Source organism: Miscanthus floridulus, chromosome 1, assembly GCF_019320115.1.
Source record: "Miscanthus floridulus cultivar M001 chromosome 1, ASM1932011v1, whole genome shotgun sequence".
Taxonomy (NCBI): domain Eukaryota; kingdom Viridiplantae; phylum Streptophyta; class Magnoliopsida; order Poales; family Poaceae; genus Miscanthus; species Miscanthus floridulus.
In genome coordinates, this window is record NC_089580.1 from 71,950,737 (window position 1) to 72,022,825 (window position 72,089).

Sequence of the window (72,089 nt, forward strand, 5' to 3'; positions counted from 1 at the left end):
TTCAACTTGTACACATGGTCGGACTTCTTATCATTTTCAAAATCGGGAGGTTGCTCAACATATACTTCTTCATTGATGTAACAATTGTGAAATGCACTCTTAACATCCATTTGATAGAGTTTGATGTTGTGGGCACAAGAATAGGCTAGCAAGATTCTAATTGCTTCCAATCTAGCAACCGAGGCATATGTTTCTCCAAAGTTAAGACCTTTAACTTGTGTATAGCCTTGTGCTACCAATCTTGCTTTGTTCCTTACTACTATCCCATCTTGATCTTGCTTATTTCTAAAGACCTATTTGGTTCTAATCACATTATGTCACTTTGGTCTCTCTACTAAATGCCATACTTGATTTCTTATGAAATTATTCAATTCTTCATGCATAGCATTCACCCAATCAACATCCTTCAAGGCTTCCTCTATCTTCTTTGGTTCAATGGATGACATAAATGAGAAGTGCTTACAAAATGAAGCCAATCTTAATCTAGTTTGCACACCTCTTGAAATATCACCAATGATAGTGTCCAATGGTGATCCCTTGCAACATTGGTTGGTTGGAGGATTGGAACTTGATTGCTGGCACTTGCTTGATCATTGGGTTGAGATAATGTACTAGCCACTTAATCTTGTTCATTGTCATGAGAGCCACTTGTACTAACTTGATTTGCATCATCTTGCACATTTGAGTTAGAGAGCACTTACACTTGATCATCTTCATCATCATTCACTTGTCTAGGCCTCAATTCATCAATATCTATGTTCTTCATGGCATTTAAAAGTTGAATGTCTACATCTTCCAAGTTCTCATTCTCTTCTTATGAACCCTTGATTTCATCAAATTCAACATCATGAACTTCCTCAAGAGTACCACTATCCAAATTCCAAACTCTATATGCGTTGCTTGTAGTGGAGTAACCAAGTAGGAATCCTTCGTCACATTTCTTGTCAAATTTGACCAATCTAGTGCATTTCTTCAAGATATAGCATTTGCAACCAAAGACTCAAAAATTTGCAACTTGGGCTTTCTACAATTCAAGAGTCCATATGGTGTCATCTCTTTCAATGGGTGACAATAGAGGCGGTTGCTACAATAGCAAGTCATGTTGATAGCTTTGGCCCAAAAAGATTGACTCACATTGTACTCACTAAGCATAGACCTTGCCATATCAATGAGTGTTCTATTCTTCCTGTCAACAAGGTCATTTGATTATGGAGTGTACTTGGCCGAGAATTAATGTCTAATTCCAAATTCATCACACAACTCATTAATTTTAGTGTTCTTGAACTCACTACCATTGTCACTTCTAACTCTCTTGATGGTTGTTTCAAACTTATTGTGAATGCCCTTGACAAATGATTTGAATGTTGCAAACACATCACTTTTGTCCACTAGAAAGAATACCCAAGTGTATCTAGTGTAATAATCCACTATCACAAAGCCATATTTATTACCACCAATGCTAGTGTATTGTGTTGGTCCAAATAAATCCATGTGCAATAACTTAAATGCTTTACTAGTGCTCATCATGCTTTTCTTGGGATGGGTGTTTCCAACTTGTTTTCCGGCTTGCCAAGAGCTACAAAGCTTATCCTTTTCAAACACAACATCTTTCAAGCCTCTAACCAAGTCATGCTTAATCAATCTATTCAATTGTTTCATTCCAACATGACAAAGCCTTCTATGCCATAACCAACCCATGCTAGACTTAGTGAACAAACATGTAGATAATTTAGCTTCACTAGCATTGAAATCAACCAAGTATAGATTCTCATATCTAAATCCTTTGAAGATAAAATTGGAGCCATCTACACTTATGATCTTTACACCATCTACCTCAAATAAGCATTTGAATCCAAGATCACACAATTGAGCCATTGATAGCAAGTTGAAGTTCAAGCTCTCTACTAGCAACACATTGAAAATGCTCATATCATTGGATATTACAATCTTACTAAGCCCTTTGACCTTACCTTTGCCATTGTCACCAAATGTGATACTATCATAACCATCATTGCCATTAGTGTTGATTGAGTTGAACATTCTTGCATCACCGGTAATATGTTGAGTGCACCCACTATCAAGAACTCAATGCCTTCCTCCAGCTTTGTAATTGACCTACAAAAAAAGATTAATTCTTTTTAGGTACACAAATTTGCTTGGGTCCTTGAAGGTTAGTAACTAAGCTCTTTGGTACCCAAATGGCTTTCTTCTTTGAGCCCATCCATGGTTTACCAATGAACTTAGCCTTTACACCATTTGCACCCTTGGTAAGCATATAGAAAGAATCAAGCTTAATAGAGGATACACTAGCTTGTGACTTCTTGTTCATGCACTTTTGCTCTATATGACCAACTTGCTTGCAACTAGTGCAAAACTGACCATTGTTCTTCACAAAACTAGTCTTGTAAGGAGCAAAGGCCGCCTTGCCTTTCTTAGGGGTATAGCCCAATCCCTCTTTGTAGAGAGAAGCTCTTTGGCTACCCAAGCATATAAGCAAGCGGTCCTCACCACCATAGGCCTTAGCTAAGGTGTGAATGAGCTTATTGACCTCCTTCTTGAGGTTCTCATTCTCAACCATTAGTGAGGCATCACAAGTAAAACCATCACTACTAGATGAGGTGGAAGTAGAAGTACTACAAGAAGGGTTAGTGGGAGCAACAATGGTAGGCATAGATAATGATTCATCAATTATATCATAAGTTAAGCCTACATTGCATGTCTCTACATGCTTCTTTTTATTTTACTCATCAAGCAAAGAGGAATGAGACTTTTCAAGCTTTTTGTGAGCCTTGCCAAGCTTCTCATGGGCATCCTCTAGCCTCTCATGAGATGCATTGAGATCATCAAAGGCTTGCTTAAGGGATTTTAGTTCCTTATGCAAGCTTTTGCATTCCCTTCTCTTAATGCCAAAGTATTCTTTAGCATCTTCTAGCATGTCAAATAGTTCATCCTTAGTAGGTTCATCATTATCACTATCACTTTCATTTTCATTTTCATTGTCATGTTCCTCATCACTTCCATCATCACAAGTTTGTATCTTAGTGGCCTTAGCCATGAAGCATGATGGAGTGTCGAAGATAGAAGGCTTCTCATTGATAGCAATGCTTGCAAGTGCCTTCTTCTTGGTGGTCTTGTCATCATCACTATCATCATCATCACTTGAGGAAGCATCACTATCCCAAGTGACCACATATGACCCACCCTTCTTCTTTAAGGTCATCTTGTCCTTCTTCTTGTTCTTCTTATCATCATCTTTGTCACTATTATATGGACATTGAGCAACAAGATGATCTTTGCTTCCACAATCGAAGCACATTCTTGATTCTTCCTTGTTCTTGGATGAAGATTTCTTTCTTCTAGCACGGTATCCTTTCTTCATCATGAACTTTCCAAATCTCTTGACAAAGAGAACCATCTTCTCATCATCATCATCATCATCATCATCCCATGAGCCATCATCTTCACTTGATGTATCTTGCTTTGCCTTACCCTTGGATGACATGGCCTTGAATGCCACGCTCTTCTTCTTCTCATCTTTCTTATCCTTCTTTTCTTCCTTCTCATCATCATCTCTATATGTATCATTGGTCATTATATCTCCCAACACTTGGTTTGATGTCATGGTGTCCAAACCACTCCTCACTAGAATAGTGACCAATGTGCCAAATCTTGAAGGCAAGCATCTCAAGAACTTGTGGGAGAAGTCCTTGTCCTTTGCCTCTTCTCCAAGTGCTTTGAGATCATTGACAAGCACTTAAAGCCTATGAAACATCTCCGACACACTTTCATCCTCCTTCCTCTTGAAGCTTGCAAACTTCTCTTTGTGAATGTAAGCCTTTGCACCTTTCACGGCTTGAGTGCCCTCAAATTATTCTTCCAACTTCTTCCAAGCCTCATGAGCCATCTCAATATTCTTGATTTGCTCAAATGTTCTCTCATCAATGGCATCATGAATGGAACTTAGAGCAATGTCATTGTTTTGAAGAAGCACTTCTTTGGCCACAGTGGGATTCTCTGGATCACCAATCTCAATCTTAGTTTCTACCACCTTCCACACTTTTCTATTGATTGACTTGATATGTGTGGTCATCTTTGATTTCCAATACGGATAATTTGTGCCATCAAATTCGGGTGGCTTCTTGGTGTTGTTGATTTGAGCCATTTTTATACCGAAGGTTGTTAAACCTCAAATCACGGTGACCTTAGCTCTAATACCACTTGAAAGGTCCTAATGGCTAGAGGGGGGTGAATAGCCTATTAAAAATTCTACAACAACACTAAACAAACCGGTTAGACAATTATAAGGCGAAACAAGTGTTGCACTAGCCTACTAAAAATACAAGCCACCTACCACAATTTTAGTTTTTATTCTCGAACCACACAATAGTTATAGCACTACACTAAGTTAGTGTGCTCTCAAAGACTAACTAAAGAGCCACACTAACCAAACTAACAAGCTCTCACAACTAGCTACACTAAAGAGCTTGATAACTAGTTTGAGGTAATATATATAGAGAGAGAGAGAGCAAAATAGTTATACTGCCGTGTAGAGGAGTGAACCAATCAATCACAAGAATCAATATCAGTGAAGACCAATCACCTCAGAATCAAATGATGAACACAGTGATTTTTTACCGAGGTTCACTTGCTTGTCGGCAAGCTACTCCTTGTTGTGGCGATTCACTCACTTGGAGGTTCACGCGTTAATTGGCATCACACGCCAAACCCTCAATAGGGTGACGCACAACTAACACAAGATGAGGATCACACAAGCCATGAGCAATTCACTAGAGTACCTTTTGGCTCTCTATCGGGGAAAGGTCGAGAACCCCTCACAATCACCACGATTGGAGCCGGAGATAATCACCAACCTCCACTCGACGATCCTCGCTGCTCCAAGCTGTCTAGGTGGCAGCAACCACCAAGAGTAACAAGTGAATCCCGTAGCGAAACACGAACACCAAGTGCCTCTAGATGCAAACACTCAAGCAATACACTTGGATTCTCTCCTAATCTCACAAAGATGATGAATCAATGATGGAGATGAGTGGGAGGGCTTTGGCTAAGCTCACAAGGTTGCTATGTCAATGCAAATGGCCAAGAGTGTGAGCTTGAGCGAGCCATGGGGCTTAAATAGAGAGCCCCCATCAATAGAGCCGTTGGGCTCCTCACTGCACTGAACACGGGGTGACTGGACGCTCCGGTTAGATTGATCAGATGCTGGACCCTAGCGTCTGATCGTGCGATGCACGCCATGTGTCCCCTCTCTTCAAATACTAAGTGCTCGATCCCAATGGTCAAGTGATGACCGGACGCGTTGCTGAAAAGTGACCTAACGTAGGACTTTAGCGTTCGGTCATTTCTAGTAAGCATCCAGAAGCAAAAAATCATGACCGGATGCATCTAGTCATGCTCGATCGGACTCACCAAGCGTCCGGTCACTCGGTGTCTCCTCTGTGCGCTGCCACGTCAGTAGGACCGGACGCACCCCATCATCGTCCGGTCACTAAGTGACCCAGCATCCGGTCAAAGACCGACGCCAACATCTTCACACTTCTACTGACCGGAGGCGCCGGTCCTACCGAGACTAGCGTCCGGTCACTTACAGTGACCTCCATCTTTTTGGTATAGAGCGTCGGTGGCACCATCGGACTGTCTGCACTCTACGGGCGAACACTCCGCCGGTGAAGTTCCTAACCCTTGCTTAAATATGCCAACCACCAAGTGTATCACCTTGTGCACATATGTGTTAGCATATTTTCACAAACATTTTCAAGGGTGTTAGCACTCCATTAGATCCCAAATACATATGCAATGAGTTAGAGCATCTATTGGCACTTTGATAACCGCATTTCGATATGAGTTTCACCCCTCTTAATAGTACGGCTATCGATCCTAAATGTGATCACACTCACTAAGTGTCTTGATCACCAAAACAAAATAGCTCCTACCATTTATACCTTTGCCTTGAGCCTTTTGTTTTTCTCTTCCTTCTTTTCAAGTCCAAGCACTTGATCATCACCATGGCATCACCATCATCATGTCATTGTCTTTATTTGCTTCATCACTTAGAATGTGCTACCTATCTCATGATCACTTGATAAACTAGGTTAGCACTTAGGGTTTCATCAATTCACTAAAACCAAACTAGAGGCCCCCGGGTCTGACGAACAGAGAGCACTTAGGGCGAACAGAGAGTGGCCAGACAGTCTGACGAAAACATAGTCGCCGCCCCTGGGTCCTCCCTGTTGGCCCACTTCTTGTCATTTCGCCGTAGCGAAATGCTGGCTGCACATTGGAGGACGGCATCAGAGCCCGGCGGGTGCCCGCAGAGTGGGGCTGCCCCCAACATTAGCCCCTTGGCATCGCTCAAAAAGCCTCTGCCTTTCGCACGGATGACAAATTTGGCGGGAGTAGGAACTCATCGTGGGGCTCTCACGGCGTCCCCAGCGAAGGGGGGAGTCCTAACGTGGTTTAATTTTGACTTGTTTTGATTTTTGATTGGCTGATTGTTTATATTTTATTTCCTATTTTATTTTTATTTTTTTGTGGTTAACTATTTCTATTTTTTTGGTTTGCGTGTCGCGGTTATGTTTCGCGGGAGATGAAGCGTCGCGACAGTTATGTGAACCGTTGTGACGCTCCCTCGAGGTGCGTGCCGGCCTGTTGGTGGCTATATATGCCCCCCGGGGGCGGGGGGAGGAGTCGTGCGCTCCCTTCCTTATCCGATTTCCTGCGGAAGACACCCCTTCGACCATCGTCTTTTGCCTAGTTTGGGTTGGGCTATTATTCGCGCGCTTCAGGACTCCACTCTTCTCACGGTTTGCACAGTTGAGTTCTATTTCTGCTTTTTTATTTATCTCATTTCAGCACATGCTTGTGCGGCTTATTATTTTCTTTTTTCTTCTTTCGCTTCTTTACTATTTTCGCTTGGACCTTTTCGTTTGTACTGCGTTTGGATAGATGTCAAGTAAGTCGACGTCGGGCGACAGCTTGTCTAGCGTGAGCTCATCTGGTGGTTCTAGCTCTGAATCGTGTACCAGTTCACTCATTTGAGGGAAGAAAGTGGTGGTTGATATGCTGAGCGAGGGGAGTGTTGGTTTGGTGTCGGGTGCCATTGTGGGCGGTGATGGTCTTTCGCCCAATCAGGCAGCCGATGGTACCAACGCGGATGTGGAAGTTCTGGAGGAGGGCGAAGAGGCCAAGACCCCCTAGTCCTATGCCGTCTGGTGCGCTAGGAGAGCCAAAGCTCATGCCCACCACCTACCGGCTAGGCCGACCTCGGGTGATGGAGGAAACGCTTGATGAATATGTGGAGCATGGGCTGCTCAAGGCTTCACTTCGCAGTTTGTGTCGAGCTCCCGGGAGATAGAGGAGGTGCCTAGTCTAGAGGCGTACGAAGCCATTGTATTTCATGATTTCTTTGAGGCTGGGCTATGATTCCCCTGTGAGGATTTTGTTGGCGAGATATTGCAATGTTTCAGGCTACAGATCCATCAGTTGACGCCGAATGCCTTCGCCTGACTGGGCATTTTCGTGATGGCTCTTAAAATGGTCGGGTGCGCTATAAGTGTTGATACCTTCGCTCAGTATTATGAGACTCAGATGCTCAAAAAGGTGATTAAAGACAAAAGGACGAAGCCTAAGATGATTGCCCATTATGGGTCCTATAATTTTGTGCCGAAGAAGACTCGAGGCACAGTGAGAATAGTTCCGGCCTATCGCAACAAGTGGCAGCGATCGAACTATTAGTTCTATCATCGTGTGTGCTCTGACAAGGACGTCATTGAGGTGGTGGCAAACAACCTCCCGAAAGCACATATTATGGTTTCTCAGGTGGTTCCAATGCAAGGCCTTCGTCTGGCGGAGTTCTAGACAGGCGGCGAAGCTAATGTCGCGGCTGCGGACGCTTTCGCCTTGACCTCTCGTTGGCAAATTAGACGATACTTGGTTGAGGAGTGGATTGCCTATGATAGCCCCCCTTTGAGCAATGAGACACGGTTCTCTGAGTTTGAGCCAAGGGATGGATATGTTTACCCGATCCTTGACGTTGCTCCCTCGAATGCTTTTTCTATTGATTTCAGCTTTATGAATTACATAGAGCACAAGGCCGAATAGATTATTGGATTGTACAGAGACAAGGAACACAAGGGAAGGTGCCAATGTTTGGGTGGAAAGAGGCACTTGAATCGGGTATTTGATGCCATGGGCCTTTGTTATGCCGATCGAGAAGACCCTTCGACGAGCCTGCCCGTTGAAGAGGCTGCCCCGAGTGGTCGTGGGGCACGGGGTCGAAGGGGTGGAAGGAGGAAGAAAACTATGGGGCGGGGAACGAACACTGCTATGTTGGAGTTGCATAAGTGAAAATGCAGTGGGCAGGGTCAAGGTTCCGCTGAGCCTACCGATGTTTGGATTTGGAGGGAGATGGCAGGTATGGTGGGAAATAGCAAGAAGGTGGTACTTGGACAGAATCGACGTTTTGGGCAAGTCCGGACTGAGATGGTAGATTAGCCTTTTCCTGATATCTCCTTTTTTGTTCGGGTTTTGGGCTAGCAGTACTTTACATTTTGTTTTTGGGATACTTTCGTGTGTTGATATGCTTGGTTTACTAGTAGTTCCGGTGAGATGGGCAGCAGGGGGAAAGTTACTGATGTAGCGGATGCCTTTGGCGCGGCTGACACAATGTCGGTGGGTGATCTTTTTAAGAGGAAACACAAGAAAAACTCCCGCAAGGCCACAGACCCACCTGTAGATGCTAGGACATAGAAGCTGAAATAGTCTTCCGAGGAAACGGCCCTTCCCATCTTGTTTCCACCGCCGGTAATGTTTCCAGCCCCCAACAGCAGGGTAAGTCCCTATTCTTTGCGGAGTCTATTCAATTAAGTGACAGCTTAGTTCACGAGCAGCTATTTGGTTGTGGGGAATTGTAGCTTCGCTCATGGCCTGAGGACTACGGCGACATGCGGGTGTACTCGGGGTCAAGCACGTCTGGCGAAATGAGCTATGCGGAAGAAAAAACTTATCGCATTGCTCGTTCTTTAGGGGCCGCTTCAAGCTCTCGGGTGATTGCGAATGTCTATCATCGTATCGTTGGCCTGCTGCCTGGCAGGGTCGCGGCAGACTTCGTCAACGCTTGTGCTAGTTCCTTCACCACTCCGGAGGTGGAGAGGGACCTTCTAAAAGAATCTGATTCGTCTCTTGTCGAGGCTGTGAGCTTTCACGCCGTTAGTGTAAGTGCTTATGCTTTTGTGCTTTCGGCTGTTCTTTTTGCTTAATTTCTTTGGATGGTTGCTTGTTGTTTTGTCTGTTGTGCCGTAGGCCATGCTCCTAGCTCGGGGGTGTTAGAACTATAGGATTGATCTAGGGTAGAACCGAGGGACTTCTAGGTAACCAGTTGATCCTAAACAAGCCCTAGTACATCTAGATAGAGAGATGGAGACATAGAGATAGATAGATAGGTAGTTCGAACCTAAGACCGCAGGGGTGGAAGATCTAGTGGCCTCCATCAGGTTCATCGATGCAGTCTACGCACGGGCAGCGATGGTTGGGGAAGAGTCGGTGAAGTATGGCGACGCGGTGGGGTGTAGTGAGGCTGACGGTGATGACGGTGGCGTCTTCCCGTCGCTGGCTGCGCACCCTTACTAGATCGGACTTAGGGTTTATTGGTGGGGCGGATTGGCTCATGGGGACCCTCATGCGATGAGCCACGGCTCCCACCACTTTATATAGCACAGTGCGATGAGGGCCCACTAACCATGTAGGGTTGGGCGCCCCCAATTAGGGCGCGTGACCAAGGCCCAATAGGTTGTTAGGCTTATTGGCTGGGAGATCATTCCAACATTCTCCCCTTGATCTCACACTATTACTTTTATCTTTAAACTTTAAACTTCAATCCTCTTCTCCTTTCTCATTTCTTCACAGATGATGCATAGAGCATGTTTCATTGTCAAGATCAATTACCGATAGATTTAACAGCTACAATGCACGTCTCTGATCTGAAATAGATACTTTAACTTTTGGGCCCTTTATAGTCCAGGAATCATAGGCTTTCCCTAAAACTCATGCCGGCTACATGTTCTCTGAACACGTTGGGTGGTAAGCCTTTTGTAAGCGGATCTACGAGCATCTTTTCGGTACTTATATGCTCAAGACTTATCATTTGATCCCGGACTCTATCCTTCACAACATAATACTTTATGTCAATGTGTTTGGCAGCACCACTTGACCTATTGTTGTGAGCATACTGTACTGCTAGATTATTATCATAATATAACTTCAGTGGTCTATTGATGTCGTCAACCACCTTCAAACCGAGTATGAACTTCTTTAGCCAGTTCACCTGCACCGTTGCCTCATAACATGCTACAAACTCAGCATACATTGTGGATGATGTAGTGACGGTTTGCTTTGAGCTTTTCCATGAAATAGCTCCCCCTGCGAGAGTGAATACATATCTAGACATAGATTTTCTATTATCTCCCGCATAATCAAAATCTGAATATCCCACTATATAGAGTGAATCAGATCTTCTATACGTCATCATGAGGCCTTTCGTTCCTTGCAAATAACACAAGACTTTCTTTACTAATTTCTAGTGTTCTATTCCAGGATTGCTCTGGAATCTACCAAGTAACCCGGTAACAAATGTCAAGTCAGGGCGCGTGCACACTTGAGCATATTGCAAGCTTCCGACAGCTGAAGCATATGGAACCACTTTCATTTGATCGATCTCATATTGGTTCCTGGGGCATTGAAAATCCCCATATCTATCGCCTTTGACTATAGGAGCAGGTGAGGGACTATATTTGTGCATACTGAATTTCTTTAAGACTTTTTCTATGTATGCTTTTTGTGACAGTCCTAATACCCCTTTTCTTCTATCTCAGTGAATCTCGATCCCTAGAACGAACAAAGCTTCACCAAGATCTTTCATATCAAATTTTGAGGACAAAAACTTCTTTGTCTCTAGTAGTAGACTGACATCACTACTAGCAAGTAAGATATCATCCACATATAGGACAAGGAAGATAAACTTCCCATTCTTAAACTTTGCGTAGACACAATTGTCCTCAACATTATCTTTAAACCCAAAATTCTTTATTGTCTGATCAAACTTCAAGTACCACTATCTTGAAGCTTGTTTTAATCCATAAATGGATTTCTTTAGGCGGCATCCCAATTGTTCTTTTCCTTCCATGACAAAACCTTTCGGTTGTGCGATGTAAACATTTTCCTCTAAGCCTCCATTGAGAAATGTCGTCTTTACATCCATCTGATGTAATTCTAAATCATAATGTGCCACTAATGCCATTATGATTCTGAAGGAATCCTTACATGAGACTGGAGAAAAGGTCTCATTATAATCAATCTCTTCTCTTTGTGTAAAGCCTTTTGCCACAAGTCAGGCTTTATATCTCTCTGTATTCCCTTGAGAGTCAAGTTTTGTTTTGTAGATCCATTTACAGCCTACTGTTTTGGCTTCTTTAGGAATTATCTCTAAATCCCAAACTTTATTTGCATTCATTGATTTCATTTCATCTTCCATGGCCTCAAGCCACTTTGATGAATGATCACTTTTCATGGCTTCTTCAAATGAGGTGGGATCATCCCCCATTTGAAATTCCTCAGTGTTGTACACTTCATAATCAGCAGGAATTGTAACACCTCGGGTGTTTAAATATTAAAATCTGACATGTCATCATATGCATTGCAAAGCATTTGGCATTTGGTGAAAACTTTGATGTACAATTACTAAAACAAGTTTATATTTATGTGGTATGTGTTGCATTGTATTGTTTGACTCAAGTTCAATGTTTGTTTGGATTTTGAATTTTTCCAGAAAACCCCGCTTTTCAACATTTAAACCCTACCCTGAAAATCTATTTCAAAATCTAATCATATTTTGGGGTTGGGCCCAAAAGCAAAAGTGTAGAGCTTGGCAAGTTATACAAAGTTTGTTTTTGGAGTTTTTCAAGTTGTTTAGAAAACTTTTGAGTAAATCAAAAAGGCGTAATTCGGTAAATTTCCCTATTCAAATTCAAAAGTTCATTTCAAAATCTAGACCGAATTAGGAGATGGTTATAAAAGCAAAGTTGTAGAACTTTTGATTTTGAACAACTTTTATTTTTGGAGATTTTTGAGTTGTTATGAAAATTTGGGAGTAATTTGTGAATTTTGGCGAATGGCAAACTTGTAAATTCGATGAACAGTACTCACCGCTCAGGCTACACCGGCGGCGACGTTCGGTTTGCTTCCAGGCGCGGTCGTGGCCGTCTTTGGCGTTGCGCTGGCACGGTGAAGGCCACAGCGCAGCTTCCTTGCGCTTCTGAGCTGCTCTATTTAGCCCAGGCCGTCGCCGTTGGCCCCGTTCTCTTGCTCTGTTTTCCCGACGCCACCGCCATAGCTCCGGCGAGCCCGCACCGTCTCCCTAGCGCCGTGGTCGTCTTGGTAAAGGCCGTTCCAGTTCCATCTTTCTCTTGCGCATCCACCCAGCCAACTGTGGTCGGCTGATTTCGCCAGGAACTCGCTGACCATGCTCTTCTTCCTCGCGGCCGGCAGAGTCCCCGTCGAGCGAGCGTCGTCGTGGCCAGTACTCTACGGTGAGCTTCTGATCTCGGGAAGCATTGTTTCAACTTCTCCGTGATGCCATGGTGCTTAATATCTTGTTGATTGCTCGTTTTGTCCACCACAGCCACTGGAACACCGTCGTCGCCATTGCTCGCACCGCCGTGATCGCTGTGAACGCCGCCCCGCTTCACCGTTGCTTCTCCAGCCTTAATTCTTGCTTGAACGTGTTCGTGGTGAGCTACTGGACCTTCCCATGCCCTCTGTTTCCCCGTTTTCAGCTTCGTTTCACCGGCGTAGCACTGCCGTGCCACCGCATCCGCCATGGCCGACGTTGAGCTAGCATAGGACCGTTATCGGATCCAGTAGGGACGTCAATAGATGCGCCTAGTCTTGGTGAACGTTTTGGTATCTTGGCCATCGCCATTGGACTCACCGTCGGCGAGTTATCTCCGGTCAGAGCCGTCGCTGCCGTGGTCAACGTCGGAGGTTGAAGATGACATGTGGGACCCGTTGTCAGTGACTCAGCGTTCAAATGGATTTTTCTATTTTCAGATTTAAATGAATAGTGTCTGTTTTTGTTATTTTTGTGTAGATTTATTTAGAGCTCCAAAAATTATGAAAATTTTTAAGTGACTTCTCTGTGAGGTATAGTATTTAAGAAAAATATGAAATAATGTTTTTCAGTAATTTTTAAATGTGATAAAAATTGCTCAATTTATTCATAAATGGATTTCCATGATTTTTCTAGGCTTATTTATTTATCCAAAAAATTATGAAATTTGTTTTGCCACTTAGTTAACATGTAATGAACATGTACTAAAAGTTTGAGCTCAATCAGAATAAGTTGATTTATTTCATAATTTTGAATTAAATAATTAATTCATAAAAGCAAATAGTAACCTTTAATGATTTAGGTTTTTGTTTGGACTTTTGGATTGAGTGATGACCTCGGGTCATTTGTTGTTAATGATCCTTGGTGGTTGATATATGTGTTACGAAAAAGATTTAGTTTGTTTGACTTGCAACTGTACCGCGAAGGAAAGTTGTATTCAAATTATTAATTTTGCATCCATCATCGAGCATCATATTTCGTATTCCGCATCATGTTAAACATGGCATTGTTATTACGTGTAGTGAACGAAGGTGAAAACGTGGTAGTTAATCAAGCTGTTGAAGAGGTTAATCCGTCTGTTGAGGTCGGATCGAATACTTGTGTAACGTCGTAGGAATCGGACTTTTCCATCAACGAAGGCAAGCCCCGGATGCATACAACCCTACCTTGTGTTTTACAAATTAATTTTGCTTTTGCTTTGCGTTACTGCATTAAGTGATTAAGAGTTAAGTAAAAGCCTAATTGGTGCATTACCACCCTTGTTATTCCATATTTACCATTTTATCAGTTTTAAACTCGTATATGCCTAGTTTTGCTTAGCTATGCGTAGAACGATGAAAGTCGGGTGACTACCTGCCACCTGCAAGTTTTAAATGGAACATTGGTTAATTATGTTAGCATGTGATATGGGAATGTGGAGTAATAAATCTAGACCGGGCGGACTCGGTGTGTGTGAGCCACAAGACATGGAGGTCTTGTGAGCGGGTTCTTTCCGCCTGTGTCGATTAAGGCACGTCCGTTGTTGAATTGTATGAGGTGAGAATTTGTAGTACTAACCACATACTCCGGTAATCCTGAACTTGGCAATTCTATTACGAGAATGGCTACTCGCGCATTGGGAGTGGAGAGATGGCGGGAATAGCGTGTACCCACGTGGCCATGGGCTGGAATGGTGGAGTACTGTGTTCTTGGGTGACGCAGACCCGTTCTTGTTTTAGAGGATCCGAGGGTAGGTTGGTATATGGAGGACAGGGACCTGCATATGTCGTGTGGTCTGGAATTCCCAGCTGGGTTTTTAATCGGTTCGAATCGTCGTTGCTCCTCGATTATGGAGACTCAACTCACTGTTCATCATCGTAGAATTAATAACCGGAACTTGAATAAGGCTTGTAAAGGGGTTGGATATGAAGTTTCATGATCTCAGTGCGGATCGTGTCAGCTTTGTATATAATTCTTGAGAAGTTTTCTATATAAAGAATGTTGTTAAAAGAGCTTTTATGCAAAAGAACTTTGATCATTGTTAAAGCTATACCTTGAATCCCTGAGCCTGCATTACTGAGTTTATCAGTTAATATTTCGGATAAGTCTTGTTGAGTACTTTTGTACTCAGGGTTCGTTGACCCCTTGTTGCAGGTGAGCCTCATGAGCAGATCTGTTTTGGATCGTGCTGCATGACTATCGTTCGTTCTGACGATGAGAAGTAAATGTGTGATCCTTGGGCAGGATGTTTATTTTGTGTGTTATGTATATGTTAATTATGCCACTCCACTACTACTATGGTTTGTAATAATTAAAGAACTTAGTTTGTAAGGTTTGAAATAACTGGTTTGTAAACTATGTTATCGTAAGACTTCCGCTGTTTTTACTCTGGTTTTGATATTTGAATAAATGTTGTAATACTGCAATGACTCTGTAACGTGATCCTGCTCGGAAATCGTGGATGATTCGGGGTTCCCCGAGGACACCCGACAGTCTTTTTAAGTTCATGGAAACATATGCATAGATGTCAAAGGTCGCCGGACAGTGACAAGTGCATGTGGGCCCTATAACTTAGGAGGTTCTGCCACAGGAATAGCTGATTTTCTAACTCTTTGAGACCTTCTAGGGGCCTCCTCATTTGGCACATTTTTTGTTTGAGGCTGTTGTTGCTCTCCCTCTTGTGTGGCAATAGGTTCTATAGGATCCTAAGGAATAGGTTCCTCATCATCATTCATTGTTGCCACAGGCGGGATAACAACAGGTGCTGGCACTACAGTGTCTTGTACTGTCGGTGCAGCAACAGTAGGTAGTGAGAAAAATGGCTCATGAATTATCAAAGTGGGTGCATACACCCGCTTCTCTTCAAGGTCAATTTCTTGAGCTACCATGCTCCCCCTCATCATTTCATCCTCTAGGAAGATAGCTTGTCTCATTTCCACAAACTTTGTATGTCTATCTGGACAGTAGAAACGAAAACCTTTTGACTTTTCTAGGTAGCCAATGAAATGGCAACTCACTATTTTGGAATCTAGCTTACCAATGTTTGGGTTAAAAACTTTAGCCTCAGCAGGGCTCCCCCATAGACGCAAGTGGTTAAGTGAGGGTACTCTTCCTATCCACAACTCATATGGTGTTTTGGGCACCAACTTACTTGGTACTCTATTGAGAATATGAATGGTGGTTTTTAATGCCTCCATCCATAGACTCATCGATAAAGTGGAGTAACTTATCATACTGCGCACCATATCCATCAGGGTATGATTACGCCTTTCAGCTACTCCATTCTGCTGAGGTTCGCCCGGTGTGGAATACTGGGCTACTATGTCATTCTCCTATAAGAACCTTGCAAAAGGTCTAGGAACTTGGCCATATGGGGTATGCCGACCGTAGTACTCCCCACCACGGTCAGACATGACTATCTTTATCTTTAAATTGTGTTGGTTTTCAACTTCTGCCTTAAATATCTTAAATTTATCCAATGCTTCTGTTCTTTCTTTGATTGGATAAATGTAGCCATAACAGGAGTAATCATCAATGAATGTTATGAATGAATCAAAACCATCCACACTCTTTACAGAAAAGGGACCATAGATATCTGTGTGAATAATCTATAGAATTCCTACGCTTTGTTTGGCATCTTTCTTAATTTTCTTTACATACTTTCCTTTTATGTAATCTCTATATTGTTCTAAATCTGAGAGCTCTAATGGAGGAAGAATATCATTCTTAACTAGTTTTTCTATTCTCCCCCTCGAAATATGGCCTAAACGACAGTGCCATAATTTCGACAACGCATCGTGAGCTCTCTTTCGTTTTCTGTTTGCATTGTTCCATGAGGCGACATTCTCATTCACATCACATACGGAATTCACATTTTCACAAAGTGATAACAAATAAAGCTCGTCTTGTAGGAAGGCAAGACCAATACATCTATTATTAAACAATATCTAACATTTGCCATTTCCAAAATGGCAATCATAACCATCATGGTCCAACTTTGATACACTAATCAAGTTTCTTTGCAAAGAAGGTACATAAAGAACATCTCTAAGAAAAAGTATGAAGCCATCAGCAAGCTCTAGCGGAAGATCACCAATGGCCTCAACATCTGCTTGTACTCCATTTGCGACTTTAATGAAACTTTTGCTTCTTTGCAAAGTTCTCATCGAACGGAATCCCTGTAAAGAATTAGCAACATGAATAGTTGCACCTGAATCAATCCACCAAGTAGATTTTGAAAACTTGACATACAAGGATTCATTTACGAACATAATAATGTTCTCACCTTTATTTTTCATAATCATCTTTAGGAAATCAGGACAATTCTTCTTATAATGTCCCGTCTTCTTACAATAGAGACACTGGTCTTTATCCACTAGGAATTGCTTGTTCTAAGACTGTTGCATGGGACCCTTTCCAGATGACTTGGAGGAAGAGCTGTTATTATAGTTCTTTTTCTTATCTTTTAGGTAGTTGACAGTACCACCCTGTGAAACTTTTATTCTTCCCTCCTCCTGCACACACATGGCTATGAGCTTTTCTAAATTCCATTTCTCGGGCTGTATGTTGTAATTAACAACAAAAGTGCCAAATTCTTTTGGCAAAGAAGCAAAAATTAAATGAATGAGAAACTCATCCTTGAGAGCCAAATCCATTGGTTTGAGCTTAGATGCCAAATTACTCATTCTCAGTATGTGCTCTCTAATGCCACTGCCGCCACCAGAGTACCTTTCTGTGACCAGCTGCTTGATCAGCTGGGTTGCATATGTCTTTGAAGAGCCAGTGAACTGGCTCTTTATTCTTTTTAGGTACTTTATGACCGTGTCACAGTTTGGAATTGAGCCCACTATTGCAGACTTAATTGTATTCTTTATCACAGCCAAACATTTCTTATTGGCTGTGACCCACTTTCTATGTTCAAGGTCAAAAGACATCTTTACGAGAGAAAAGTCCCGCTCTCTGTTCTGCCATGCAGCATCAGTCTCATCTGTCTCCCTCACCGGTGCCACAGGTTCTTTGGGACACGGTGTGGTGACTACCCAGTCCACCTCAGCCAATATGAAGGCCAAGTCGATCTTTTTCTTCCATTCAATGTAGTTATCCCCTTTTAGAGTGGGGATCTCTTTGATACAACTCATCAAGTTGTATCCGCCTGAAAACACAATTCAAATAGTGTGAGAACACAAATAATAACAATAACAATTGCATGCCTTAGTTCAACGTTGGTCAAAATTAAAACATACAATTGTTCTCTACATTAATTCTATATCACCGTTGGGCAGAAAATAGAATTGATGCAAGACAAAACATCATAATATTGCCATTAATCAATGTTGGTTAGAATAATAACAATATTATAATCAATTAAAACATGTCTATTTTTCAAAATTAAATTCTCCCGTTGGTTCGAATTTAATAATGAAAATTACATCTTTGCATACACAACGGAAAATAATTCAATTTGATGAATTTTACCCACAGGAGAATCCTATTTTTTTATTTTTTTTGAGGCATTTTCTATTTTCCAGGGAATAAAACTTTTACTGGAAAAAGAAAAAACAAAATTAACTCAAAAAGGCGTACTGTTCTTCAGCCCAGCCAGTGAAAACGGCCCGGCCCACTTCCTTTTACCGTGCGCTGCCCGCACCCAGGCCGCAACCTGGGCCTAGGCCGGCGAAGCCGCTCGGCCGCGCGCCCCGCCTAGGCCAAAACTGGCCCGCTCTATCTCAGCCGTTCATCCAGCATCCGACGGTCACGCGCGTATTTCGCTCCAAATAAAACCTGACGCCGCGCGCCTCTGAGCTGAAACCCTAATCATTTGCCACCCTGCTCTCTCTCTCTCTCTCTTCGCCGCTCACTATTCTCTCTCTTTCCTCAGCGCCGTAGCACCGAGTGACAACGGCAAGAATGAGTAGCGAGCCCCGACGCCATTGCCGGCCCCCTCGCCGGCGTGCGCGCTCCCTAGCGAGTGAGCGCGCCGCCGTCTAGCGGCCTGGCCGCGGTGCCCCTATGGCTGGATCCCGACGAGCAGTGCCATCGGCCGGCCCTTTCTTTTCCCCCACACACCAGTGTGCACGACGGCGAGGTAAGCCACCCCTTTCCCCTCTTCTCCTTTCGGTTTCTTTGGTTCTTGTGCTCGGATTTCATCCGATTTCCCTATTAGGGTTAGGGTTAGGGATTGGGATTTCACTGTTTATCTTCCCGTAATTTCTCCACGGGTTTAAGGTTCGGTTTTGACATGAACACGAGCCATGCTTCTTTAACCCAGTTAGGGTTAGGGTTCATTCGAACCCTATTCTTTTCTCAGAACTGAAAGGATCAAAGTTAGGGTTCAACTGAACCCTTTGTCGGCCGAAGCCCCCTTCTTCTTTTAGATCCGCACTGGATTTCACTTTTCCCCAAACCCAATCTAGGGTTAGGGTTAGAGTTCTTTCATCCGAATCCAAATTTGAATCGATCTACTTCTTTCTCTTTCTACCCCCAAGATCTAGATCCACACCTAGGGTAGCAGCTGGCTTTGATACCAATGTTAGAACTATAGGATCGATCTAGGGTAGAACCGAGGGACTTCTAGGTAACCAGTTGATCCTAAACAAGCCCTAGTACATCTAGACAGAGAGATGGAGACATAGAGATAGATAGATAGGTAGTTCGAACCTAAGACCATAGGGGTGGAAGATCCAGTGGCCTCCATCAGGTTCGTCGATGCAATCTGCGCACGAGCAACGATGGTTGGGGAAGAGTCAGTGAAGTTCAGCGATGCGGTGGGGTGTAGTGAGGCCGACGGTGATGACGGTGGCGTCTTCCCATTGCTAGCTGTGCACCCTTACTAGATCGGACTTAGGGTTTGTTGGTGGGGTGGATTGGCTCATGGGGAACCTCGTGCGATGAGCCACCGACTCCCACCACTTTATATAGCACAGTGCGACGGGGGCCCACCAACCATGTAGGGTTGGGCGCCCCTGATCAGGGCGCGTGACCAAGGCCTAATAGGCCGTTGGGCTTATTGGCTGGGAGATCATTCCAACAGGGGGCTCAAACAACAAGGGCATGCATAACGCCAGGATCTTCAAAGAGAGCTGGCGAATAAAGATGACCTTCGCTCGGTATTATGAGACTCAGATGCACAAAAGGTGATAAAAGACAAAAGGACGAAGCCCAAGATGATTGCCCATTATGGGTCCTATAATTTTGTGCCGAAGAAGACCTGAGGCACAGTGAGAATAGTTTCGTCCTATCACAACAAGTGGCCACGATCGAACTATTAGTTCTATCATCGTGTGTGCTCTGGCAAGGACGTCATTGAGGCAGTGGCGAACAACCTCCCAAAAGCACATATTATGGTTTCTCAGGTGGTTCCAATGCAAGGCCTTCGTCTGGCGGAGTTCCAGACAGGCGGCGAAGCTAATGTTGCGGCTACGGACGCTTTCGCCTTGACCTCTCGTTGGCAAATTAGACGATACTTGGTTGAGGAGTGGATTGCCTGTGACAGTCCTCCTTTGAGCAACGAGACATGGTTCTCCGAGTTTGAGCCAAGGGATGGATATGTTTACCCGATCCTTGACGTTGCTCCCTCGGATGCTTTTTCTATTGATTTCAGCTTTATGAATTACATAGAGCACAAGGCTGAATAGATTATTGGATTGTATAGAGACAAGGAACACAAGGGAAGGTGCCAATGTTTGGGCAGAAAGAGGTGCTTGAATCGGGTATTTGACGCCATGGGCCTTTGTTATGCTGATCGAGAAGGCCCTTCGACGAGCCGGCCCATTGAAGAGGCTGCCCTGAGTGGTCGTGGGGCTCGGGGTCGAAAGGGTGGAAGGAGGAAGAAAACTACGGGGCGGGGAACGAACACTGCTGTGTTGGAGTTGTGTAAGTGAAAATGCAGTGGGCAGGGTCGAGGTTCCGCTGAGCCTACCGATGTTCGGATTTGGAGGGAGATGGCAGGTATGGTGGGAAATAGCAAGAAGGTGGTACTTGGACAGAATCGACGTTTCGGGCAAGTCTGGACTGAGATGGTAGATTAGCCTTTTCCTGATATCTCCTTTTTCGTTCGGGTTTTGGGCTAGCAGTACTTTACATTTCATTTTTGGGATACTTTCATGTGTTGATATGCTTGGTTTACTAGTAGTTCCGGCAAGATGGGCAGCAGGGGGAAAGTTACTGATGTAGCGGATGCCTTCGGCGCGGCTGACACAATGTCGGTGGGTGATCTTTTTGGGAGGAAACACAAGAAAAACTCCCGCAAGGCCACATACCCGCCTGTAGATGCTGGGACGTAGAAGTCAAAACAGTCTTCCAAGGAAACGGTCCTTCCCGTCTTGTTTCCGCCGCCGCTAACGTTTTCGGCCCCCAACAGCAGGGTAAGTCCCGATTCTTTGCAGAGTCTATTCAATTAAGTGACAGCTTAGTTCGCGGGCAGTTGTTCGGTCATGGGGAATTGCAGCTTCGCTCATGGCCTGAGGACTACGGCGACATGCGGGTGTACTCAGGGTCAAGCACGTCCGGTGAAATGAGCTATGCGAAAGAAAAAACTTATCGCATTGCTCGTTCTTTAGGGGCCACTTCAAGCTCTCGGGTGATTGCGAACGTCTATCATCGTACCGTTGGCCTGCTGCCCGGCAGGGTCACGGCAGACTTCGCCGACGCTTGTGCTAGTTCCTTCACCGCTCCGGAGGTGGAGAGGGACCTTCTAAAAGAATCTGATTCATCTCTTGCCGAGGCTGTGAGCTTTCACGCCGTTAGTGTAAGTGCTTACGCTTTGGTGCTTTCGCCTGTTCTTTTTGCTTAATTTCTTTAGATGGTTGCTTGATGTTTCGTCTATTGTGCCGTAGGCCATGCTCCTAGCTCGGGGGTGTTAGAACTATAGGATCGATCTAGGGTAGAACCGATGGACTTCTAGGTAACTAGTTGATCCTAAACAAGCCCTAGTACATCTAGACAGAGAGATGGAGACATAGAGATAGATAGATAGGTAGTTCGAACCTGAGACCGCAGGGGTGGAAGATCCAGTGGCCTCCATCAGGTTCATCGATGCAGTCTATGCACGGGCAGCGATGGTTGGGGAAGAGTAGGTGAAGTCCGGCGACGCGGTGGGGTGTAGTGAGGCCGACGGTGATGACGGTGGCGTCTTCCCGTCGCTGGTTGCGCACCCTTACTAGATCGGACTTAGGGTTTGTTGGTGGGGGCAGATTGGCTCACGGGGAACCTCGTGCGATGAGCCACCGGCTACCACCACTTTATATAGCACCGTGCGACGGGGGCCCACTAACCATGTAGGGTTGGGCGCCCCCGATCAGGACGCGTGACCAAGGCCCAATAGGCTGTTGTGCTTATTAGCTGGGAGATCATTCCAACAGGGGCTCAAACAGCAAGGGCAGGCATAGCGCCAGGATCTTCAAAGAGAGCTGGCGAATAAAGATGACCAAATTCGAGCCCTTAGCGGGAGCTAGAGACGGTGAAGAAGCGAGCCGAGGAAGCCGAGGCCGCGCGTAAGACTACCGAAGAGCAGATTGAAAAGATGCAATAAGTTTTCGACGCTTACCGCCAGCGAAAGCAAGAAGAGCGAAGAAGAATTCTAGACAATGCTCAGAAGGTGGCCACAATTTAAAAGAGATGATCCAGAGTGTTGGCGAGGAGACAGAGCTGCCTCGCGACGCGCCCATCGTTGATTTCATGGGGTGGCTGGCTGATAAGCTAGCCACTCTAAGCGATCACATGGCCGTCGGTAGGGAGTATGCGTCCATGATATCTCTCTGCGCCTTCGCTCGGGCTCTGACGGAGTGCGACTGCGACCATGTCAGAGGGGTTGAGATCAAGGATCCCCTTTCTTATTGGAATGCTCTGGACTCCGCCCATGAGGCCGCCAAGCGATTCTTTGAGGGTTTCTGGCACCCGGGCAGAAAGGACCTTGCTCTTCTCAGAGCCACCATGACCCGCGGCAAGGTGGGTTTCTTTGTCGAAGATGTTGTTTCTTCGTATTGTATTGCAAAAACGTTCTTAATCGTCGGAATGTTCTGCAGACTCTGGAGGAATGTGCTGCCATCAAGGCGAAAGTGAAGAAGTTTATTGCTGCCTGGAATGCTAAGGAAGGAGCCGCAGGGAGCAGCTCGAGCGGAGCGAATGCCTCATCTACTCCCGATGCTGGGGCGACTGGTACACCCAGCGAGGAAGCCGCCGACACTCCCGGCGAAGAGGCTACCGGCACTCCGAGCGAACACGTCAACCAAGAAGGGGTAGAAAAATAGGACTCACTGTTTTAGTTTGGCAGGAGGATGACAGTTGTATGTACATGTTTTTAAACTATGTTGGTTTCGGTGCGCAGGTTCCTGATGCGGGGCCTGTGCCACTGTTGGATGTTTATCCGTTAATGATTCGTTGCGGTGATTTTTGTGTTGGGGGCGCTTCGTGGTTTCGACATCGCGAAAAATTTCCAACTTCTAGCATGGCTAGCTTCTTGAGGTCGCGATTTCGTCGGATGCTTAGGAAGGAAGCGGCCCTTAATAGGTTTTTCTATTTGGATTTTGATCTGGCCGTTTTGGATGAACGAAGGGCCCATCGTGAACAGTCCCAGTGAAACCGTGGAGAGGCATCGTCATCTGGTTTGAAGGACCCCAAAGAGGAGCCAGCCGAGGAGATGACATTGGATTTGGAGAATGGTAGATATAATTTCTTTTTTTGCCCTGCTGGGGGCAGCGTTTGGATTGGCGTTCGGATGTTGTTTTATTTGTGGTGGCGCATTCGCGCTTGTTGTGAAAATCCTTTCGAGCGTTCTGGTGATGATTTGACGTTCATATGTTATAGCCGAACCGTCCAAATTATATGGCCCACATGTATCTATCATTGTCTCACAGACTTCTGAATATAGCACACGTAAGCCACACAATCCTGGTAGTCCATCGGGTGTCCTTGGAAAACCCAAATCATCCACTTTCTCTTTTCGAGTATGATACATTACAGAAGACATTGCACTATTACAACAGCTTATACATTTATAATATATCGGAATAAATAGCAGAAGTCTTACAAACCATAAGTTTGCTATTCATTCATTTAGGTTATTACAAATCATAAATTTTAGCCAACTAGAACTAGACTGTAGGGTAGCATGATAGGAACCACTTTACAACTCACGGAAGGGGTTCACCCTGCCCAAAGGTGCACAAGAACTTCTTAACAGCTAGCTTTCCTCCTGCAACAAGGGTTCAACAAACCCTGAGTACAAAGGTACTCAACAAGACTTAACCGACGAAAAGGAAAGACTCCAAGGATATGTAGGCTTACGGGGAATCAAGGTAAGTCCGTAGCAAGAATCAAGATTAACTTTTGCGGAAAAGTTTACTAATGTTTGATCCTTACTTTCAACGTTTTAACTCAAGTTAAATCATTATAAGTCTCCGGTTTGCACCTACTCTAATTCATCCACTTCATCATCCAATCTATCTCATGATCATTAATTTTCTGTTATTGTTATTAACTACGATGTAAGTCAGAGGATCGGGCCTCCTTCTTCGAGAAGCACGGTGATTCGAATCAATTAGGACTAGCTAGGGTTTTTTTACCACACAACATATGCAGGTCCCGGTTTCGGACTCACATATATTAACCTTCACTCAGATCCTCCAAAACATGAACCGTTCTGTGCTACCCGAGGACACAGTACTCCACCTCCCTATGCCACTCCTGGTGGATCCACAGGATGTGTACACGCTACTCTCACCATCTCCCACGTCTAGTGCATAATTGTCTTTTCACATAATGGAATAGCCGAGGTATTAGACTTACTGGGGTATGTGGCCAGTACTATAAAGTCCCAACCACATGGTGGCCTACAACGGTACAGTCCTCAATTGACACAGGCGGGCACTATGTCAAGACTCCATTCTTGATGTAAGCAAAGAGTCCGCCCGGTCTCAAATTAAATTCATGATTATTATTAGACCACATGGCATTCCCTGGGTAAGAACATTTGAAACCAACTTGTTGCTCAACTCTTATCTATTAAGCATGGCTAACCATCATTAACCTACTACTACTAACCGGGTGATAAGGATAGGTATTGAAATATCAAGGCAGGCATGCAGCGGTTGGTATACAACCAATTCCTAATTTACTTAAATGCACAAAACATAAGACTTAAATGAATAACATTTGAAAACACAAGGATAGAGGTTATGCTCTGGGGCTCGCCTTCGGTGTTGGGGTTGTCAGTTACTTCACAAAACCACCGAAAAGAAAACCAACTCCGACTGATTAGAATTCCACTTCTGGGACTTGCTCAACAATGAAATTCCACTCTTGATCACTAAACGTAAGTAAATATGCATTCTTCAGAATGATGCGATACTTAACATGGTTTATGATGGTCAACAAGACTAACTAACTTGAGTACAACTTTCCTTCGCGGTTAAGTTAGGTTATCTACTCACAAAGCAACATTTATTATTATTAATGACAAGTTCAATTATACTCAAAACAATCATGAAATGGAGTTGCCAAGGAACAACAAGGGTTTAGTGTTCTAAGGTCTATAATCAAGGCATAATGTTCACCCAAGGTATTTAAGTATTTATATAAATGATTTTTGTATTTATCTAATTAATAAAAGGTATTTTAAACACACCTAAATTAAGTGGATAATTAAAAATTATCAAAACAGTACCAAACTTTTTGTGGAGGTAGGTTATTGTCCATAACATTTACGTAAAAGGTTTCATGATTAAAGTTTAATTATTTTAGCCTATAAAAATTGAGGAAGGTTCATTTATTAATTAAAAGATGTAATTTTTGAACCAAGCAAAATTACTTATTTTGGCATAATTTTATCAACCCTAATTAATTAATTATGAATTAGACAAGTTTCAGCCCTAATTAGCATTTTCTAAAAAAAAGAAAAAGGATAGAAATCCTTTTCTCACTCCATCTCTCTATCTTTCACCTGCTCTCACTAACAGAGGGGACCCGGACCACGCCCGAGCTGACCGCGGCACAGCGGCCATTGACCGGCGGGTACTCATCGGCAATGACCTCACCAGCGAGGAGACCAGCACCGACAGGCTCGCCTCTCTCCCGCGCACACGTTGGTGGTGCTAGTTGAGCCTCTAGCGTGCGGCAGCAAGCACGATGGCGGCTCCAGCCGCACCGCAGCACTCTGACACGACGGCCATGGCCGACGGAGAAACCTCCAGTGATGGGAAAACTCCTACGCGTTTCTCGTGATCTCGAGAACCCGCCCAAGGGGTCGGTGGGCCCGCAGCCATGGTGGCACGGCGGTGCTCGGCTTGGCAGCGCAACGGCAAACCGGTCGTTCTGACCCTAATGGATCTAGCTACGGACTCCTACACAACCAAGGCACTCACCGTGACATGGATGACCACACAGTTGAAGCAGAGTCAAGGCGGAGAGGTGCGGTCGGCGTTGAGGATGAAGATGGCAGCGTGAATTCGCAAACACGGCGATGTTCTGGCGTGTCTAGACCTCCATAGCTAAAACGGAAAAGTCAAGCATGAACACGGCATCGAGGCAAAGCTAGAACAAAAGATGGCGCTATGAGAGACTCACCAGAATGCCCTGACCACGGCGGGGGTGGTCACGGCGGCGCAGACGGGCAACAGTGGTGAGATCTCAGCGTCCGAGCAACTCCAGCAACGAGGGACGACGTGAGCGGGCTCAAACAAAGCGCAAGAAGGTGACGAAATTATCTATGAGATGAATTGCGTAGGGGCGAAGCGGTGGTGGCAAAATCGGTCGGCGTAGCAAAGCTTAACGGTGATGCTAGAAGAAAGGAAGGAAGAGGTGGTGACCGGCTCCGTGAGATAAGGGCGACAGCGTGGCTTCTAGACATCTATCTCCTACTTGTGACGCGTCCATGGAAGCAGCTGTGTGCCCGTGCACGCGTTGGCAATGCAAAACAGTCGGCGGGTGGCCACCGACGCTAAAGCAGGCACACTGCTCGCCGGTGTACTGTAGCAGACTAAAGCCCAACCTTCATGAGGCTTTTACCTGTGTGCCATTAAAAAAGTTGAGCTCCCACGAGTGCCATCGTTCTGAACTTCTTTACTCTCCTAGCCATCCTGTCTATGTTCTATTTATTTTTTACCGTTTGGCGGCCCTTACATATGGGCCCGGTCAGTGTAAACGTCCAAAATACCCTTCTCTTGTCTTATCCTCTTGCTTCTTTCTCTCTTTGTCTAGTGGGGCCAAACTGTCAACAACCCAGCTCCACCTTCCTCCTCACCATGCGCCAGCCTCATGCCATGCTGATGCCGGGGTGGAGCTCGCTCGCCAACGCTCGTGCTCTCGGTGGCCGGGTGGAGCTCCTCCCTCGACTTCCGCTGGAAGGACGCTACCAAGAGGGGCATGAACTGGAGGTTCTTGAGCCGCTCGTGCCATTGCTGCAGCTCCCCTTTGCTCACCCTATCCATCACCACCTTCACCACCACCTCCGCGGTGGCCGCGCTCTCGTCGACGACCACCACACACCGCTTGGTCCCACTCGCCATACAGTCAAGCATGTGCATAGCATAGTCGTCGGACTTGTTGGGGCGCTTGCTGCTTGGGTGACCAGAACCTAATGCAGGAGAGCTCATCGTGTGGCCACTGGATGGTATTGTCATGTTTGGTTGATGCTCCGGTGACGACAATGACAAGATGGCCTTCTTGACGTTGGCCTTGACCTAGGAGCTAGAGAAGCTAGCCTCACGCATGATGCGACTGATGCTAGGGTCATCAAGGATGGAGATGATGAGCTGCTCGATGTTGACCTAGACAGCGAGCACTGGCTGCGGCGGTTGTCGCTATGCGTGCCCTCCTTCCACGGCGCCACGACGCTGGTGTGCCTACGAGCGCTTGAACGCGGCGACGAGGGCGTTGGATAGCATAGGCGTGTGCTGCTTCCCGTGCTCGCTATGGTGGAGGGGGTGGGGTGGAACATGATGGTGGTGGCGAGGCTAGCTGTGGGGAGGCGGTTGAGCACGACGTTGAAGCAGAGCTCGAGTCCCTTGCCGTGGGTGGGAGTGGGAGCAAAGGTAGGCAGCGTAGAGGAGCGCCACCACCAAGAGCATGGCATTGGCGACATGGAGCAGGGTCACCTGAGCATGGCCACGCCACTGGGACAGGGCCACGGCCTACCGCACCATGGCCGCCGCCTCCATGGCCAGCGCCTGCTGCACCGCGCAACCACTAGCTCGCATCCTATGCTTGCTTGCTTGCTGCTCCTGCTGGCTTTGCCAAGATGTCCGTCCTTGGTAACTGATGCAATTTGGGAGTAATGTGTAGGCGCAGGTGCCTAGCTGGACTAGATCCTCTTGCTTGCTACCTGTGGTGCCTGGCCGTCAAGTTCCCTAGCATCCCCACGGGGACCGCCCCCGAGAGCGCTGCCCTAGGGAGCCATAGCACCACCACGTGGCCGTTTAAGGCAGGAGACCCCCATCCACGAGCATGCACCCACGGCGTCCGAGGTGTTCCACGCCTAGCGCCACCCCATGGCATCACAGAACACCAGGAGCGCCTGGGCATCGCTCGTGAGGTCGTCGGCCCCAGACCGCCCCGCCAATGCCGCGACGACGAGCAGGAGCACAGGGAGCGCGGAATGGAGGCGCAAGAGAAAGAGAGAGAAAGAGAAAGTTTGGGGGGCTGACAAATGGACCCCATTGTAGGGTAAAATGGTCATTTTGCCTGTCTGTTTGACACCATTAAATAGAAAAGCGGACGAAATGGCTTGGAGAGCAAAGAAGTTTAGAATGATGGCACTCGTGGGAGCTCAACTTTTTTAATGGCTTGTGCGTAATTTCAAACTTTTTAATGGCACACAGGTAAAAGCTTCAACCTTCATCTCCCTTTTTCTCCCAATTCCAAACAGCAGTTCGATGATCTCCAAAAATAAAAGTTGTTCATCTTGATCTGATCTTCATCTTTACTTTAAGGCTCATTCCCTAAATCTAACTGGCTCAAGAGATCTAAGCTAAAGAATGGAGGTAGAGTGAAACTAAAACTTCAGATCTTCAGTTAGGGTTTAGGAAATAGTTAGTTTAGCTAATTTGGTGAATTAATTGGTGATTAACCATTAATCAAACATTTCAATCAATACCACCATTGCATAGTACAAACTTTGTACTAATAAATGATGACGCTACTGTTTGAACAATTTTATTTATGAAATTTATTGTAATAAATCCTCCAAAAATGAATTCAAACAATGAATTTCCAAGAGTTACGCAGACATGTCTAAGTAATGGATTTCAATGCTGACTTCAATTTTGAGATTCAAATTTTAATGATTTGAACTTGAATTCATACCCCCACACTTGATCCTAGTGTAAAGTACACTCTTTGCACTACAAAGTTTAATAGGGTATATTTTCAAGTATTTAAGTGAAATTTAAAAATAGAAGTTCACAAAGTACCTCAGAATGATTTTTGGTTCTTGCTCATCACACCACACCAATGCATTGCAAAGCTACTAATTAACATTGTTTTTAGTGAATGCAAAGCATGTGTAACTACTATGAATGCTTTCTATGCATGATGATGACATGACAAAATTTTAATGATGCTTAACACCATGGGTGTTACATGCACTTTGCTGCCTGGTTGCTTTCTGGGAGGACCGCTTTTGGCCTTGCGTGTGATTTACTGTGAACCCTTTGTTATACCTCTAAGCGAAAGGCACGCTGTCCCCCCGACTTTTTAGGGCGAGGGGGTAGGCGAAGCGACGAGTGCTCGAGTGACTTCCTTGTCGGCCCCTCGCCGAATTTGAAAGCAAAAAACATGTCATCCCCCCAACCTTTTAGGGCGAGGGGACGGGCGAAATGATGAGCGCTCAAGTAAATTCTTTGCCAGCCCCTCGGTGAATTTGAAAGCAAAAAACACGCCATCCCCCCAACCTTTTAGGGCAAGGGGATGGTGAAATGATGAGTACTCAAGTGACTTCTTTGCTAGCCCCTCGGGGAATTTGAAAGCAAAAAACATGCCATCCCCCAACCTTTTAGGGCGAGGGGATGGTGAAATGATGAGCGCTCGAGTGACTTCTTTGCTAGCCCCTCAGCAAATTTGAAAGCAAAAAACATGCCATCCCCCAACCTTTTAGGGCAAGGGGTAGGCGAATAGGTGAGCGTGCGAGAGACTTCTATGCCAGCCCCTCGGCGCGTTTCTTAGCAAAAAGACCCCATCCTCCCAACCGTACGGGGCAAGGGGATTAGGTGAATAGGCGAGCGCGCGAGAGACTCCTGTGCTAGGCCCTCAGCGCGTTTCTTAGGGAGAACACGCCATCCCCCCAACCTTATGGGGCGAGGGGATTAGGCGAATAGGCGAGCGTGCGAGAGACTTTTGTGCCAGCCCCTCGGCGTGTTTCTTAGCAAAAAGAAGCCATCCCCCCAACCTTACGAGGCGAGGGGGTTTCCTGAGCCGATACTAAATTATTACTTCTTCAGTATTCGAAGTAATAAAAAGGTATTTTTTATATTTACGATTGGTGCCGAGTGTATCGGCAGATATGCGCAATCGGTATCTTTCCTTCTACTTCTTGGCTTGCAACATCTTGCTTGTTTGGTTGATTCGCTCGAGCGAATTAGCAAATTGCTAGACGAATTAGCTAAATTGATGTGCGGCGTTGTGGTGTTGCTCTTCCTAGCTCACAACTATTGCAAGGATGTAGACTCTTGGAGGCACTGAGTTTTGTGGTGTGACTTCGCCTAATGGAGGGATGTTACGTTTTTTCTTGTGACATCCCTCCATGCTTGCTTGTCGTGGTCACACATCCTCATCCTGTTGAGGCATCCTCCAGCTCTGTGCTTAGCAATAACCAGGCGCTTGCACCTTTTGGATAGTATGTGTCTTGGGCTTTACATATTTTCTCACGACATCTACACTTCGCTATTGATTTCCTTGTGCCTATACAATCTTTTATCCCATGCGCATGTCCTCGCTCTGTCGGCGAAAGCCAACACTCCTGATGCACTCTCGAGCCCACTTGCTATCCCCATGTGCGAAACCCCTGATGCGCTCTCACACCCACTCTGAGGGGTGTTGGTGGCTATTCTAGTGTTTTGGCTTAAAGTTGAAAACTTGATCTGGTATCTGAGGAGCCCCGGGCATCTCATTTATAGGGTTTTGAGAGCTTGGGATTGTTAAGTTTGGTTGTTGCGGTAGGTTACTGCATTTACTGCATGAGTTTGGTGTTGCACTTGAATAGGGATCCGTGCTTTTTGTGGTATGTCAAGTCCTTTGTTCAGTTTAAGTGCCTTTTGGCTTCTAGTTTTTCTTGGTGCGCTTGCTACTGGGTGATCTGATTGCGTCATTTTGCACAGGTTGGTTTTTGCATATTCTCGTTGTGTTTTCGTCAAGGCAAAATGTTCGATGAGCCTCTAGTCTTGTTGTTTGTTTTCTCGGGTGTCAGTGCTTTTATGGTTTTCATTTGACTTTGCTCTCTTGTATTTTTTGAAGAGGCGAATAGTTAGAATAGCTCGTGGCTTAAGTCATTCATCCTCGCACTATATTGGAGGGACGAAACGTTTACCGTGCCCTTGGGCTTGTTTTCTTTGTTCTCTCGCATTTTTGGTGAGTTGAAGTGTTTGTCTAGTCCTTAGACCATTTGAGGTTGCTAACTTCGCTGCTGATCTATCTTCACGGTAGTCGAATGGTGCAACCTTGTTTTGCAGATAGTTTCATCGATAGTCAAGACCTTACATCAGTGGGTCTTGTTTCGACATGATGGCAATTCGAGGTGGGGGGGAAAAGGAGCGAATTTAAATTGTCTCAGGGGTACAGAGGTTTGCCTCGTTAAAAAACCTCACACCTTTTTGTAAAGGCTTCCCTTGTGAGGAAAAAGAGCGTGACCCCCCTTCTTAGGTAAAAGTTACATAATGAGAGGAAAATTACAACCCACATGGGGCGAATGCTTGGGCGCCACATGCTAGAGATAGAAGCGACACAAATTGTCTACATTCCATGTGTGACTTGTCTCGACCCCTTCTTTGTTGAGCAATCTATATACTCCTAGTTTGACCATGCTTGCCACGATGAAAGGACCATACCATTGGGACTGCAATTTGCCTTGCTTGCCGAGATGGTGAATGATCACCATGTCTCAAGGGTTGATGTTCTTTCATAGGACTTTCTTGTCTCTCTAGGTTTTCGTCTCTTGGTGGTATTTGTCGAGGTTTTCCGCTGCTTGTAGCCTGATGTTCTCTACCGCTTTGAGCTTGACATACCGCTATACAGGTGTTGTTGCAGCTATTTTTGTTCAAAATGATCCTAGCTTGAGTTCTTCTAGGGTGATTGCCTCCTTGCCATACAACAAGCGAAAAGGCATGAACCCTATGGTTCTGGTTCTTGAGATATTATGTGCCCAGACTGAGCTGCCTAGCTCTTGCGCCCATTTTCCTTTTGCTGTGTCAAATAGTGCTTTGATATTGTTGTGAAGATAATGTGGTTTGCTCTTATGACTGCCCCGTTGCTTTTGGGGTGATTGACTGTTGTGAAGGCTAGCTTTATCCCTAGCTTGTTGTAGAAGTTTATGAATTGTGTACAGTCAAACTGCTTTCTAATGTCCATTGTGATATATGCTGGTACACCAAAATGACATATGATCCTTTGCCAAACAAAGCTAATTAGGGTGCCTAAGGTGATTTACACTAGAGCTTTGGCTTCAATCCACTTTGTGAAGTATTCCAGTTCTACCGCGACGAAGCATAAGTTTCATGGAGCTGCTAGTAGAGGGCCAACGATGTCGACCCCCCATCTCTAAAGAGGCCAGGTTGGGAAAAAGGAGCTGGTTGGATTCGCAGGCACTTTCTGGTTCTTGGCAAACATCTGATAGTTTTTGTAGTTGCAAACCAGTTGTTTTGCATCCTCTGTCGTCATCGGCCAGTAGAACCCTTGTCTCATTGCCCTATGGGGGATCTCGTGTGGTCGTCTATGGGCTCCACACATACCTGAGTGCATTTCTGCTAGTAGCTAGATCCCTTGTTCTTTACTTATGCATTTGAGCATTGGGACTACAATTCTGTCATTGTATAGATCCCCCGCCATGATAGAGTAGTGTTTGGTTCTAGAATTCATTCTTTTGATTTCATGCCTGGATCCTGGCTCGAAGGTTTTGATGAGGTATGCAAATATGGCTGCCCTCCAATCATCGCTCATGATGGCATGTATGCTGAGCGGGTGGTCCTCTTCTTCCTTGATTGCCTTTATGGTTAATGCTTGGTAGGACACGTCTGCTGGTAATGGTGCTTTTTGCGCTGCCGCTTTTGCTAACTCATCAACTTCTGAGTTTTCGCTTCTTGGGCAATGGCAAAATGAGAAACCGATGAAGTGCCTTTTTGTTCTTCTTACTGCCACCAAGTACTTGATCAGTTCTAGTTCTTTTGCATTAAACTCTTTTTTGACATGACCCACAACAACTTGTGAGTTAGATTTGATTATGCATCTTTGCACACCAAGCACTCTGAGCTTTCGTAGGCCTAAAAGCATTGCCTCGTATTCGGCTATGTTGTTGGTGGTGAGGAACTCTAGCCTCGCTACATAGCGGATCTTGGGCCCATTCGGTGGTGTTAGGACTGCCAATATTCCTACGCCGGACATGCCCCATGCTCGGTCGCAATGTATAGTCCAAGTTGGTTCGTTAAACTGCAACGTTGTGTCGAAGGCTATCAGTGTCCAATCGCTAATAAAATCAGCGAGTGCTTGGGATTTGATTGCTAATCTATGCTCAAATTCGATCACATATTTGTTCAATTCGGTGGCCCACTTTCCAATTCTTCCAATGGCTTCGCTATTTCATAATAGTGCTTCGAGGGGCTGTGCTGATAGGACCTTGATTCGATGAGCTTGGAAGTAGTGCTTTAGCTTTCTCGAGGCCATTACCACTATGTATGCTATCTTTTCCAGCTCTAAGTAGTTCAGTTTCGCTCCTGATAGGGCTTCTGAGACAAAGTATATGGGAAACTGCTTCATTCTGTTTTCGTGCTCCTTTCTTCGACCAGTATTGTGCTTACAGTGGTTGGCAAAGCTGCTAGGTATAATAGCAAGGTGGCTGATGGCAAAGGTTTGGATAGTGTTGTTATCTTGGTCAAATAGGTCTTGAAAGCTTGCTGCTGCTCCGGCCCCCACTCAAAATGTTCAGTGTTTCGAAGGATTCTGAAAAATGGTAGGCCTTTTTTGGCCGATCTTGCGATGAATCTGTTTAGTGCTACGAGCCTTCTAGTCAGCTTTTGCATTTGCTTTCTTGTGGTTGGCGGCTTCATGTTTATTACTATGGCTATCTTTTCTAGGTTTGCCTCGATGCCCCTTGCGAATACTAGACAACCGAGTAATTTCCCTTTTTCATGTTGTCAGTGTTTTTGGACCATCGACGAGTAAATTTGTATTCGCGTGTCTAGCTTGGATGGTGTGCTCGGAGGACATAAGGGCTTATACTAGTTCGAGCAAAACATCCCTACATCTAGTTTGCTTCTACTCGAGTTACCGACACTTTGTTTGCAGTAGGGGTTACAAACAGGCGAGAGAGGGAAAGGATCCCAAGTATCTAGTGAAAGGAATGAACGGATGCTAAGAGCTCGATCGCCGCTCAGCCGTGTGCTTGTGTTGAGCTCTTGTGTTTTTATTGCATGGTTCGGTCTTGTGTGGATCTGGATCCCCATCCCCTTCATGGGGCACCCTGCTTTCTCTTTTATAGGCCAAGGGAAAGCACGGCTACAACGGAGGAAAAGAAGAAGAACGAGAGAGAGGAAGGCTTCTAGGATCACTGGGTCCTTCTCATTCATGCAAGTCTCGCCGATCCAGTAGATGTCAATAGGGATAGCTCCACATCATGGCCCTATCCATCACTAGCGCCATGCGTAGGCGTCAGCTGCCGGTCATGGCGTTCCATCCTGTCTCGGTGGACGTTGTGGTGAACTGACGTGCCTATCAGCGTTCGTACGAGGGTTAGGCAGAACAACACTGGTACACCCGACACTGTTCTTGATGTGAATCCTCAGGTATGGCCCATCATGGCCTTGTGTTACATCAAGTCATGCCCATCTCTTCCCTGGTGTTAGAGTTTTGACCAGGCCATACACCTAGAGCTAGAGTGGTTGGCGGCGATATGGGTCCCCGTCGAGCAAGACAGAGCCCGTGACCCTTGGGGGCGGATGAGATGGAGCACGCACCCAAGGGTCAGGTGAGATGGAGCCCACGGCCTCAAGGTCAGGCGAGACGAAGCCCGTGGCCTCGGGTTTGAGCGAGACAGAAACTATATCCTTAGGGTTGGGCGAGACAGAGCCCGTGGCCTCAGGGTCAAGCGAGATGTATCCCATAGCCTTGGGCAAGACCCCTGCGGCCTCGGGGTCAGGCAAAACAGAGCCTGCGACCCTTGGGGTCAGACGAGACAGAGCACGCACCCAAGGGTCAGGCGAGACCCCCACAGCCTTGGGGTCGGGCAAGACGAAAACTGCATCCTAGAGGTCAGACGAGATGGAGCATGTACCCAAGGGGTTGGGCGACACATGTTAATACGTCTTGCTCTGTCCGAGGGAGTTAGCATGGGTGCTAACTCCCTTGCTTTGGGTATCCCTAATATCGATACCCGACACATGCCGAATATGCATTTTTTGGGGTTTAGCTTGATGACACTTTTTGCTAGGTTCTGGAAAGTTTCCTGTAGATCTTGAATATGTGTATCCTTGTCGCACTTCACGACGATGGCATCGACGTAAGCGACCAGATTTCTCCCCTTTTGCTCCTCGAATACTTCATTGTACATTCTAAAAAATGTTGGGCCTACGTTGCGAAGCCCCTCGAGCATCCACTGGTAACAGTATGTGCCTCTAGGGTGATGAAGTTTGTTTTTTCTTCGTCTTTGGGGTTCAACCAGATCTGGTGGTAACCCAAAAAACAATCCAGTAGACTCATCATTTCGCAGCCTACTGCGATATCTATCAACTTGTCGATTCTGGGTAGTGGATACAAGTCTTTTGGGCATCACTTGTTGAGGTCGGTGAAGTCTACACACATTCGCCACTTTTTGTTTTTCTTTATGACTATGACAACATTAGCCAACCACTCTCGGTATTATACTAGCCTGATTACGTCGGCATCTAGTAGCCTGTTTACTTCAGCATTCGCTGCATCAGCGCGCTCTGTAAACATTTTCTTCTATTTTTGTTTTCTTCGTTTCGCACCTTGGGCGACGTTCAAGTTATGCTACGCCAACTCTCGGCTGACTCCCCGCAAGTCATTTGCAAACCAGGCGAATATATCCTTGCTTTCATGGAGGAAATCTATAAGTTGGTCTCTCTCTTGTGGAGCGAGATCAGTGCCGATGTGCACACACTTTTTAGGTGCTAGTTTGGATAGCGGAGCTCTCTCCGTGTCTTCTGCTGCCTGCGCCATTGGATTAATGGTGGTTTCACTATTTGCTTCACAAGTGGTTGGCTTCTTCGCTACTTCATTGATGAGACTATAACCGGGGATGGGTTTACCTTCTATTCGCCTAAAGGTTGCTTGGTCTCCATGCACTGTGATAACTCCAAATGGTGATGGCATTTTCATGCACAAGTAGCTCTGCTTTATGACTATCTCAAATCTGCTTAGAACGCCCCTGCCGAATATGGTAGTGTAGGGATAATCCATGTTCACTATATCAAAGGTGATTGTCTCCGTGCGGACCCTTTCGCCCTCGGTGAATGATACATGTTTGGCTTTCTTTCCTAGTGCATCAATCTTCTTCCCATCGAAACCATACAGGGAATTTGTAGTTGGCTCAAGTGTGCGCCTATCTAGATTCATTTGCTCGAATGGCTTGATAAATAGGATATCTATGAAGCTCCCATTATCTATGACGATGTTATGTAGTGTGAAACCAGCAACATTCGCCATAGCGATGAATGCGTCAGTATGCGGATAATCTGGCACTTGGAAGTAGTTTTCATCGAAAGTTATTAGGACCATGGACCATGCTGGTCTGTTGAGAGGTAGCCTAGGTGAAATTATGTGGACCCTTCTCTCATATTCCCTTCTTGCTCTTTTGCTCTCATGCTCCTGATTGGACCCACCAGTGATGGAGAATATGTGACCTTGCGAAGGTAGGATGTTGTTTATGGCTTGATGCTCCTAGGCATTCTCCTGTTTTGCTTGGTGAATCTGGTTGTACTGCTGCTGCTCTTACTAAGTCGGCAAAGATACGATGGTTGAGTGCCCTGGGTGCTGGGCGAAATCCTAATAAGCTTGGTAGGCGAGTTGTTGCCAGGCGTACGAGGGCTGGAAGTATCCCTGCGAATAGCTGGGTTGCGTGTAAGGGTGACTAAAAACCTAATGAGGGGCAATTTCATGGCAAGCATTGTGGAATACATGTTTGGTTGCTTTGCTGCCTCTTGCGGCATCATCTCTCTTTGAGTTCTCTTGCCATTTTGTTGTACTTGCAGTCTTTGTGACATCGCCGGCGTTTTCGCCGCAAACGGCGGTCTCTGGCCTCTACCTCTTCCTCTAGCATCTCGGCCACTGCGCGATCCATGGCCTCCACAACCTCCATGGTTGGGATGGTTGAAACCTCTATGCTGCTGATTCTATGAAGGCCCGAGGGGTAGCTGGTCTGATGCAGACTGTCCTAACTCCTCTTGGAGGTTGTTGATTGAGCGAAAATGTTTTACATTCCGTTGTACTGGTGTCTACAGCGGCCTTGGTGTTTTGTTCACCTGTCTCCATGAATTACGAGTTGCTTTTCACCTTTTTAGATCGTCATCGGATCTTGCGTACTAGCCCATTACCTCGAACAGCTCCTTTACGGTTCCACGCTAGTTTTTGGTGAAATGGGTGGCGCATTGGCCTATGGCTAGACCCTCGATCGCTGCTGCTATCACTGTTTCTTCTAGGACATTTGGTACCTGTGCCTTGATCTGTATGAATCTTTCTGGATATTCGGATAGGGGCTTGTCATCTCGCTGGATACAGTTCAGTAGGTCTCTTGTGGTTTTCGCTCCTGGCTGATAGCTTTGGAAGGTGGAGAGTAGCTCTGCCTTGAGTTGCTACCAACAGTGGACTGAGAGGGACTTCAGCGAAGTGTACCAGTCATGTGCGATGTCTTTGACCACCATGATGAGTTTCTTTGCCAGAGTCTGGGTGTATCCCCTGGTGAAAACCACGACCGTTTCGTAGCTAGCTAGAATTTTTTTGGGATTCGCCTTTCCATCGAAAGTAGGGATGCGAGGTTTGTAACCTGGTGGCCATGGGTACAGCTGGAGCTCCCGAGATAGGGGTGAAGTCGGGTCACAGTCTTCTGCATCTTCTTTGTGCAAGGGGGCATCTAGGATAATGATGTTTTTTTCTGTCCGGCGCGGCAACTGCGGCGCCTACTCTGTGCAACCCCCGGATTTCCCTCATCAATATTTCTCTCTGCATTTTGGCTTGCTGAATTGCGCGCTGAGTCTGGGTGGCTCTATTTCACGCTGCCGCTTGCTGTACCAGCTGTTCCTTTTTGTGTTGTAGCCTGGTGATATCTTGCTAATATTGATCTAACTTCCTCATATCCCTAGCTTGTTCTGTGATTTCACCGTTTTTGTCTTCTTCCAATGTCTCATTTCCATCTTGGTCGAGTTCGACTTCCTGAGCTATACCCTCAGGTGTTTCGTCTCAACTACGGGGGGATTGGGTCGTCTCCCTGTGGCTGAGGTGCAGGTGGTTCCGCCAATGTTGCTGCTGCTGCTGCCACTGCCGTGCCATTCCATGCAGCTGTCTTCGCGTCGACGACGGTTGTGGCTCTTGGTGGCTCTGCTCTATCCGCTGGTGGTTTTGGTGCTTTGTTCTTTGGTAGCATGATAAGCTCGAGCGAGAACCACGGTGGTCGCCAATGTTGTTCTAGGCCTTAGCCTTCGAACACCGGGTTGTCGCGTGAGCGAACCAACAGGACGAATAGCGGAACGAAGTCGCGTGAGAGAGACACAAATAGTTCATTTGTTATTTCATTAGTCTCTCTTCTTTACAATCCCCAGTCTCAGGGCTATTTATACACGTCCATAGGCTTTTTGTGGACAATAATGCCCCTGCAACCACTACATATTCGGGGTATATTCCTGCCTACCGTAGACCTGTTCTGCCTTTTGGGGATGTAGTCCACCCTAGAAAACGCCGGCCCTCAGTTCGCCGCCTGGTCCCGCACCAGGCCACCGCTCCGTCGACCGAGCAGGCCCGGTGGACTGGTGCCGTCGGCATCTTGTCTCCCGGCGAACTCCTCTCCAAGCGAAAACATGCAAGATCAGCCATTTGGACTAGCGTTAACTATCCGCCTGGACGAATGGTCCGAACCACTTTGTCACCTCCGCCAACTCTTCGCGGAGCGGCTCCCACCGAGCTGAAACAACTATTTGCCGGGCCGAAAGCACATGCGCGGCTTGGCGCATTGCGGTGGTTCCGGTGGCGGCGTTCCTTGGACCGCTATTCGCCATGGCGAAACGGCGCCCCGCTCGTCTGCCCCTTTCGACCTAGAGGATAGGACAGACCTCGTAACTGAGTTGAGATGACAATTCGTTGCGGCGAAGTGATGGTGGCTCTGGGTGAACGGAGGGCGGCCAGACCGTCCGACGAAAACACGGTCGCCACCCCCCGGGTCCTCCCTGCCGGCCCACTTCTTGTCATTTCGCCGTAGCGAAATGCTGGCCGCACGTTGGGGGACGACGTCAGAGCCCGGGGGGTGCCCGCAGAGTGGGGCTGCCCCCAACAATTGTAATCAATCGATGTCTAATTGCATTTTAAAAAACTTTTCACAACAAAAACATGAGACGCAACCACCATAAATATATTCAACATTAAGGCAATCAACATGATTGTATATAGGAAAGTGTTAAATAGCAAGGGTGTCCATGGCAAACCACATGTATTTGGATCAGCTTTGCATGCCTTTAGCAAAAGGCTTGAAGGTCCTTTGCACCTTTCATCAATAGCAATGGTGAAATCGACGCTATCGATCCACAGAGCTTTTTTTTTTCCTTACGGTTTCATTCAGCAATTCAGTTACACGGACACCGTTCTCTCTCTCCCTCGGTCGGTCCCAAACTCCCAACCCAAAATGGCCAATCCCCTCTTGATCTTCCTTCCCCTCCTCCTCAGCGTCGCCGCCGTGCCTCACGCCGCGGACGCCGACGGGACGGACCCCTGCGCAGGCCGGCGGATCCACATCCGCGGCCTGCCCCCGCGCTTCAACGCCGACCTCCTCCGCCACTGCGGCGCCGACGCCTTCCCGCTAGCCGACCCGTCCGCGGCGGCCACCTCGGTCCCGCCCTGCGAGTCGCTCGCCAACCACGGGCTCGGGCCTCGAACTAACCCACGCAGCCAGTCTTGGTACCGCACCGATGCGCGGCTCCTGGAGGCCTTCTTCCACCGCCGCATCCTGGAGCGGGGCTGCCTCGCCGACGACCCGGCCGACGCCGATGCCGTGTTCCTGCCCTACTACGCGGCTCTCGACGCACTGCCGTACGTGCTCGATCCGGGCCTGCTCGACGAATCCGCGCGGCACGGCGTGGCGCTGGCGGAGTTCCTGTCGCGGGACCAGGCGCGGATCCTGTCTCGCCGGCACGGGCATGACCATTTCCTGGTGGTCGCGGGGTCCGCGTGGGACTACGCGCAGCCGCCGAGCGTGGAGCCGAGGCTATGGGGCTCGACGTCGCTGCTGCGACTGCCGGAGCTGGCCAACTTCACGTTCCTGACCCTGGAGTCCCGCACGTGGCCGTGGCAGGAGCACGCGATCCCGCACCCGACGTCCTTCCACCCGTCATCTCTCGGCCACCTCCGCGCCTGGCTCGCCCGCGCGCGCCGTTCGCGTCGCGCCACGCTGATGCTCTTCGCGGGCGGCGCCTCCCGCCCGTCCCGGCCCAACATCCGGGGCTCCATCCTCTCCGAGTGCGCGAACCGCACCGACGCGTGCGTCGTCGTTGACTGCTCCGGCGGCAAATGCGCGCACGACCCAGTCCGGTACATGCGCCCCATGCTGCGGTCCAAATTCTGCCTGCAGCCGCCGGGGGACACGCCGACGCGGCGCTCCACGTTCGACGCCATCCTCGCCGGCTGCGTGCCCGTGTTCTTCGAGGACCTCGCGGCGCGGAGGCAGTACGGCTGGCACCTGCCCCCAGTGCGGTACGACGAGTTCTCGGTGCACATGCCCAAGGAGGCCGTGGTGTTCGGCGGCGTCCTAATCGTGGAGACGCTGGAGGCCGTGCCGGAGGAAGAGGTGCGGAGGATGCGGCAGCGCGTGCTGGAGATGGCGCCGAGGGTGGTGTACCGGCGGCACGGGAGCACGCCCGAGCTGAGGGAGGCCGTGAAGGACGCCGTCGACCTCGCCGTGGATGGCGTGCTGCAGAGGATCCGGAGGCGGACGCGTGCACTGGAGGACGGACTGCCAGAGAGGATTTACGCGCTAGAGGAGGACAGCGTCGACATATAGGATCAGGAACATCCCCTTCGGCGGCATCAGGATATTATGATGCTGTGTTCCCTGTCCAAGAGTGAAACAGAGTGTGTATATGTTGCTGTTGTAGTGGAGAAATGAGATTTGTGTGTGTGTGTGTGTTTTTAAAGAGCTACTGGCGACAGCTTTGCCGGGCATGTATCGATAAAGAAAAAGGATACAAAGACACAGCACTGCAAACTCACAAAACAACAATCACCAAAGAAAACTTAGCACTCACGATGAAAGATCACCTTATGCGAGTGAGGGGAGCTTTTGTTTAGGGGAGAGGGTTCTCAACAACGATACCTCCAAGGAGGTTGCGACGTCCTTAGACGCCGCCATCGTCAACCGAATGACCGGCACTAGGTTTTTCAACCCAGAGAAACCCAGGAGATGGGGACATCACGACAATGGCCCTGTTCGTTTCGCTGAAAAGATAGGTTGAAAAGTATTATTCGCTGATTCGTTGTAAGAGAAAAACACTATACCATGACTGATAAACCATGCCTCCAACGAAAAACATGATGCAAAAAGCAACACCATTGCTGGATCAACAGGGTTAACTGTAGTAGTTTACTGTGTCGGTATGGTGCGAACTTGCTGGCTTCCGCTGATGAATGGCATTTTGAACAGTCTATACCTCGATTCACCCAATTAGGAGCCATGAAATGAAATCATTTTTGAACCATGAATGGCAAGAACGAAATGAAATCAACCAGCATCGGGAAACACATATTGACCTTTTACAGAATGAAAGAGACCAGTTGTGTCGTCGCAAAGAATGTTGAGATGATGATAGACAGATGGCATTGCCATTGTGCGTATGCTCTGTGTTCACTTAATTGTACAGTTGATGACTGTGTTTTTGGCGCATCAGAACTTAATTGGCACATACATAAACATCGACGATTTAGTGGAAGAAATAGGGACCGCATGTGTTATTGTGTAGTTGGAAATAAGTAGAGACGACACTGTCGACGTCTCAGAAAAATTACATGATCAGGAATAATCTAAAAGCAGGTATACAAAAGCACCAGTGGTCTAGTGGTAGAATAGTACCCTGCCACGGTACAGACCCGGGTTCGATTCCCGGCTGGTGCAAAAATTATTTGATTTTTTTTACCATTATTTTTGCTTATGTTGTTGGTTGATGACCAATCCACAGTTTACTACAAAATTGTTTGTTCTGTAATTCCTATGCCAATGAAGAACAGTCTCATATATACATCGATCGAATGATCAATGAAATACTAACCCAGAAGTGTGGCCAATCCACATCACACATAACTAATTAAATGATTATGCATATTTGCATATTTCAGTTGAGATCAGCCTCAGGTATGTCAAAAGAATATGGGATGAGAATAGTAAGAATTTACAAGAATTTCTTGAAGTATTCATTTGCTTCGGCCACCAGATGCTCGTCATCCCATTCATCACGGTAACTCTCAGGACGAGCTGCCTTGTTCATTGAATTAACAGCATACATCTGCTTCCTCCGTTCTTCCATTGGTGGATGGCCACATTGCTCAGCGAGCCAATCATCATACTCAAACTGCACATAAAGATATGCATATCTATGAAGAAAAATTCAAATGTATCAACAGTGAAATCTTAATATAAAACGATTGTGGTCAGGTAACAAAGCTTAACTAAGTATTGACAGACATCTCTAGGCTACCTGATAGTTTGAAAAGTTATGTGTGTATCTCTTAGGCAATCCACGTGCTTCTAGTTTCAAATAGAAAGCTTTCCCATCTTCCATCATCTTGTCTTTAGATGGAAGCTTGATCCGTCCTGATAGAACTCTAGCAACCCACTTAGGGCCTGTTTAGTTCCCCTCCAAAACGCCAAATTTTTCAAGATTTCCCGTCACATCGAATCTTTGGACGCATGTATGAAGCATTAAATATAAATAAAAAATAAAACTAATTACACAGTTTAGACGAAATCCACGAGACGAATCTTTTAAGCCTAATTAGACTATGATTGGACACTAATTGCCAAATAACAACGAAAATGCTACAGTGTAGTTTTGCCAAAATTTTCGGCAACTAAACTGGGCCTAGTTCAAACAGTGGAAAGGGAATAACCTGGAAAGAACAGAGGTTGGAATGTTTAAGATCTTAGAGCTTCACAGGGTAAGTTACAGGTGCATCTTAACTGGGGCATCAATTTGCAGCAAAACTGACTTTCCAAGGCAATCCGATGAAGGACAGATGAGGTGCCACTTCGGGTGGGAAAATATGCTTGTATAGTGGATCGACACGGTTGTCATCCACAGTGATAGTGCTATCATCTCCAAGGAATGGAAAATCATACAGGTAGCTAGGAAACATACAAATGCAAGAAACACATTATCAGATTAAGGTATTAAGCCAAATTAGCACAAAATGGCATGCTTTTGTAGGAAATGGGATGGCAGTGATACTGCAAATCACTATACCCAGTGCAGTGCATGATGACATCAGCTTTGATTGAGCTGCCATCCTGGAACACCACAGTGCCATCCTCCTGCGCATGGTCAATCTGCAGCCCGAGCATTAGATTTGCCACAATACTATAATACTGTGGCAGCTCCTCCAGTGCATAAAAGCTACCATATTTTGATTCACCAGGATAAAAGATAGTTTTACCATGGAATGAAGCCACAGATTATCGTAGCCAGGCTGTTTTTTACAGGTGGAAGCTGGTGCTGATCTATCAGCAATATGGACCTCTTCCGCCATGCTTGCGATGTCTCTCGAAATGTCAAATGCACTTGCCGAGGCCCCAATTACCATCACTACCTATCGTTGCAACATATAGTCTTCGTTAACCAAGGGAATGCATAATAGGAGCATACATCACTGGGAGGAAACGCACTTGATCAAGGAATGGCTCCGGCACACGGTAATTGTGGCTATGCATCTGCTTCCCTGGCCAAGCATCTACCCCTGCCGAAGTTTGTAAGTGTAAAAATTGATCACTGAAGGTAAAAAGCATCTGGAATTTGCAATGGCTGTAAATTGTTACAGATTTCTATCACTTTCATGGATGGTCCAAACATTGCAAGTACACATAGGAAGAGGAAGCCTGGAGTTACAGGTCAGGCAGTTTATTCCAGAACCTATCCGTGCTTAGGAGCTCAAATTAACGCTATCACAGATAAATTGTATAGTACCGAAACTACCGGGAATGACGGCGATGCGTGGCTCCGTGTAGTGACCATTGCAAACCACGACGGCGTCGTAGAACTCCTCGTCGCCGCTCCCCTTCTCCCCGAGCTTCCTCGACGTCACCGCCCACCTCCCGCCGTCCTCCCTCCTCACACTGAGCACCTCCGTCTCGAAGCGGACGAGCCGGAGCAGATCGAACCGCCGCGCGAACGCCTCCAGGTAGCGGAGCACCTCCTCGTGCCCGGGGAACCTGTGGGGGTCTCGGGAGCCCGCCGCGGCGCCAGCGGCGAAGGGGAAGTCGAGGAAGCCCATGGTCTCGCGTGGCAGGTTGGTGCGGAGCGACGCGTAGAGGCTGGAGTGCGTCGCCGCGGCGCCGAGCGGGTCGGAGGACGTGGCGGGGGCCGTGTAGAGCCAAGTGCCCCCCACGGCGGCGGCGCGCTCGAAGACGACGGGCGTGTGGCCCTCGCGGCGTAGCTCGCGGGCGGCCACCAGGCCCGCCGCGCCCGCGCCGACGACGGCGACGGCGAGGCGGAGGGAAGCCGACGGCATGGAGATGGAGGGAGCGCGGTGGAGTGGGCAGCGGAGAGCCGTGTGGAGTTTGGGATGTCGGAAGTTGGAAGAGACTTTTCTCCGGGTGCTATTACAAAAGATCGTAATTCTTTGTGTGCCTCAAAAAAAAATTCAGCGGTCTTCAGCGCCACTAATTTAACTTTTTCGTGTCCTTCATGCCACTTCCGTCAGTTTGGACGCTAAAGCCGTCAAACTGCAGGTGTGAAAAGACAAAAATATCCTTAAGTTCAAATATGTTATTAATTTTTTTTAAGCATCTTAACGACTTCAAATAAAAAAAACTCAAAACTAGAAAGTTGTAGATCTCGTCGAGATCTATAATTTTTATATAAAAATTATTTTCATTTAATTCCGTAAAAAAAATATGATTTGATATGATTAATATATCTTAGAAAAATCATATTATTTTTTTTGTGAAATTAAATGAAAAAAATTATATGAAAATTATAGATCTCGACGAGATCTATAACTTTCTAGTTTTGAGTTTTTTCATTTGAAGTCGTTAAGATGCTCAAAAAAATTAATAACATATTTAAACTTAAGGGCATTTTCGTTTTTTCACACCTGCAGTTTGACGGCGTTAGAGTCCAAACTGACGGAAGTGGCATGGATGACACGAAAAAGTTGGAGTAGTGGCGCTGAAGACCGCTGAATTTTTTCAGAGGCATACAGGGAATTACGATCTTTTATAATGGAACACAGGGAAAAGTCTCAAGTTGGAACGAGTGGGGCGTACCTTCTCCTGTCAGTTTTTCGTCGGGGGATGTGTTGTGTGTGTTTGTTTCCCTTTTTGCAGCCTGTTCGGAAGGCCGTATCGTATCGTGAATTATTTACTACTGGCTGGTTTGATATAAGAGAAAAATACTACTTCCAACTAAAAATTTACAATCGTTTACAAGCGAGCAAACAGGCTAGGATCGGCGCCGGCCGCCAGGCGGCGAGATTGCGTGAACGAACGAAGCGCTGCTGCCTAGCGCCCGTCTCGAGTCTCGTCCTCCGGTCGTGCGACGTCCCTTGGGCGTTGTCCGCCGCCATCGGAGGAATCAAGCCCGCACCTGTAATGTAGCCAGCCTAGCATCAACATTCCAGAGCGCATATTGGGCTTTGTATTGGCTATGCCGAAACAGGAAACACTCTGGGCCAATACGAAGAGCTATTAAAGCAAAACGCCCGCGAGAAAGCAAACAAAACTTTGCGGTCGCTAACTAGCAAACGAACTTTTTTAGCTAAAAAATTGTCAAAAGCCTAATTAAGATTGTCTCCAACGGTTTGAACCCATACACGCCACGCATTCGATGAATTGGGTAGCATACAGCGAATGAGTGCGTGACCCAAAACTCCCGTCTTCCAACAGCCCACGCATACTCACGCTCCGTGTCGCCCTCCCCGTCCTGCACGACCGACAACTCGCCGTGGGCGGCGGCCCTACCGCCGGAGGAACCGCCGGAAGCAGAGCTTGCAGGTGTGCGTGTCCATCACCAAGCAACAAGCAAGAATTCCTACACCAAAGATGGACGGCCAGTGCAGAGCACTGAGCACACACTTCAATGGTGGAGGAGCAAGCAGCTGCTAGCTTGCTTGGTTTGCCCTCTGGCTCCCTTGCTTTCTCCCTTTGCTTGCTCCGTCTGTGCTGCCTTTGAGCGGGTCTCACTCACTCAACCTAAGGATTCTTCACTATGTGATTTTGTTCTTCACCGTGTTCTTCGTTCCCGTTTCTTTCCCCTTCTTGATTCGTGCTCGATTTGAGTTTTGTTGTGAGATTTGTTTAGTCAGATTGATGCTTTGACGAGTGTTGAACAATCCTACCAAGTGGTTTGAATCAATTCCACTCGTGCATCAAGATCCAAGCCGATCTTTATTTTGGGGGAAAAGCTCGTTCTTGCTCGAATTTCTTCGATTTACAGAGTTACAGTTTAAATTGAGCAATGATCCCCTAGGAGTAGCTTTTTATCTTCATTGCGAATCGCTGTGCAAAGTTTGGGAGCGATCCATGAAGATTTGAGTCGGATTTCATCGATTTTCTTGGCCGCTCCTTTTCTGTTCTTCACGTGCAAGCTCTCTGTTCGTCGTGTGCTAGTTGATTTGGCTCCTGGCCGAGCACACCAGCAGCGCCCTTGCCGGCGATGTGGCCCTACGGTCCGCCAAAGCGGCACCTGCGACCCCCCCTCCTCAACTCCGGTGTGGCTCCGGTGCGGTGACCCCGAGGTGCTGCTCTCGCCGGACCGGGCTCCGGTCATCCCCTTCCGGTGGGCCCGACGCCTGGGTGGAGACACAGAAGGACAAAGAGAGGACGCATGTTTGCGTCGCGCGTCGGTACCAACCCAAAATGCGTCGCTCATTTGCCTAGTTTGTTGGAGGTTGTTTTGGCCAGCAAAAACACTGTGAACAACCCATTTGTGGGTTTGGGTCACGCTGTTGGAGTCAGTCTAAGGCCCCATTCGCGTGCCGTTAAACCCGGCTTGATCCGCTTCTTTTTTTCATCCGAAACAGTGTTTTCCTCTCACAAATTCCTCCAGATTTCTCCAGAATTCCTCCAAACGAACGGGGCCTAAGAGTGTGTTTGGTAAAGATCCAGATTTTTATTAAAACATTTCGGATTCAACACACGTTTTAGACGAATCAAAATCATTCTACGGAACCATTTGGCTGGTAGGTTGGATTCTAGTTCAAAATAAAATATATTTTTTCTTAAAAATCGTACAAATAAACTATGCTGTAAATAATTTGAAACATTTTGCGGACAAGTAACAATTGCAAAAAAAAATTAACTTGTTGCAGTACTGAAGAAAATATAATTGCTAGCGTAGGATGGAGGCAAAGAAACAGAAGTGTGGATTGCTACGAAACCACGTCCTTGCCGATTGTTGACAACCAACATATGATCAAAGAGTCTAAGGTGAACTAGAAAAATCACGTGAAAACAAAAAATGATCAAATTTAGTTTGGATTGAGCAAACTTTTCAAACATCCTATAAAACCCGCCTAGGTAGTTTGTGGTAGTTGCATTAATGGACGTGTAAACCTTCTAAACTTCTTTTTAACGAAACATGTACTACGCATGTTCTTGAAAAAAAAAAGATAGTTGCATTAAAAACCGGCTGAGGCTATAGTTTAGCCATCGATTTTGGTTGCCTGAGATATAAATCATGATTTTTCTTTGAAAACTCATCTATTCTTAGGGATGAAAGCGGTCGGGAACAGTCGAAAAACACCTTAACCATTCCCGCTCTTGTATTTTTTGACCGGGAACGGTAGCGGAAACGGGAAAGCCGGACGGAAAACGAATTTGATATTACAGGATATCGGGAACGGAATATTTCGATCGGGAACATGATGATTATGATCGGAAATCGATAACACAAAACGGGAACATCGATACATGTAACCACTTAAAACAGTTAGCTCGACGCAACAATTGCAACCATGAATAATCCATATTCAAACAAATGAACAATACACAGATAAGTTCATAAGATATTAAAATCATAGATTCATAGTCTCATAGTACATAGCACACAACAGTACATCACATGCAAGGCTGGCAACCACACACACAGGCACAGGCACAACGCAGAACGCACAACCAGACACAGACAATGAGACAATCTACCGGTCCCAGACTTCCATTTTGACCGGCAGCCACCCGGCAAGGCAACAGCCGAGCCAACTGCCCAAAGACGATATGCCCAGCTGCCAGCTTAGATCAGAGACGTAGTCCAAGGGCCAACAGCAAGAGATCACAACTCACAAGTACAAGTCCAAATTAAAAAAAAAACATGCCCAGCTGCTAATAGCCCAATACTCAACTGATGGACATATCATAAGCAGCAGACAACACTACATGTCAAAGAAGCCCAGATCATCTGCATGTGGCCCATCTACTTCGTCATCATTGTCCGCGACATTGTCGTCCTACAACAAATAGGAGGCATCAGTCTTACAGTAATAAACAATATAGCAAAATGACTTAAAGATAACTCAATTGACAATACCTCAATCTTCAGCTTTGAAGCAAGGGCCTCAATAACTTCAAGATCACCAACAATTGAACCAATCTTCTTATCTGAAAACTGCATTAATTTTCTCTTATTATTGAAAATACCCCCTTCTTCAGTGACAAACTTTTTATTTGCAGTAAGCCAAAGAAAATTCTGACATGCAAATAAGCAGCACCAGGTTCACGGATAATCAAATTGGGTTCATTATCAAAGATCCACCTTATCAACCATGTCAATGTCCTAAATGGCATTCACTTTGAATCGGACAAACAATTAGCATTTGTAATTTCTTCATTAACCTAGCATACATTGGTTTGTATCTAGCCTACGTTCGCACACTAGCAGTAGAATACACAACTCTATATAACACATAAGTTCAGTGGTTGAAGACATGCAGATGACATGGAAGATGCCCTGCCTATGCACAAACTTGACTACTTGAGAATACTGTAACTGTGTACGCTTTAAATAAGCACTTTGCTCCCGCTGTTACCCAAATGTTCGTTAAAATAGCTGGAACGCAATAGAGAAACTGAGCACCAAAATTCTCCATGTTTGTCTCGCCAGAAACCTAAAAATATAACTCCCACCTTGTGTCAGTTTTATTGAAGGGGCATCTAAGATGGCAGCAAACAGCAAACGACTACAACCCACTCCCCTTTAGATTCCTCCCCTTCCGTCGGCAGAAACACCCATCTTCTCAAATCACATAAGATCTCCTAAATTGTGTTAGGGTGATTTAGTTTACCTAGGGTTGGAGTTGGAGTAGGAAGCGTGGGTAGTGGCAGCTCTAGGATGAGCCGGCGCTTGGATCCTAATGAGCCAGCAGCAGAGGCGGCAGGACCCCTAGTCAGCAGCGTCATTGGTCCACCGGGGGTCTGGCTAGCTAGGGGCGGTAGGGGTCGGCGGCGGGGCCGGAGGCTGGGCGTGGGGGCCGACGGCTGGCGGGGCAAAGGCCGGAGGGCTTACGACGGGTCGAGACGGAGGCGGGGCACTAGGGGTCTGGCCGGCTAGGAACGTGGTCGCAGGTGCCTGGAGCCCTTATTTTTCTAGAGGCGGCATGCCGGCGCCTGGAGCCTGGATACGGCGTGATTCGCGTGAACGAGTTAGGGACGGACGAACGGTTAGGGTTTGGCAATGCCGCGATGGCGCCGGTTTTGTTCGACCGCGCGAGGACGGACGGGGAGTGCCTACTGGGATGGGCTAGTGGCACAGCCAAGTGGGAGTTTCCTGGGCTACATGTTGATGTGGGCTAAATATGAGGTATAGGTGTACAAAATACGGGAATACCGCCGGTAATATTCCTGGCCAAATACGGGAACCATGAATACGGTCGGGAAAACCCCTTCCCTGATTCCGTTCCTGTTCCCGCCGTAAATTCCCATATTTTTTCCTGTTTCCTGTTTTTCCTGCAAAAATGGTATGCGATCGGTTAATGCGGTATACGATGTTGGTCGGGAAGGGAATTTCCTGTCCCGTTTTCATCCCTATCTATTCTCGTCGGAAACTTGTAAGTTGCATATATATAGAATAAGTTTCCTACTGATTTAAGACCACACCCGCTATTTATATGAGAAAGTCATGACCAATTTATGAATCAATTTAGACAATAAACAAAAAAACTTATCTACTTTGTTTTTTATCTTCTACCTCAAGTTTTTTCAAATCCCTTGTTGTCTAGCACTTCTCTTGATGAGATTTGCTGGTATTTTAGGTGGCCTTGCTGATCTTAGGACATCCCTACTATGCGTCTCCCCCATGGGTCTTCCTGAGAGATGTTCATGAATATTTCGAATGAAGAACGAGCGTCAAATCGGCCTTACCATTTAGACCTACATCGTTGCAAGTATCAAACATGTGCGACTCGTGTGATCTAGCCCTTCTAGTGTGTGACGGGAATTCATGTCTGAAAGGGACCATGACGCCTAAGAGGGGGGTGAATTAGGCAACTTAAAAATCTAACTCTAAACTATGGCCTCTTGTTCTAACCCTAACAAAACTTATGCAATAGATAAACTATCTAAATGTGCAACTACGGTTTTGCTAGTATGTTGCTATCTCTACCGTAAAAGGAGTAATACAAATAATGTAAATGCGGAAGTTAAAGAGCAAGGTAGAGATATGCAAACTCCCGTCGATGACTCCAAAGTTTTTACCGAGGTATCGAGAAGCGCGCAAGCTTCCCCCTAGTCCTCGTTGGAGCCCCTCACAAGGAATCCCTCGCAAGGGCCAAGCTCCCGGTCGGGTAACTCCATGGATAGCCTCGGGTCTTCCCCACGCGCAAGTGGGTCTTCGATGTGCCTTTTGGCAAGCCTCTCCCGGATGCTCCCCGCCATCTTCACTATCAAGCTTTCGGCCAAAACGTCGCGGGCCTTGTTCTCTCCGGTACATGGTGGCGGCCACACCACAAACGATGTTGGTGTGATCTCGCAAGACTACAAGCCCCTCCGATGTACAACAATGGTGCGCGCAAGCATTGAGTGGAAAGAGGTATGCAAACCTCACTAAACACTAGGCCTAAACCTAGAGCAAGCGCATAAGCGGTGATCTAATCAACCTAAGCACTTCGCAAAACACCTACGCTAATCACCTAATAAAACAATAAGCACTATGCAAGTGGAGATCACTAAAATGGTGTATCAACACCCTTGATATGTTTCCTCAGCTCCACCCACTTCATTTGGCCGGTTGGGGTTGTATTTATAAGCCCCACTGAGAAAGTAGCTGTTGGGGATGAAATCCTACTTTTCTACAACTGACCGGACGCTGATCACGTCCTGACCGGACACATCCGGTCGTCCTGACCGTTGGAGCCGTGAACAACTGATCGGACGCTACCAACATCCGGTCACTTGCCACCGGACATGTCTGGTCGCAAGTTCGCCGCTCTGGAACCTCTCTATACTGGATCAGACACTGTTGTCCTGCGTCCGGTCGATTATGTTTAGTGTTTGGTCGCTGCTGCTGACACCTGCTATTGTCGAGTCATTGATTGGAGCGTCCAGTCACTTTCTTTCAGCATCCGGTCCAGCGTCCGATTACTTCTATGAGCTCGTTTCTTCGCGATCTTACGTACGGCTTGGTTCCTATCTTCGTGCTTGGACTTTGCTTGATATCTTGGGTCTTCTCTTGTGCTCCTAAGGTCTTGCTTGTGGTGTTGATCATCGGATCATCACATTGCCTTTGTCCAAGTCATGTCTTGCACCCTATTGAACTACAAAACAATCACTTACAAATTCATTAGTCCAATTTGATTGTGTTGGTCATCAAACACCAAAATCCAAAGTAAATGGGCCCAGGATCCATTTTCCTTATAATCTTCCCCTTTTTGGTGATTGATGACAACACGACCAAAGCAAGCAAATAATAAAAGTTTTGAAATTTAAAAACTATCTACTTGCTAGGATGCAATGCAAGGGGCAAGGTTATATGATGTTAAAAGACACTACTTGTAAGACTACATAAAACTTATCTTGCCCTTGCAAATGTCCCCATGTGGTATTATGGATTTAAACCTTGCTTCCTACAAATTCTCCACATTACATAGGCTAATCCATAATCCACTATCCTCCCTTTCTCGGACCATTACCACTTATAGACATCACTTGTAAATGATCTATCTTTTGGTCCTACAAATTAATGTTTGCTTTTGGTCCTCTAAATTCTCCCCCTTTGGAATCAAACACCAAAAAGAGAGACATAAGTAGCACAAGGGAGAGTCAAACTTTGTGATCCTTTGTGTAAAGTGGAATAGATCACAAAAATTGACTCTCACATTATATAGACTAAGCTCCCCCTAAATATATGCATACATGTGATGGAAGGCAAAGCATATGCATAATTGGCAAAGTATTGCACAAGGGAATTTAATCTATATAATGCATGGAGAAAGCATATAAATACCAAAAAGAAATCAACATGATGATACCGGTTTAGAAATAACACATGTGGAAACCAATTTGATTTCTACCACTTCCAATAGGTGGTGGATATTTGAAGTATGATGCTTAATTCCAGGGACTCCATTTTCCTTACAACGAGACTACTACACACATGATAAGCTTGAAAAGGTGTTAGTCTCAAAGCATCCAACTTGTAGAGTAATCTCCCCCTAAATTTGTGCACACAAGTGTGGAATGCTTGTTGAAGTCATGCACATTGATTTTAGAATCAATAATACCACTTGAAAGATGACATCACATGAATGTGATAATCATTTTCAAAGATGATATTCGGGAGAAATTATCTACAATTTGGACTTTGGCACATATTAGATGAACAATTGTAAGACAAGCTATGTGTCGTGCTCCTAAACAATTTTAAACCATGTAGGTTTGCTCCAAGGATTAAGAATGAAACCAAGCAATCCTACCTAGTGTATGCATGACAAAAGATATAAGCATGCAAATGCAAACATAGGCATGAAAAGTAACTAGATGCTTAAAGATACCAATTTGTAAGAAATACCACTTGTAGAAAATGCAAATTGATACTACTTGAAGGAAATTGAATCTAGTTACCTAACATGGGAAGGGGAATTTGGGTCCATAGTAATCACTAACCCACTTGGCAATGATTTTGACCATCATGATGCACTCCATGAAATGCACTCATACTTTGTCAAGTCTCCAAATTCCTCAAAGTCCATTGGACTTCTCACTTCCCTTTTGGGATCTAAACCTTCTTGTTGCTCTTCATGTTGGAAATGATTTCCTTTGGCACCCAAAAGTATTTGGCTCCATTGTTGGCTTGCTTGTTCACCTTGATGGCCACCACCTTGTCATTTTTCTTCTTCTTCAGGAGATAAGATGTGGAGGCCTTCTTGTCCACCTTGTTGGTGTAGGTGTTGGAGAGCTTGATTGTTTGCTTTTTCTCTTTCTTCTTTGCTCCTCCCCTATTCTTCAACTTGCACTCATAGGACTTGTGACCTTTCTTATGGCACACATAGCAAACCACGGTTTATCCTTCATCAAGCTTCTTCACTCCCTTGATGGTGTTATCTTAATGAAGTTGGGCTTGCTTCGCCTTGCCTTTCACTTAAGTCAAGTTGAAAGTGCATCTAGCCCTTTAGTGGGTTTTGGATGATTGAATGACAATATGATTAAAGGTCTAACCTGTTTGCTAAGTGTGGACAGGTAATAGGTTATCTCACAGGTACTTAATAAAAGATAAAATGATGTGTTGTTGTATAAACAATCTAGTTCAAGCACAAAGACAACAATGCAAATAGAATTCATACAAAGGCTTGTTTATTGTGGGATTTTCATGTACTATGTGAAAGCAAGCTCGTAAGAATTAATTAATAAGACATGAGGGATTGCATATGGAATGGTCTCATATTTGAAGCTTGCTAAATTGAAATGAAAAATATAACAATATAAATGAATGGATGATTCAACACAAGATGTGACTTGATGGCTTAATATGGTGAAGATAGCAAGGAAAGGCTTTGAGGTACTAAGCAAGGGTGAAGGGCAAGCGATGGCTTGACGACCGAAGAACCTAGCTAGGGTGAAGAAGGAAGTACTTACATTTAGTTGAGGTACTAATCAAGCTATGATGGTCATGTCTATGTGGAGGATCAAATCACTATTGGAGTGATTGATGGAAGTGACTTGATACATTTGGGATTATTCAAATTTGATGAATGGAATCAAGTCACGTGCTCAAGATGGCTATGCTCAAGTGAAAAGATCAATATCAACATGTTGGCACCCTCACTTGATGAAGAGTGGAATACATGGCTTCGGTTGAAAGAGATCAACTCAAAAGGTTTAAATTCGTTATACTTTTAAATTTGAGTTCATAGGAATACCGTACTATTAAGAGGGATGCATCATGTTGATAGATAATGTTTTATAAGTGCTCAAGCCAACCCATGTGAGTTTTTAGTGTGTTTGAGAGATAAAAGAGCTAACTGATTTTTGCTGGTCTGGCAGTATTGATACCGGACGTGTCTGGTATTTGCCCAGCAATGACAATATTGTTGATCTCAGGTTGGTTCATCGGGAGTTCCGATGTGAGTCAAAAGTTCCGATGGTCGGGAGTTTCGGCAATGGTCAGGAGTTCCGACATCTCGTGCTTAACTAACTTGGAGAGTTCACTGTGGTGGTCATACCGGATGTGTCTGGTATGGACGGCCAGATGCCAACGGCTAGTTTTCAAATGCCTTGAGGGTCGAGAGTTTCGACGTGAGTCGGGAGTTCTGACGGTCGGAAGTTCCGGCATAAGTCGGGAGTTTTGACACCTCACATACTTTAACTCAGTTACCATGGTTTTCAAATAAGCTGAGAGTCGAGAGTTCCAACGGTTGGAAGTTTCAACATTCATCGGGAGTTCCGATGCCTCACAAAATAACTATAACTCTGTGACCGTTGGCGCAGTGTAAGTCATACCGGACATGTCCCGTATGCAACGACTATATAACGGCTAGTTTTTCCAAGGGGGCTATAAATACCCTCAAGCCTCCACCTTTGGAGGCTGCTGATTCTGCTGATACACATACACGTTTTTTAGCCTTGCCAACTCTCCCAACCCTGTCTTAGTGAGTGATTGATTAAATTTGCCAAATCAAATTATGGGTTGAGTGAAATTCAAAAAGAGAGCAATCCAACCACTTGAGCACTTGTGCATATTGTCAATCTTGTGATTTGCATTTGTTACTCTTGGACTCTTTGGTCCTAGATGGCTAGGCATCACCGGAGAGCATCCGAGAGATTGTGGTGTGCCTCAGAAAGTTTATAACGGTCGTTTCCACCGCCTTGGAATCAACTAGTGGAAGGAGGAAAAGGAGTTGGAAAAGACTCCGGCTAGAGTGACCTTCATGGTAACCGCTAGGGCTGACCTTTGCTAGGTCACCCGTAGCCCCCTCAACGGAGAGTAGGACTCGAACGAGTCCGAACTTCGATAAAACAAATATCGTGTCTCAATTTGTATTTCATTTGGTATTTGTATTGCTCCAGCTCTTGTGCAGGTTCTTTGTGTATATTGTCATCTCTAGTAGGTGTCTGCAGTTTGGTTTAAAGATAGAAATCGAAAGGAGCAAGTTCGGGGCTGATCTATAGAAATCGTGTATACCAGACACGTTCGGTATTCATACCGGACACGTCTGGTATTAGAGCTCAGGACTGAATATTATTTGATCTCTATTCTAACTTTGTGTTGTAGGGTTGTAGCTTCTAGATATATTCTTTATACCTTATTTACTCTATGGCTAACTTGTGAGGGGTGGTATTACTCTTAATTTGGAGTTTCTATTTTGGAAACTCCCTTTTTTAATTGTTTTCGCATTTAAAGGTGTTAATTTTTAGAAACGCCTATTCACCCCCCTCTAGGTGGCATCCTAGGTCCTTTTACAAGTCCTTGGTGAGGCGATCTACTTCTTGCTTGAGTTGCTCATTCTCCTTTGCAACCTCTTGTGTGCATGTATCTACAACAACTTTCTCAACACAAACTTGGTTGCACAAAGGTGAGTCTAAACATAAATCATTATAAGAAGTAGAGGTATCTTTTTTAGACATGTTAATGATAGAACTTTTCTTTTTAGATGCCTTGGTGGGGGTTGTGCTAACGGCTTCAAGATTAGCAATTTTATTAGTTAGCTCATCACAATGTTTGCACATGGTTTCCAGTTTAGTAAGTAAACTTTTATAAGCATCTTGTGAGCTAGCTAATTTTTCTTTTAATTTTTCATTTTTCTTAACAAGTTGCTCATCATTAATTGTGCATGCATTTGTTGTTGCATTAGCCTTAAGTTGCTTAATTTTAGTAGATAGTTCAACATTGAGATTAGCAAAATTATCATATTGTTCAAGCAAAATTTTATATGCTTCTTGTGAACCATCTAGCTTTTCTTTTATTTTTCTGAGCTTCTTTTGTTGACTAGTGTAAACTTTAGCATAATTGAGATTTTGTTGCACAATTTCTTCATAAGAAGGCATTTCATCATCACTCTCACTCTCACTAGAGTATGAGCTTTCATTACCTCATGCCATAAGGCACACACGAGAAGAGCTTGATGATGAGTGCTTGCACCCTCGTCTCTTGTGATGGTGTTCTTCTTCACTTGGAGAATCATCCCATGTCCTTATTGATGTGAGGGCTTGTTTCTTACATGTCTTCTTCTTTGTCTTGGGTGTGGGCTTATTTGGACAAACTTCCACAAAATGCCCCAACTCACCGCATTCATAGCATCCTCTCTTTCTTTGCTCATTTCTTTGATTGGTGAAAATAAGATCTTGAATTTGGATGGGCACACCCTTGACATTGAGTTTTTGTGTCATCTTCTCCACCTTGTTGATTAGTTTAATTGATTCTTCATCAAGATTGGAGGTGGAGGAGGAAGATTGATCATCATCATCCTCATCTTCTTCTTCATCTTTACTTAAGGAGCTTGAGCTTGAGCTTGTCTCAACTTGCTTGCCCTTCATCTTCTTTTTCTCGCCATATGCGAGAGCTTTGACTTTGCTTGATGAAGAGGCTTCTTCTTGACCCATCTTGCATGACATTTCAAATGCCACTATCTTGCCAATGACTATGGCAAGGGTCATGGTGCTCAAGTCCTCCATGTTGTGAAGGATGGTGATGATGCTTGCATATTTCTTTTGTGGTAGCACGGAGATGATCTTCCTCACGATGTCCGCATCATCTAGCTTTGTTAGTCCTATTGAATGGAGCTCATTGATAATTAGATTCAACTGAGAATACATATCACGAACAAGCCCATCATCATTCATTGTAAAGGAATTATAATTTTGTTTAGCTAGATAATGTTTTTGCTCATGAACATTAGATGTGCCATCATGGAGCTCTTGAAGTTTTAACCATATTTCATGTGCCATATTTAAAGTAAACACTTGGTTAAACACATCCATGTTAAATGATTCAAACAAGCAATTTTTTACTCTAGCATTGAAATGAATTTCCTTTTCTTCACTCTTTGTGGGTTTATTGGGATTCTTAATGGGTTTCATCCCATCACGAGTGACTCTCCAAACTCCTAAATCAACTGCCTCAAGATAGCAAGCCATTCTAGCTCTATAATAAGGAAAGTTAGTGCCATCAAAGTGCGGAGCCCTAGAGGTATCCATCCTAATCACTCTAAATAGCGTCGGCTAAATGGCGGTTAAGCCAAAAGTCCAAATTGAGCCGACCGGCTTTGATACCAATTGAAAGGGACCGTGACGCCTAAGAGCAGGGGGGTGAATTAGGCAACTTAAAAATCTAACTCTAAACTATGACCTCTTATTCTAACCCTAGCAAAACTTATGCAATAGATAAACTATCTAAATATGCTACTACGGTTTTGCTAGTGTGTTGCTATCTCTACCACAAAAGGAGTAATACAAATAATGTAAATGCGGAAATTAAAGAGCAAGGTAGAGATATGCAAACTTCCATCAATGACTTTGATATTTTTACCGAGGTATCGAGAAGCGCGTAAGCTCCCCCCTAGTCCTCGTTGGAGCCCCTCGCAAGGAATCCCTCGCAAGGGCTAAGCTCTCGGTCAGGTAACTCCATGGATAGCCTCGGGCCTTCCCCATGTGCAAGTGGGTCTCCGACGTGCCTTCCAGCAAGCCTCTCCTGATTGCTCCCCGCCGTCTTCACTATCAAGCTTTTGGCCGAAACGCCGTGGGCCTTGTTGAAAGGTCCTAATGGCTAGAGGGGGGGTGAATAGCCTAATAAAAATTTCTACAACAACACTTAACCAAAAGGTTAGACAATTATGAGGTGAAGTGAGTGTTGCGCTAGCCTACTCAAAATGCAAGCCACCTAACACAATTCTAGTTTAGATAGTGTCAATTCACACAAGAGCAATGACACTACCCTATGTTAGTGTGCTCTCAAAGGCTAACTAAAGAGCCACACCAACCAAGCATGCAAGTTCTCACAACTAGCTACACTAAAGAGCTTGTCAACTAGTTTGCGGTAAAGTAAAGAGAGTGATCAAGAGGGTTATACCGCGTGTAGATGAATGAACCAATCAATCATGAAGATGAATAACAATGATGACCAATCACCTCGGAATCAATGATGAACACAATGATTTTTACCGAGGTTTACTTGCTTGCCGGCAAGCTAGTCCTCGTTGTGGCGATTCACTCACTTGGAGGTTCATGCGCTAATTGGCTTCACACGCCAAACCCTCAATAGGGTGCCGCACAACCAACACAAGATGAGGATCACACAAGCCATGAGCAATCCACTAGAGTACCTTTTGGCGCTTCACCGGGGAAAGGTCAAGAACCCCTCACAATCACCATGATCAGAGCCGGAGACAATCACCACCTCCGCTCGACGATCCTCGCTGCTCCAAGCCATCTAGGTGGCGGCAACCACCAAGAGAAACAAGTGAAATCCGCAGCGAAACACGAACACCAAGTGCCTCTAGATGCAATCACTCAAGCAATGCACTTGGATCACTCCCAATCTCACTATGATGATGAATCAATGATGTAGATGAGTGGGAGGGCTTTGGCTTAGCTCACAAGGTTGCTATGTCAATGAAAATGGCCAAAGATATGAGCCATAGCCAGCCATGGGGCTTAAATAGAAGCCCCCACGAAATAGAGCTGTTGTACCCCTTCACTGGGTACTCTGCGCTCTGACCGGACGCTTCGGTCCACTTGACCGGACCTTGGGCTCAGCGTCCAGTCCATAAATGGACGCCACGTGTCATCGCCTTCAAATGCTGTTCATCAGATTCCAACGGCTATGACGCTGACCAGACGCAGCAGCTTCAACTGACCGGACGCTGAACCCCCAGCGTCCGGTCGTTTCCAGTAAGGTACCGACCTCGACCGGACGCGTCCGGTTAAAACTGACCGGACGCAAGAACCTCAGCATCCAGTCGAGTACAGTAAGGGTCAAAACCTAGTTTTCCTCGACCGGACGCGTCTGGTCCACCTCGACCGGACACAGCCAGCGTCCGATGGTAAACCCTAGCCACTGTACCGATAGTCAACGTGACCGGACGCAGGCAGTCAGCGTCCGGTGCTTCTGGATTCAGCGTCCGATCACTGGACCGACGCTGGCATCAGCTCTGTTCTCACTTCTATCTTCTCCACCCTTGCTCCAATGTGCCAACCACCAAGAATTTGCATCCGGCGCAATAGAAAATAGCCATTTCATTTTCTCGAAAGCGCCGAATCCTGCCAAACTTGCGAGGCGGGAGGGAGAGAGGGACCCAAACCCATCTCAACCCTGCACAGACCTTGTGCACATGTGTTAGCATATTTTCACAAATATTATCAAGGGTGTTAGCACTCCACTAGATCCTAAATGCATATGCAATGAGTTAGAGCATCTAGTGACACTTTGATAACCGCATTCTGATATGAGTTTCACCCCTCTTAATAGTACGGCTATCAAACCTAAATGTGATCACACTCTCTAAGTGTCTTGATCACCAAAACAAAATAGCTCCTATGGTTTATACCTTTGCCTTGAGCTTTTTGTTTTTCTCTTTCTTCATTTCAAGTTTAAGCCCTTGATCATCGCCATGCCATCACCATTGTCATGCTATGATCTTCATTAGCTTCTTCTACTTGAAGTGTGCTACCTATGTCATGATCACTTGATAAATTAGGTTAGCACTTAGGGTTTCATCAATTCACCAAAACCAAACTAGAGCTTTCACTTGTTCCCTCCGGTACACGGTGGCGGACACACCACAAACACAGTTGGTGTGATCTCATAAGACTACAAGCCCCTCCGATGTACAACAATGGTGCGCGCAAGCACCGAGTGGAAAGAGATATGCAAACCTCACTAAACACTAAGCCTAAACCTAGAGCAAGCGTATAAGTGGTGGTCTAATCAACCTAAGCACTTCACAAAGCACCTACGCTAATCATCTAATAAAACACTAAGCACTATACAAGTGGAGATCACTAAAATAGTGTATCAACACCCTTGGTATGTTTCCTCAGCTCCACCCAGTTCATTTGGCCGGTTGAGGGTTGTATTTATAAGCCCCACTGAGAAAGTAGCCATTGGGGATGAAATCCCGCTTTTCTGCTACTGACCTGACGCTGATCACGTCCTGACCGGACGCATCCGGTCGTCCCGACCGTTGGAGCCATGAAAAATTGATCAGACGCTACCAGTGTCCGGTCACTTGCCACTAGATGCGTCCGGTCGCAAGTTCACCACTTTGAAATATCTCTATACTCGATTGGACGCTGCTATCCTGCATCCGGTTGGTTTGCCGCCAGCGTCTGGTCACTTGCTGAGTGTGTTGCTGGACTGATGAACAGTGCATTGGTGCATCTGGTCGATTATGTTCAGTGTCTAGTCGCTGCTGCTGACGCCTGTTGTTGTCGAGTCACTGATTGGAGCGTCCGGTCCAGCGTTCGGTCACTTCTGTGAGCTCGTTTCTTCACGATCTTGCGTACGGCTTAGTTCCTATCTTCGTGCTTAGACTTTGCTTGATATCTTGGGTCTTCTTTTGTGTTGCTAAGGTCTTGCTTGTGGTGTTGATCATCGAATCATCACATCACCTTTGTCGAAGTCACATCTTGCACCCTATTGAACTACAAAACAATCACTTGCAAATTCATTAGTCTAATTTGGTTGTGTTGGTCATCAAACACCAAAATCCAAAGTAAATGGGCCTAGGGTCCATTTTCCTTATAGTGTCAACATACTTTTTGGCAACTTCACTGGAGAAGAAAGCAAATCAATCTACAACGATGGCCAATGCTAAGAAGGATGACCCTACATATCTGAGCAATCCCAAACACATCGGCAAACCTTCGGCCCATTAGCTTCCTATGGAGGTTCGATGCTGGAGGAGAGGGCGAAGGTCCAAGCTGCTGCTGATCTAGTATGCTCTGGCATGTTTCGAGGTGGATCGATGGGAAGTTCTCAAGAAGATAAAGAAAACACCAACTTTGATTGTCTTCATGCTACATCTTCATTCAAAGGGACCGTGACACCTAAGAGGGGGGGTGAATTAGGCAACTTAAAACTTTAACTCTAAACTATGACATCTTTTTTTAACCTTAGCAAAACCTATGCAAAAAGATAAACTATCTAAATGTGCAACTACGGTTTTACTAGTGTGTTGCTATCTCTACCGCAAAAGGAGCTATGCAAACAATGGAAATGCAGAAGCTAAAGAGTAAGGTAGAGATATGCAAACTCCCATCGATGACTGGTATTTTTACCGAGGTATCGAGAAGCATGCAAGCTTCCCCCTAGTCCTCATTGGAGCCCCTCACAAGGAATCCCTCGCAAGGGCCAAGCTCCCGGTCGGGTATCACCATGGATAGCCTTGGGCCTTCCCCATGCGCAAGTGGGTCTTCGACGTTCTTTTCGGCAAGCCTCTCCTGGATGCTTCCCGCCGTCTTCACTATCAAGCTTCTGGCCGAAACGCCGTAGGCCTTGTTCCCTCTGGTAAACGGTGGCGGCCACACCATAACTCGGTTGGTGTGATCTCGCAAGACTACAAGCTCCTTCGATGTACAACAATGGTGCGTGCAAGCACCGAGTGGTAAGAGGTATGCAAACCTCACTAAACACTAGGCCTAAACCTAGAGCAAGTGCATAAGCGGTGATCTAATCAACCTAAGCACTTCGCAAAGTACCTAAGCTAATCACCTAATGAATCACTAAGCACTATGCAAGTGGAGATTACTAAAATAGTGTATTACCACCCTTGGTATGTTTTCTCAGCTCTACACTTCTCAAATGCTCGGTTGGGGGTCTATTTATAAGCCCCACTAAGAAAGTAGTCATTAGGGACAAAACCCACCTTTTTGCTACTGACCGAACGCTGATCACGTCCTGACCGGACGCGTCTGGTTGTCCCAACCGTAGAGCGCACGTGCTGATCGGACTCTGGGCTGAGTCCAGTCATCATTGACCGGACGTGTCTGGTCACGCTGGCGCTGCTCTAAAACCTCTTTAGAAATGATCGGACGCTGCACTTCGTACATCCGGTTGTCTAGTGCCGCTGCGTCCGGTCACACTAAAAACATTATCATGATGAGGAACAGTGTCACCGATGCGTCCGGTCACTGCTGCTCAGCGTTCGGTCATAGCTGCCGACGCCTGGTATTGCCAAGCAACTGATTGTACATGTCCAGTCCTTATTAGGGCCACGTCCGGTCACCTCTATTGAGCTCGTTTCTTCGCGATCTTGCATCGGGCTTGGTTCCTATCTTCGTGCTTGAACTTTGCTTGATATCTTGGGTCTTCTCTTGTGCTTCTAGGGTCTTGCTTATGGTGTTGATCATGGGATCATCATGTCGCCTTCGTCCAAGTCATGTCTTGCACCCTATTGAACTACAAAACAATTACTTGCAAATTTATTAGTCTAATTTGGTTGTGGTTGTCATAAAACACCAAAATCTAAAGTAAATGGGTGTAGGGTCCATTTTCCTTATAATCTCTCCCTTTTGGTGTTTGATGACAATACGACCAAAACAAGCAAATAATAAAATTTTTGGAATTTCAAAACTATTTACTTGCTAGGATGCAATGCAAAGGGCAAGGTGATATGATGCTAAAAGATACCACATGTAAACATCTTTGGAAACTTATCTTGCCCTTGCAAATATCTCCATGTGGCGTTATAGATTTAAGCCTCCTTCTAACTCTATAATCCACTATCTTCCTTTTCTCGGACCATTACCACTTGTAAATTATTTATGATCGGGCTTGCTTTTGGTCCTACAAACTCTCCCCCTTTGGAATCAAACACCAAAAAGAAAGACATTATTAGCACAAGGGAGGGTCAAACTTTGTGATCCTTTGTATGTGGAGTGGAATAGGTCACAAAATTTGACTAACATTACATAGACTAAGCTCCCTCTAAATATATGCATACATATGATGGAGAATGTAGTTTATGCATAATTGGCAAATTAATGCTAAAGGGAGTTTAATCTATATAATACATGGAGAAAGCATATAAATACCAAAGTGACATCAATATGATGATATTGGTTTAGAAATACCACATGCACTAGGTGATGATATTTGAAGTATGATGCTTAACTCCGGGGACTCCATTTTCCTTGCAATGAGACTACTACATATATGATATGCTTGAAAAGGTGTTAGTCTCAAAGCATCCAACTTGTAGTGTAACCTCCCCTTAAATTTATGCACATAAGTATGGAATACTAGTAGGAGACATGCACATTGATTTTAGAATTAAAAATACCACTTGAAAGATGGCATCACATGAATGTGAAAATCATTTTCAAATGTGATATTCGGGAGAAATTATCTACAATTTGGACTTTGGCACATATTAGATGAACACTTGTAAAACAAGCTATGTGCCATGCTCTTAAACAATTTAAACCATATAGGTTTGCTCTAAGGGTTAAGAATGAAATCGAGCAAGCCTACCATAAGATATACCTAGTGTATGCAAGACAAAAGATTAAACATGCAAATGTAAACCTAGGCATGAAAAGAAACTAGATGCTCATTGAAATTACAAGAAATTAAATCTAGTTATCTAACATGGGGAGGGGAATTTGGGTCCATAGTATTCACTAACCTACTTGGCAATTGACATGATCGAATGTGATGCACCCCATGAAATGCACCCATACTTGGCCAAGTCTCCAGATTCTCCGAAGTTCATCGGACTTCTCACTTACCTTTTGGGATCCAAACCTTCTTGGTGCTCTTCATATTGGAAATGATCTCTTTTGGCACACAAAAGCATTTGATCCCATTGTTGGTTTGCTTGTTCACCTTGATGGCCACCACCTTATCATTTTTCTTCTTCTTCAAAAGATAAGGTGTGGAGGCCTTTTTGTCCACCTTGTTGGTGTAGGTGTTGGAGAGCTTGCTTGTATCCTTTTTGTTTTTCTCTTTCTTCTTAGCTCCTCCCCCATTCTTCACCTTGCACTCATAGGACTTGTGGCCTTCCTTGTGGAATACGTATCAAACCACGGTTTGTCCTTCGTCAAGCTTTTTCACTCCCTTGACGGTGTTATCTTGATGAAGTTGGGCTTGCTCCGTCTTGCCTTTCACTTGAGTCAAGTCCTTGGTGAGGTGAGCCACTTCTTGCTTGAGTTGCTCATTCTCCTTTGCGACCTCTTGTGTGCATGTTTCTACAACAATTTTCTCAACACAAACTTGGTTGCATAAGGGTGAGTCTAAACATAAATCATTACAAGAAGTAAAGGCATCTTTTTTAGGCATGTCAAAAATAGAACCTTCCTTTTTAGGTGCCTCGGTGGGGGTAGTACCGACGGCTTCAAGATTAGTAACTTTATTAGTTAACTCATTACAATGTTTGCACATATTTTCCATTTTAGCAAGCAAACTTTTATAAGAATCTTGTGAGCTAGCTAACTTTTTCTTTAATTTTTTATTTTTCTTTACAAGTTGCTCATCATTGATTGTGCAATTATTTGTGTTTGCACTAGTCTCAAGTTGCTCAATTTTAGTAGATAGCTCTATATTAAGATTGATAAAAGTTTCATATTGTTCAAGCAAAGTAGCATAAATTTGTTGTGAGCTATCTAGTTTTTCTTTTAATTTTTCAAGCTTTTTTGTTGACTAGTGCAAACTTTAGCAAAGTTAAGATTTCCTTGCACAATTTCATCATAAGAAGGTAGCTCATCATCACTATCATTATCACTATCACTAGGGATAGGCTTTTTCTTACCTCGTGCCATAAGGCACACACGTGAGGTGCTTGTGCCCTCACCTCTTGTGATGGTCTTCTTCTTCACTTGAAGAATCATCCCATGACCTTATTGATGTGAGGGATTTGTCCTTCCATGCCATCTTCTTTGTCTTGGGTGTGGGCTTGTTTGACCAAACTTCCACAAAGTGCCCCAACTTGCCGCATCCATAGCATTCTTTCTTTCTTTGCTCATTTCTTTGATTGGTGAAGATGAAATCTTGAATTTGGATGGGCACACCCTTGACATTGAGCCTTTAGATCATCTTCTCCACCTTGTTGATAAGTTTGATTGATTCTTCATCAAGGTCAGAGGCGGAGGAGGAAGATTGACCATCATCACTTGAATCTTCATCATCATCTTCTTCTTCATCATCTTCACTTGAGAAGCTTGAGTTTGAGCTTGTCTCAACTTGCTTGCCCTTCATCTTCTTTTTCTCACTACATGTGAGAGCTTTGCCTTTGCTTGATGAAGAGGCTTCTTCCTGACCCATCTTGCATGACATTTCAAATGTCACTATCTTGCCAATGACTATGGCTGGAGTAATGGTGCTCAAGTCCTCCATATAGTGAAGGATGGTGAAGATGCTTGCATATTTCTTTTGTGGTAGCACGGAGATGATCTTCCTCACGATGCCTGCATCATCTAGCTTTGTTAATCTTATTGAATGGAGCTCACTGATAATTAGATTCAAACAAGAATACGTATCACGAACAAGCTCATCATCATTCATTTTAAGCAAATCATAATTTTGTTTAGCTAGACAATGTTTTTGCTCATGAACATTAGTTGTGCCATCATGTAGCTCTTGGAGTTTTAACCAAATTTCATGAGCTGTATTTAAAGTGAACACTTGGTTAAACGCATCCATGCTAAAAGATTTAAACAAGCAATTTTTAACTCTAGCATTAAAATGAATTTCTTTTTCTTCACTCTTTATGGATTTATCGGGATTCTTAATGGGTTTCATCCCATCTCGAGTCCAAACACCTAAATCTACCACCTCAAAGTGACAAGCCATTCTAGCTTTATAGTAGAGGAAGTTAGTACCGTCAAAGTGCGGAGACCTAGAGGTATCCATCCCAACCACTCTAAATAGCGTCGGCTCAACGACGATGAAGCCAAAGGTCCAAATTGAGCCAACCGGCTCTGATACCAATTGAAAGGGACCACAACGCCTAAGAGGGGGGTGAATTAGGCAACTTAAAACTTTAACTCTAAACTATGGCCTTTTTTCTAACCTTAGCAAAATCTATGCAAAAAGATAAACTATCTAAATATGTAACTACGGTTTTGTTAGTGTGTTGCTATCTCTACCGTAAAAGGAGTTATGCAAACAATGAAAATGTGGAAGCTAAAGAGTAAGGTAGAGATATATAAACTCTCATCGATGACTCCGGTATTTTTACCGAGGTATCGAGAAGCGCGCAAGCTTTCCCCAAATCCTCGTTGGATCCCCTCGCAAGAAATCCCTCGCAAGGGCCAAACTCCCAGTCGGGTATCTCCGTGGATAGCATTGGGCCTTCCCCACATGTAAGTGGGTCTGTGACGTGTCTTTCGACAAACCTCTCCCGGATGCTCCCCGCCGTCTTCACTATCAAGCTTCCGATCAAAACGCCGCAGACCTTGTTCTCTCTGGTACACGATAGCATCCACACCATAAATACGGTTGGTGTGATCTCGTAAGACTACAAGCCCCTCTGATGTACAACAATAGTGCGCGCAAGCACCGAGTGGTAAGAGGTTTACAAACCTCACTAAACACTAAGCCTAAACGTAGAGCAAGCGCATAAGCGATGGTCTAATCAACCTAAGCACTTCGTAAAGCACCTACACTAATCACCTAATGAATCACTAAGCACTATGCAAGTAGAGATCACTAAAATAGTGTATTACCACCCTTGGTATATTTTCTCAACTCCACACTTCTCAAATGGCCGGTTGGAGGGTCTATTTATAAGCCCCACTGAGAAAATAGTCATTAGGACCCACCTTTCTGCTACTGACCAGACATGTTTGGCCGTCCTGATCGTTGAGCGCGTGCGCTGATCGAACTCTAGGCTGAGTCCGGTCATCATCGACCGGACGCGTTCGGTCGCGCTGGCGCCGCTCTGGAACCTCTCTGGAAATGATCAGACGCTGCACTTCATGCGTCCGGTCGTCCAGTGCCGCTGCATCCAGTCACACTAAAAACATTGCCATGACGATGAGCAGTGTCACCGATGCGTCCGGTCACTGCTTCGCTCAGCGTCCGGTCACTGTTGCTCAGCGTCCAATCATAGCTGCCAACGCCTGGTGTTGCCGAGCAACTGATCGGACGCGTCCGGTCCTTATTAGGGTCGCGTTCAGTCACCTCTGCTGAGCTCATTTTTTCGCGATCTTGCGTCCGGCTTGGTTCCCATCTTCGTGCTTAGACTTTGCTTGATATCTTGGATCTTCTCCTGTGCTTCTAGGGTCTTGCTTATGGTGTTGATCGTGGGATCATCATGTCGCCTTCGTCCAAGTCACGTCTTGCACCCTATTGAACTACAAAATAATTACTTGCAAATTCATTAGTCCAATTTAGTTATGTTGGTCATCAAACATCAAAATCCAAAGTAAATGGGCCTAGGGTCCATTTTCCTTACATTCATCTCATGTAAAAATTTATCAACCACCCTTAGATCTAGTATTACACATGATGAATGCTAAGATGAATTTCAATGAAGTCAAACTTTCTGACACCGATATGCATGAAAATCTTACCAAAAATTGAAATTCCTGATTTTCCTTTGGGATATTGTTTGCCTTTTCGAGGGAAAGATTTAGAGATATTAAAACCGATGCTTTAATTGGACAATTTCTAAAAAAAAGATCACTAGTAGGAATGTGCAAAATATACGATGAATTTCTCGTAACAACTAAAAAAGATCAGTGCTACTGATTTGTCGTGAACTGTGGGTGAGTTGTGGGGCTACTTTTCCTGGTGAGCTTTATATGAAATGAGCTTATAGCCATCTAAACTAGGATTCTCCACGAGAAACGGAACGATCAACGGTCTACCGTCCGCGTCCGCATCCGTACCAGACCTAACGAGGGATAAAATGACCCCATTCATTCCCGTGGGGTGAAAAACCTCCCCATCTCTGTCCTCTAATGTGATAATTCTCCAAAAAGACTCGGAGGTCGGATCTCTCATTACCGTTCCTAATCCCAAACTATTTTATAAATATTATTACTTAATTATTGTATATTTAAAATTTAGGGTAGTAATTGTGTGCGGGCATAAAGTATTTCGCTTTTAGCGTACAAATTTATTCTTGAGGCAATGGCATGGAATGATAATACCTAGTGAAACACACCTTTTGATACTAATTCGTGCAATGCCGGCTTTGGAGATCCCGGCACTATAGCACCAATTATTAGAAAGTGGGGAATGGATTCGACGACTATCCCCGGTTTCTTAAAGAATGCCGTTTTGGACAGCGACACGGTCTTTAAAAAACAACTTTGATTGTTACTTTTTGCTATAAAATATAGTCAATATATACTTTTATAAAACTACATTTCAAGATGAATCTACTTACATCACTTTCATGTTTTCAAATTCAGCCCAAAAGAATTTATTTATAGTCAAAGTTTAAAATATTTGACTTAAGACAATCTCAAAACGATATTCTTTAGAAAACCGGAGGCAGTACAACCGAGAACAACAGGAGCAAAGGGACCTAAGCCAATTTTTTGGTTTCATCGGCGTGTCTGAGCTGGAGCCGGACTGAGTATGCCAAATGATACTTTTAATATAATGATTGAAATCTCTAAGTTCATGTTGGCTTGTCTTGTAATCCGTATTTTTCAACATGTTTTTTCAGTCGGAATAATGTTTTTCTCTCATAACAAATCAGGCGAAATAGTGTTTCGACTTGTTTTTTCAGCGAAGCGAAGCGAGCCTGACTCTCTTTCTCCTGGATATATGCGTCTGTCTTCGTATACAAGTAGATCGGTATTCATACGATGCATTTCCAAGTTGATGCAAAATCCGCGCTTCCGTATTTTCCGTGCATTCATTCATTAATTAGTCCGCCCATGACCGTATTTGTTGGTTGACGTCACGTGCATCCGTCCACCGTGGCTCCCTAAGTCGATCAGCAGTACCATCACTGCTGGTGGGGCCACTGGAGCATGTTTACTCTACACCTGTTCCAGTCAAGGTAGAGGAGGTTCTATACTAAAATGACAGTGGTTGGAATATTGAAAAGAAAAGGATTCAAATCCAACAGCTCTGTAGTCTGTGGGCTAAACTAGTAAAGATTCAAACTACGCATAACGCACGTCCGACTAAAATTCTAATGTGTCATTTTCGTTTGGTGTAAATGCAACGAGCAGGACTTAGTGCAGTTTTGGCGTAGACGCTTAGGTCTTGTTTAGTTCCATCCAAACTTCTAAAAAGTTGCTACAGTATCTGTCACATTAAATGTTTGCGGCCCGTGCATGGAGCATTAAATGTAGACGAAAAGAAAAACTAATTGCACAGTTTGGTGGGAAATTGCGAGACGAACGTTTTGAGCCTAATTAGTCCATGTTTGAACACTATTTGCCAAATAAAAACGAACGTGCTACAGTAGCACCAAAATCCAAATTCCTCCGACTAAACAAGGCCTTATACTTACGAGCGTATACTTAGTCTATGATTGTACATATGAGCACTTTCAAAGAACTGAGCTGGACTGATAAATATTGAGATTGACGAAGTTACAGATTCCGGCACAAGAAACATAATCAACTGAACTATGTTCTCACATGACTGACTAGCTCACTAGATTTAGTCATACTAGACAATACAGATTTGTATGCTAATGGACACAAAAATTAAAATACTCTCATCTCTCTCATCTCCAGCTAAAACAAGAGACCTTGTATACTCCGAAAATAGAGGTAGCTGCATACAACACAATATAAACAAATAATAATAATAATTCTATCGGAACGATTTGCTCACAGGACAACCATATACCAAGACATTACATACGTTTATACTACCTTGGACTTTGCAGCATAACGCCTAATATAAACTAAAACTAATACGAGCAACAATCACACATATTGTTTTCTTGCTCCTTTAATCCTCCCGTTTTTCTTTTGTGATACACTTTTTTGTAGCTGTCAGTGATACAACACTTGACCTACCTTTTATCAGAGATGAAATGAACCCACTAACCAGGTAAGATAACAACGCACGTGGTATGGATTCTGGCCCTGATGGGCAGATTACTTGTGGCCCCTTTTTTTGCGGGTAGAATAATTTTTGTGGCCTTGTGTTGTGGGGTCGACAGCACATTTGGAACGACCGGCCAGCCTGAACTGTGTTTGTAAACTTGTACGAGTACTACTGTGCTAGAATAGGCCAGGCTGAACTGTGTTTGTAAACTTGTACAACTGTGTTCGTAAACAACGGATATCTCTGGCAAATGATTTTATATCATAACGGTCCCGTTCGACTTATCCCGTATTCTACTTGTACAACTTGTACAACTGTGTTCGTAAACAACGGATACCTCTAGTTATTAACCACAGAGATGAACCGATGCGATTAGGATATAATATAATAACATGAAAATGTGAAGTTTGCGGTATAGATTGTGGATTATGCAGCCGGTACGGTCCATCTGAAATTCTGAATGGACTAGGTCGAGTGGTCGACTAAGGTAGAAATTAAACTTGGAAGTCAGCCTTTGTTTGGAGCGTGGAAAGTTCCTCAGTTTCTACGTACAGTAAATCGTTTTATGTGAAGTAGTACGTGACACCTCATAGTTTTTCACGCTATAATAAAATAAAAAAGGACGATGGACCTGGTTCTGTGGATCTTTGGTCAGAAAAAATTAGGGTCTGTTTAGTTCTAAATAAGTCATATATTTATAAGTTAAAAAGTGAAATAAGTGACTTATTTTGTTAAATACCATCAACTTATAAGTCACTCCTGCTTATAAGTTTTAAATTGGTTCACCCCTGCTTAAAACTTATAAGTCACCCTTTTCCATGTGGGACCCACACCTTTAATAAACTTATAAGTCATCTACAATCAAACAGACATAACTTATAAGTCACTGGTTCTTACTCCCTCCATACCGATTTATAAGACGTTCCGACCACTTTAGCATAGATTAAGGTAAGGTGCAAATTGTCACTTCTGCCCTTCTACCACCAAATTAATTACACGCAACTTGTGTGTCTCAGAGAATTTCAAACGCTACACGCAACTCTGACGCAAGAGAGAGCACCGAGAAATTCAAATTTCTCCTGCGAACACGAACCATCCCGCCTCTCGTCGCCGGCACCAGGAAGCCCACCGCGCGGGGGGCGCTCCACTGCTTGACGCCCGACCACCCGCCCGTGATTTCCTCCATGAGCTCAACTCCCCCGCTACCGCTGGCCACCCGCCCGTGATTTCCTCCATGAGCTCAACTCCCCCGCTACCGCTGGCCACCCGCCTTCACTGGATTTGTTCCGGAAGCAAAGGTCCCCGAGTCTGATCAACAGGTGCCCCAAGCGTGGTAGCCAGCCAGGTGAGCACCCGTCCTTGCATGCCCATGTCTGGCCAGCCAGTTGCCCTCCTCCCTCTAGCTTTCTTCATGAAGCCAACTCATTGGATGCTCA

The 72,089-nt window shown here is 45.2% G+C and overlaps 2 protein-coding genes and 1 non-coding gene across 3 annotated transcripts; 2 read left to right on the top strand and 1 right to left on the bottom strand.

The window, feature by feature from the left end:
* Positions 1-39,405: 39,405 nt before the first annotated feature.
* On the top strand, positions 39,406-41,245 carry LOC136486876 (probable xyloglucan galactosyltransferase GT19). The gene has a single exon (XM_066483940.1). The coding sequence runs from the start codon at positions 39,450-39,452 to the stop codon at positions 41,064-41,066; it is 1,617 nt and encodes a 538-aa protein (XP_066340037.1). The 5' UTR covers positions 39,406-39,449; the 3' UTR covers positions 41,067-41,245.
* Positions 41,246-42,102: 857 nt separating this feature from the next.
* On the top strand, positions 42,103-42,173 carry TRNAG-GCC (transfer RNA glycine (anticodon GCC)). Its single transcript has one exon. It is a non-coding gene; the product is annotated as a tRNA-Gly (tRNA).
* A 38-nt stretch (positions 42,174-42,211) lies between these two features.
* LOC136486886 (flavin-containing monooxygenase FMO GS-OX-like 2) lies at positions 42,212-44,843 on the bottom strand. Its single transcript, XM_066483950.1, has 8 exons — positions 44,245-44,843; positions 43,938-44,008; positions 43,709-43,861; positions 43,519-43,601; positions 43,265-43,400; positions 43,138-43,165; positions 42,754-42,899; positions 42,212-42,627 (listed from the first exon to the last, which is right to left on the bottom strand). The coding sequence occupies exons 1-8, from the start codon at positions 44,777-44,779 to the stop codon at positions 42,448-42,450; spliced, it is 1,332 nt and encodes a 443-aa protein (XP_066340047.1). The 5' UTR covers positions 44,780-44,843; the 3' UTR covers positions 42,212-42,447.
* Between the last annotated feature and the right edge of the window lie 27,246 nt (positions 44,844-72,089).

Coding starts and splice junctions, on each gene's coding strand:
- LOC136486876 (XM_066483940.1), top strand. CDS start 39,450: ATGATTGTATATAGGAAAGTGTTAAATAGCAAGGGTGTCCATGGCAAA.
- LOC136486886 (XM_066483950.1), bottom strand. CDS start 44,779: ATGCCGTCGGCTTCCCTCCGCCTCGCCGTCGCCGTCGTCGGCGCGGGC. Junction 44,009..44,244: donor ACGCATCGCCGTCATTCCCG/GTAGTTTCGGTA, acceptor AAACTTCGGCAG/GGGTAGATGCTTGGCCAGGG. Junction 43,166..43,264: donor TCATCGGATTGCCTTGGAAA/GTCAGTTTTGCT, acceptor TGTTCTTTCCAG/GTTATTCCCTTTCCACTGTT.